General features: G+C 36.2%; 6 protein-coding genes, 1 non-coding gene and 1 pseudogene across 8 annotated transcripts; 5 read left to right on the top strand and 3 right to left on the bottom strand.

The window, feature by feature from the left end:
- The first annotated feature begins 2,266 nt into the window (after window positions 1–2,266).
- On the top strand, window positions 2,267–8,875 carry ORP1D (OSBP(oxysterol binding protein)-related protein 1D). Of its 2 annotated transcripts, none has more exons than XM_087127964.1 (8): window positions 2,267–3,154; window positions 3,615–3,971; window positions 4,477–4,564; window positions 4,921–5,390; window positions 6,905–7,060; window positions 7,146–7,454; window positions 7,529–7,873; window positions 8,104–8,242. In XM_087127964.1, the coding sequence occupies exons 1-8, from the start codon at window positions 2,627–2,629 to the stop codon at window positions 8,152–8,154; spliced, it is 2,304 nt and encodes a 767-aa protein (XP_086984090.1). In that variant the 5' UTR covers window positions 2,267–2,626; the 3' UTR covers window positions 8,155–8,242. The 2 variants fall into 2 exon arrangements, with proteins under 2 accessions (XP_086984090.1, XP_023539640.2); XM_023683872.2 differs by having other exon boundaries at window positions 2,271–3,154; window positions 8,187–8,875.
- A 6,936-nt stretch (window positions 8,876–15,811) lies between these two features.
- Window positions 15,812–19,306, top strand: LOC111791714 (protein terminal ear1). Its single transcript, XM_023673187.2, has 5 exons — window positions 15,812–16,882; window positions 17,199–17,919; window positions 18,056–18,175; window positions 18,251–18,392; window positions 18,477–19,306. The coding sequence occupies exons 1-5, from the start codon at window positions 16,147–16,149 to the stop codon at window positions 18,852–18,854; spliced, it is 2,097 nt and encodes a 698-aa protein (XP_023528955.2). The 5' UTR covers window positions 15,812–16,146; the 3' UTR covers window positions 18,855–19,306.
- Window positions 19,307–23,736: 4,430 nt separating this feature from the next.
- LOC111789147 (protein JINGUBANG) lies at window positions 23,737–25,127 on the top strand. The gene has a single exon (XM_023669809.2). It carries the CDS (start codon window positions 23,811–23,813, stop codon window positions 25,101–25,103), a length of 1,293 nt encoding a protein of 430 aa, XP_023525577.1. The 5' UTR covers window positions 23,737–23,810; the 3' UTR covers window positions 25,104–25,127.
- Window positions 25,128–29,706: 4,579 nt separating this feature from the next.
- Window positions 29,707–32,822, bottom strand: LOC111778811 (glycosyl hydrolase 5 family protein). Its single transcript, XM_023658790.2, has 3 exons — window positions 32,156–32,822; window positions 31,832–32,079; window positions 29,707–30,879 (listed from the first exon to the last, which is right to left on the bottom strand). The coding sequence occupies exons 1-3, from the start codon at window positions 32,540–32,542 to the stop codon at window positions 29,856–29,858; spliced, it is 1,659 nt and encodes a 552-aa protein (XP_023514558.1). The 5' UTR covers window positions 32,543–32,822; the 3' UTR covers window positions 29,707–29,855.
- On the top strand, window positions 29,751–29,822 carry TRNAT-UGU (transfer RNA threonine (anticodon UGU)). Its single transcript has one exon. It is a non-coding gene; the product is annotated as a tRNA-Thr (tRNA).
- A 1,282-nt stretch (window positions 32,823–34,104) lies between the features above and the next one.
- Window positions 34,105–43,494, top strand: GLE1 (nucleoporin GLE1-like protein). The gene is made up of 15 exons (XM_023688840.2): window positions 34,105–34,503; window positions 34,776–34,934; window positions 35,029–35,184; window positions 35,478–35,598; window positions 36,059–36,207; window positions 36,514–36,685; window positions 37,453–37,672; window positions 37,908–38,017; window positions 38,366–38,436; window positions 39,130–39,211; window positions 39,832–39,906; window positions 41,721–41,804; window positions 42,503–42,637; window positions 42,809–42,931; window positions 43,011–43,494. Coding segments are annotated over exons 1-15 (1,935 nt in total). The 5' UTR covers window positions 34,105–34,501; the 3' UTR covers window positions 43,287–43,494.
- A 5,145-nt stretch (window positions 43,495–48,639) lies between these two features.
- Window positions 48,640–49,880, bottom strand: LOC111791816 (cytochrome P450 71B37 pseudogene; annotated as a pseudogene).
- A 6,311-nt stretch (window positions 49,881–56,191) lies between these two features.
- LOC111778003 (cytochrome P450 71B34-like) lies at window positions 56,192–58,159 on the bottom strand. Its single transcript, XM_023657645.2, has 2 exons — window positions 57,173–58,159; window positions 56,192–56,875 (listed from the first exon to the last, which is right to left on the bottom strand). The coding sequence occupies exons 1-2, from the start codon at window positions 58,100–58,102 to the stop codon at window positions 56,258–56,260; spliced, it is 1,548 nt and encodes a 515-aa protein (XP_023513413.2). The 5' UTR covers window positions 58,103–58,159; the 3' UTR covers window positions 56,192–56,257.
- Between the last annotated feature and the right edge of the window lie 2,789 nt (window positions 58,160–60,948).

The raw sequence follows: 60,948 nt of genomic DNA, 5'->3' as shown, positions 1-60,948 counted from the left end.
ATCAATGTATGCTGAAGCCTCTAATCGTTTAAGAGAAATATTTTGGAAAACGTGAGCGAAAAATACATCACGATACATGGATCATGTTGTTGGGAACCGAGATCACAATGAGATGCAACGTGATTGGATCACACACAATCGAACATGCATACACGAACCACGTGTGTGGGCGAACAAGCTTGGATTTTGCACGAGCTGTGTTCGATTGACGAAGGCAAACCTTTTCGACAGTCCAACTAAGCCACAAAATCGGACGAAAAATGTGAATGAGACTTGAATTTCTCCTTAAGTTTGTCACGAGCATGTCAAGATCACGACTTTGCATAATTGAAGATGTACAACCGTAACAGTTGGTAAAGAGCAATCTTATAACGAGTGATATCCGAACAAACATATGAACAAAAACAAATAATGTTAAAATAATCGGGGCCACATTTAAATTATATATCTCGACAATCAGCATAACAACAATTTAAAAAAAAAAAAAAGATTTAGTTTAGTTTTCAAAATAAAGTAAGTTACAAAACAAATAAAGCAATATTCATAATTAAAAATATTCTATATTTATACAAGAAAGTTTTAATAATTATTTAATGTTGGACCTTGATTTTAACTAATACAAGTATTACTATATTAAATTTTCCGAAAAAGGGTACCATATTTTCACTATATTTTTATTTTATTTTATTTTAATAATTATTATTTTCAGAGAACAAAATAACTATTATTCTCTGAAAAAGTAAATTATAAAGTAAAAGCGACTTACAAAAACAAGTGTTCAATTTTTTTTAGAAAAAAATTATTTAAAAATAAAAAAATAGTTTCAACAGAGGCCGCTAAATTACCATTTCACCCTTCTGACATTGCCTGGGAATCAAACGTTGCTATCATAAATCAACTGAATAAAGGAAGCACCGATCCTTCGCTTGGGCACGGAAATTCTTATGCAACACAAGAGGAAAATAATATATTCTATATATTTTACTTAAAAAAGAAAAAAAATAAATAAATACAAAACTCTTTTTTATTGAAAAAAAAAAAAAAAAAAAAAACTAATTGATTATCTTTGCCATATCATTTATTATTATATTATCCATATGGCCACGCAAATAATAAATTAAATTGTATTATATCCACGAATTATTTTTAAATTTTTATTATTATTTTTAAATGGTTTTTAAAAAAATTTAACTCGAACCCTTATAGTTTAGAGTAGATAATCGGGTTGTTCGAGTCATTTGATCATACGAGCACCTCTAACTCTCTTACCTAAAATGTTAGATATTCGAAATTTTTTACCTTAAGAATAAAGTATAAAATTTAAATTATTTTTGCAATAAAATCGAAAATAATTACCCTTTTTTATTTAATTAATTAGACAATACCTTAGGCTGATAGTGTCCAATCAAATATTTCCAGGGTCATTAGTTATGTTTTAAAAAAATAATAATTACTTAATTTTATTTTAAATGCCTTTAAATTTTTAACTCTAGACCTTGAATATTAATGACACATTAAAATATATTTTAAAGAAAGTTAGGTGAACTAGCGTTTATGGTCCAAAGATCATTATAAGTTCATTGTGTTTTGTTTAATTGCGTAGAGTTAGATATTAATCTGAGTAAAACAAGAATGTTTTATCTACTTAATAGTGCTTGTATCAACATTGACTCTTTAACTCATAAAATTTATACTCTAATTCAACATTCTGAAGCCGTGTATATCGGGTTGAGTTGAAATGAAATTTTTTTTAGACTGACTCTTTCTTTTTTAGGTTGAGTTGTTGTAGAGTTTTATTTTTTAATTTATTTTTAAAAAAATTGACTTATCTACCATACAAATTATATTAATAACTAAAATATCACAAAATTCAAATATCAAACATTCACGGATCACAAGATACACTTACATATTTTTAATTTTTTTAAAAAACAGGTTAGAGACAGATTTGAGGAGCCTCTGACCAACTTAACAGAATTTATTAGTTTTCAGGAATTTTAACATAATCCAAACTGATCAACTTTTATAGTTTGGGTCGTATAATCTAAGTCGTTTTAATTATAAGGTCATATGAACTCTCTTATTTTGCACGCTAGTAGCGCTCAACTAGAAAAATATGAAAAAAAAAAAAAAAAAAAAATTGATGGTGGTAAATCTTTCTTGGTTGTATGTTGGCTCCACCTGGGCGGCGGGGGGTGGTTTAGGGAAGGGGAAGAGAGGCTGTAATCCATAGGATTCCAATGAGCGGTGGAGCCCAAGAAGGCAAGGCATGAGTTACAAAGCCAAGTAGAGTGTGTTACTGCCCACTCTCTCTCTCTCTCGCCTTGCCTTTTGGTTTGAAGACCCACCTCTCCCTCTTCCTCTGCCTCTCCCTCTTCCCTCCATTACTGCTTCTTGACGAGATCTCTACTTCTCCTCTACTCCAATCCACTCGTCTTTTTCTGTATGTCATTTCTGAATCCTCTCGCTTTCCCACGCCCTTCATCCTTCCATCGCCTCCCACATTCATTTCTCCTCTCTCTGGGATCGCCCCCGGATTGTTTCTTTCTTTTCTTTGCTTTTATGTCTTCCTGATCCATGTCCTGTGTTGGGTTTTCTCTACTTTCTCGGTTGGTGTTGCCTTGAGATGAATCCTCTCTGCTGCATTGCTCCGGTTTCTATTGATCGGGACCGGGCTAATCCGGTTGTTGCCAAATCCCCCACTCACTGTCACTTAGGGCTTGATGCTCCTATTAAGACTTTGAGCTATGGCTCTAAACCCACCTTTTCCGCTCAGGTTTCGTCGGTTGGGACTGAATCTGATAAGCTTTCTGTCTCTGTTAACCATGAAGGGGAAGACTCGGTTACTGAAGCTCGGGATTCTAAGGGACTTGCTGCCAATGGTGGGGTTAGTGGCACCGTTGCTGGGATTCTGTTCAAGTGGGTGAACTATGGGAGAGGTTGGAGGTCGAGGTGGTTCGTGCTGGAAGATGGGGTGCTTTCATACTATAAGATTCACGGTCCCGATAAGATTCTGATGAGCCCTGCTAGAGAGAAGGATGTTAGGGTGATCGGAGAGGATTCTTTGAGGTATATGAGGAAGGCTAATTGGGGAACCACTCGGCTCGGATTGTTGAAGAAGCAATGCAAGCCTTTTGGGGAGGTTCATTTGAAGGTGGGTTCTGTTTCGTTTTGAAAATTTTAATTCACTGTGTGCTTGTATCTTGTATGTAGGAATGGAATTGGATCGTTTTTAGTCTTTTTCTTCGTGGTTCTTTTGATTGATTGGATACCCATGAGGCTTATTTTTCGCACTACTTTGAAAACGTGTCTGGAAATTTCCCCTCTTGTTCATAAAGGAAAATTTAAAGCTGTACCCAGATTTCATTTATCCTCGAGGAACATGAGAAAATGAACTCTTACAGTACTTTGTGACTTTACTTGCCTTCCCGTTTGGGAAATTTTTAATTGCCATATTGTTTCTCCCCTCGAGGGCTAATCGTTTTATTTTGATCCAGTGTTCATCTGGGAAGAAACATTGAGTTTCCTGTATGAACTCTGTCTTTTGTTCATTATTTTTCTACTCATCAACTTCCTTTTGCGATTTGCTACACAAAACATATCCTATTTTGCAGGTTTCTTCAGTTCGTGCTAGTAAATCAGATGATAAAAGGCTTTCCATCTTCACTGGAACAAAAACTCTTCACTTGAGATGCATAACGAAAGAAAACAGAGCTGCGTGGATTGATGCTTTGTTATCTGCCAAAGATCTTTTCCCCAGAGTCTTATGCAGCAATGATTTTCTTCCATCCCAGGAGGTCGTTGTTTCGACAGAGAAGCTTCGTTCACGACTATCACAAGAAGGGATTGATGAGACAGTCATCAATGACTGCGAATCAATTATGCTCTCTGAACTCTCTGAGATGCAAAATCAGTTGAAAGCTCTCCAATATAAGCATGTTTCTCTCTTAGATACATTAAGGCGATTAGAGGTATTTCCTCCAACCAGATTCATCTATTAATCTGTTACTTGCTACATTGCATTGGCATCGGAGAAGAACAATCCAATATTTTGGTTAAGGTTGATATTGTGCTGTTAAAACCTATTTATGTTCTAACTAGTTATGTGGTGGTAATGTTAAACTAGGGTCAACTGGTCAAGAGCCTGTTATTTATTTTAGTGTACTTGCAACTAAAAGAAACAAGTACTTTTCTTTGTCGATGCCTACTTACATGGAGTAAAGATTACTACTGGAATGTAACCAAGCTGGTGATAACCTCTCAGAATTTCTATACTCAATAAGCCCATGAAAATGTATTCGATACTCGCTGGTTTGCATCATTCATTCTCCAAAATTTGTTGCATCTACTTATTCATTTCCACTCAAGCACATGCCCATTTTATTCCCCTGTCACAGTTTTGGAAGAAAGTCTAGCAATTCGACTTTGAAAACTTCGCTTATTTCAGAAAAATAATGTGTTAAACTTGTTTTACAGACAGAGAAAATAGAACTGGAAACTACTGTCGTGGATGAAACAAAGGAACGGGAGTCTTGCTGTGGACAAGGGAACAGACGATTCAGTGGTTAGTTACTCTGTACTGTATCTTTTCCGCTAATATTCCTAAAAGCAACACAAGTACATTCTTAAACCATGAAGTATAAATATGGTTAAGTGCAAATATTCAAAGTGCTTTTTTTTTTTTTAAATGGAAATGAGCCAAAGAACATGGATGCTGAGTTGGTAATTATAATATTTTCTTACTGCAGCCAGAAGAGCAATTGAAATTGCTTGATTTTGTTCTTCATGTTCTCCAAATCTCTCCTTTAAATGTGTTATATGCGATGAGTTTTCTAATGAAGAATTACATTTTAGGTTCAAAGTTTTGCAAATAGCCTTTCTCTTGTCTGATATGTTGCCAATTTTCCTCCCTTGTTTCAGATTTCTATTCTGTTTTGTCGGAGGGAAGCGGATCCGATTTTGATGGAGAAAATGAAAGTCAAGATGGAGGTGATGTTGAAACAGATGAAGATGACGGGATGTATTTTGATACCAATGATTTTTTGTCTGCAGAAGCTTTGAGAAGTGCTTCCTATCGCAGTAGAGAATCCTCAGGAATTGCTTGTGCATATGATAGTGGTTCTTACTTCCCTGATCATCTGTGTGAAGCCGAAAATCAGATAAGGATGGTGAAATATCCATATGTCAAAAGAAGAGACAACCTTCCAGATCCGAAGGAGAAAGAGAAGCCTGTAGGCTTATGGTCAATTATCAAAGATAATATTGGGAAGGACTTATCTGGAGTATGTCTACCTGTTTACTTTAATGAGCCACTGTCTTCGTTGCAGAAGTGTTTTGAGGATCTGGAATATTCTTACTTGGTCGATCAAGCGTTCGAATGGGGCAAGCAGGTCAGTCACTCATTATTCTTCAATTTCCTGGAGAGCAGTTTTATAGTGCAATTGTTATTAGTTACAGCAGATTTCTTTCTTTTTTTTTTTTCTTTTTTTTGCATGTCAACGGTATATTTGTTTGTTTACTTGCTTTGTATTGTTGAATGTATGGTAGGAAAAAGATGAACCTTAATGAGGAGTGAGATGCATGATTTAAAATTTGAATTTCAGTAAGAAGAATGTTAAATAAGGGCAATATCAGCTCCTTTGTGATCTCATTTGGCTAGAAGGACCAAACTTCCTCTTGTCATGTTTTACTTCTCTTGAGAGAAAGGTAACTGTTTCTATATAAAAGAACATTGGAGAAGGAGAGATGATAAAGAGGATAAGGTCTAAAGCAAGAGGAAAAAAGAAGGCAAGCAGGTAAAAAAGGAAAGAGAGACCGAGGTTGGAAAATGTAGGAAGACCGAAACGAGAGAGACAAAGCAAGAGTAACAAAGAACAAGAGAGACAAGAAAGAATGAGGTACTGTAACAGCCCAAGTCCACCGCTAGCAGATATTGTCTTCTTTGGGCTTCTCCTTTCGGGGTTTCCCTCAAGGTTTTTAAGACGCGTCCACTAGGGAGAGGTTTTCCCATCCTTATAAGGAATGTTTCGTTCTCCTCTCCGACCAATGCGGGATCTTACAGGTACAGATTGCAAGAAATAGAAAGTGAGACTTATAGCGAGATGGATGTGGGTGGAGAGCGGGAGGAATGTAAAGCTGGAGATAGCAACTTAGTTAGCTGAAAGCACAAGAATTGAGGAAGAGAGACTAAAAAAGATGGGTCTTGCGCAGGTGAAACCTCTTGGGAGAACGTAAAACTTTGTCTTCTATTTGGTGTTCTCTTTATGATCAATTTATAGCTACTCATCTTTTCTTGTTTTTTCTACTAATTGAACTTTTTCCTTGGCTTTTCGAAAGGCTTCAATTCTCCTTTGTATATTCATTGGAATAATGAGATAAGGTTTGTTATTGAAAAGAAAAAATTGCTTAAAGCGAGAAAATGTTGGACTCTAACAATGGAAGTTCAATTAATCTTATACTTTCTGGAGAATTATGATAAACTGAAATGGCGTCAAAATTTTGATTTCTACAACCATAATGTGAATGTGTATTAATCATGCAACCTTTGTGATGGTGTTCTTCGTTGCTGACTTGGTTTATAGTGTGTTTGACCTACAATTCTTTAATATGTATGTTAAGAGGGATAATAAGGAATAGTTGGAGTGCAGATGTTTGTTAGTAGAGAGAGAATACGCCTTTTTTAAGTAAGGTGAGATGAGAAGGGAAATGTTAATGCTCTTTTGGAAAAAAGTTGGCCCTCTTCAAGTGGTTAACAAGTTTGGTAAGGAGCAGAGCTCTATCCAGGGATGTTCCACACGTCCTGTACTCATCTTATAGGTCTATATTGAAAATCCAATACCTATCATAGCGTTGAACTGAACATCTTCATCTTAAATTAATCAGTATTATGATTCATATTGTGCAGGGGAATGATTTGATGAGAATTCTAAAGATTGCTTCTTTTGCCGTTTCTGGCTATGCTTCAACAGAAGGTAGACAATGTAAACCATTTAACCCTCTACTTGGAGAAACCTACGAAGCTGACTATCCGGACAAAGGACTTCGTTTTTTCTCGGAAAAAGTAAGGATTCTCTTGCATACCTGAAAAAATAAGTGCTGTGATGCAGGATAATGACATTGTCTAACCATCACAACCTTGCCCTCAGGTAAGTCACCATCCAATGGTCGTTGCTTGCCATTGTGAGGGAAAAGGCTGGAAATTTTGGGCAGACTCCAATCTCAAGGGTAAGTTTTGGGGGAGATCCATTCAGCTTGATCCCGTGGGCGTCCTTACTTTACAGTTTGAGGATGGGGAGACGTTCCAGTGGAGCAAGGTCACTACTTCGATTTACAATATCATTCTAGGAAAAATTTACTGCGATCACTATGGCACCATGCGTATCAAAGGCAGTGGCAAGTACTCCTGCAAGCTCAAGTTCAAGGAACAATCTATCATAGATCGGAACCCACATCAGGTAGGTTTTGTGGTAATAATACCATCTGTTTATCATAACTTCTTTTCATTCAAGAGCTTCTATTCATTCCTCAGGTCCATGGATTTGTGCAAGACAATAGAACAGGAGAGAAGGTAGCACTGTTGGTGGGAAAATGGGATGAAGCAATGTACTACGTGTTGGGAGACCCAACCACTAAGCCCAAGGGATATGACCCGATGACAGAAGCCGTGTTGCTGTGGGAAAGAAACAGATCTATGCCTAAAACAAGATATAATCTCTCTCCCTTTGCAATATCCTTGAATGAACTCACACCAGGGTTGATGGATATACTGCCTCCAACTGACTCAAGGCTTAGGCCAGATCAAAGACATCTGGAAAATGGAGAATACGAGTTGGCAAATGCAGAGAAGTTAAGACTTGAACAGTTGCAGAGACAGGTACCTAATCCATACTAACCAATCATTTTAGAGTTTTGATTCAGACACTGATTCATACCGATTCAAGTTACCAGTTTTTGCTACCCCTTCATTCATATAACGTCTGTTTGGAATAACTTGCTCTTTCTTGAATGTTATTGAACCAAACATCCTGTGAGAGAGATGCATTGCATCTAATCAATTCATAGCCTGAAAAGTTAGGAAACTCATTTAGTTTGATCATGTTCTAGGAGGTTCCTACATTACATGGCATCTTGTTTAGAAGGTTTAGCATATGGTAGCAAGAAAGTTATGTTTGATGAATGCGATGCAGGCTCGGAAGTTGCAGGAGAGAGGATGGCAACCGAGATGGTTTGAGAAGGATGAAGATGGTTGCTACCGTTATTTGGGTGGTTATTGGGAAGCCAGAGAGAAAAGGGTTTGGGAAGGAATTGGTGATATATTTGGGCAACCCAGTGATCCAGTTCCTCCATGTTCAGGAGAAGAGTAAACCAAAGACTTGCTCTTGCTCCATTCTGCATTGTTTCCCATGCTCTCTCCTCCAAATGGGAATTTTTGCTATAGGTAATTATCATTATCATTATCATTATTAGCTCTTCCTCTCAAATTGTTGGTAGCATTGGCATGCTGTAGTAGTAGTAGTAGTAGTAACAGAGAGAGAGGTGCATGAAACATTCAATATGCTGTAGTTTGGTGCTCTGGGCAAAAGAAACTCAGAATCCAGTGGCCCTTCTTCTTCTTCTTCTTCTGGGCTTGCAAATATTTGCTCATTCTTCCATTTACACAAACCACCTTGAGTTGGCAGTTTAGATAGGCATGATTGCTTCTTCTTGTAACCCCACTACGACATGTCGTTTGGTGTGTCTGTCTTCTGTCCCACGCTAAATATATATATTTTTTATTTTAGAAAAAGGAATATTTTGTCTTGTATGTCAAACTTGAAGTGTATCACATGCTTCTAACACTTTACTAATGTTGTATATGATTTTCAATGTTGATTTCTGAGCATTTTTTTATTTATTTTTAATTTATAGAATCTTTTGAATGTTAATGAATCTGGCAAAATAATTTAGTAAAGATTTTGTTTTTATGTTTATTTATTTATTTATTTTGTTAATGGTGAGAATTAAAGTGTTTTTAAGACATGTTTTCCAGTAGTTTTGAAATGATTAATACTACATTTGTTAGGTAATAATACGTTTTTAATTATTCTATTTTATACTTTATAATGTGATTTTCATATCGTCATAATTAGTTTTAGATTATTAAAAAAAAAATTATGAGTGATTTGATCTAACTCTAATCAATTTGGATCTTACAATCTACTGCTTTGAGACCAAGCATCCTCGTGACACGCTGTCTTGTGTATGGTTTTGATACCATTTGTAATGGTCCCAATCCACTCCCGTGGGAGACAACACACACTGTCTGATTCTGATACTATTTATAATTATCTTAATCTACTCTCTTGGTGGCCGTCCTCGTTAGCACACTTTCATCTCCTATCTGGTGTCTAGTTCTGATATCATTTGTAATGACTCAAGTTCATCGTTAGTAGATGTTGTCCTGTCCAGATTGATTTTTCAATAATAAGAATGGAAACCCTTTTATACATAGGCATTGCTATGTTTGAAGTAGAGATTAAAATAAATAAAAGATGAAAAACAAAAAATAATATTTAATTTAATTTAATTTTTTTTTTTTTCGTTTTAAGTTTTATGATTATCCATTTGCACATCAGAAATTCGAAGAAAAATGCTGATGGCGGGAACGCATGGGGCAAGCCAAACCCAAAATGGCGAGGCCCCCTCCGTTTGCACCTTCACGAACTTCTTTTTCCGGTCACCGAGGACGGTGCTTCAGTGCTACGAAACTTCGTCTATTTCACTGTAAAACGGCTGCTGCAGCAAGTGGAAACGAATTTTCATTCCGCAGGTTCACTTTCTACTTCATTCAATTTCCAAGCATTTCCATAATCGTAGATTGAGATTCGGGATTCATGATCATATTCACTACAATTGTGAGTTCAGAAAAGCTTACAACTAATGGTGATCTTACACGTCTTTCTCTTCGGCTAAACTAATTTTGTTGTTCCTCAATTTAATTCGTTTCAACTCATGGCAGAGTACGACTCTCTTTTGCATTTTCAATTGTTTGGAGTGCAAATAGTGATGGATTATTGTAAACGTTTGATTTCTGAGTTCAGTAAGCATTTTGGCGCTCCTGTTGACCTAGGCAAGAATGAAGTAAATTGGGGGTGGGGAATTGTAAATTGGTAGAACACTTCCGTCCAAGAAAGCGAGTAGTTCATTTTAATCTTCACATCTTATACAGTAAATAATTTCTTCAGACTTGCATTTATTGGTTGTGTACTACTCTATCTGCCATCTGGACTTGATTCATAAAAGGCGTCGATGAGTAAATAGACCTGCAAAAGCTAGGGTTGAATAGTATTCTTTTTCATGCTAAAACTTTAGGTTTCTGTTTGAATATATATAATAGTAATTGAATTAGGCCTAGTCTTTGTTACATTCTCGCTCCAATCTTGTAGATTTGGGTATGTGGTGGACGGGGAAGTGGAGACGTGCTGAAAAATTGCTCAGAAAACCGGTATTCTTTGTTCATCCTGTTCACACTCTACCTGCTTGGGAAGTGGCTAATGCAGACCTGCTGGTGGGATTGCTTCATACCGGTGCTACGTTTGGACTGGCTCAAAGGTATAAATCTTACTTTAATCACTGAAAAGTGTGTCCCTAAATAGTAGACAATCCAATTGAAAATGGAATTTAAGATTTATTGAAAATTACATCGACTAAAAAGAATTGGAATCAAAAGTATAGAGATTAAAATTATATTTTAAAACATTTAAATCTTTGTTGTTTTGAAGTTACCCTTTACTTTCCTACCTTTTCCTACCTTTTAAATGTTAAATAGAGTAGATGAGTTCATGTTTGATGAGTTAGTTGACATTTAGAGACCGAACTTAGCTGAACAGACCGAACTTAGCTGAACAAAGATTGTTTACCTTTTAGATGTTAAATAGAGTAGATGAAAAGTATGTTAAATAGAGTAGATGAAAAGTTTAGATGGGTTCATGCTTGATGAGTTAGTTGACATTTAGAGTCGGAACTTAGTTGAACAAAATATTGTTTGAGCTTTCTTAAAAGGCCTTCTACCAATAGAGATGTATTCGTTACTTGTAAACTCATGATATCTTCTAAATATCTTCTAAATTAACCAACATGAAACTCACTCCCAACAATTTTCAACCAGTAAAACACATATTTATTGTTTTGGGTTGTTTTTTTGTGTTTTTTTTTTTTTTTTGTTTGTTGATGGGGGAGGGCCAGGGGGAGGGATGGGGGTGAAAGAATGGAGTGTGTGGTAGCAGTTTGTGTCTTGAAAATTCTGATCAATGTAGAGATGTGGTTGTGAGTAAACACAAAACAAAAGTGCCTCGTCCTAGACTTACAAGTCATTAATATGTGTTGATAGTAGGAGGAGCAGTAGTAGTAGTAGTAGGGTTGTGTAGTGGAAATAGTTTGAGCAGTGGTGGTGGTGGTGGTGAGTAGTATTGTTGTGGTTGAAAGTTGAAGGGCTTAGTACTACAACACAGTAACCTTCATAGGATTGGTGGGAAAGGAAGGAAGCAGAGGCAGAGAAAGTTAACACAAACAGGACATCCCTTTCACTTACTTTTTGCAACCCAAGAAAACAAAAGGATTGGAGTTTGGACTTTGGACACACAGAACAGAAAGCGAGTGGATGAGATGGTGGCCCATGAATCATGTGGCGCTATTGGGGAACACAACCTAGTTCTTAGCTACTACACATCAAACCATTTTAATACCTATCCATTTCTCTTGTCTTTTGAATCTCCTCTCCTCTCCTCATTATGCCAACCAACCACTCTTCACAAAACTATCCCTCAAAACACAAAAATATCAATTACAATTACCATCTTAAATATCATGAATTAATCTTCCCCCTTCCCATGGTTGAATTTAAATATGTATATGTAGTGTATTATTTTATTAGGTTAAATTAATAAAAATATCTCTAAACTGTACGAAGGTTACATAGGCCTTCGGAAAGGCTCTATATTGTACTTTGTTTGGGGGGAGGGTTGCTGAGGATTGTCAAGCGCTCCATAGGCTTCAGAAGAGGCTCTATAGTGTACTCTGTTCGAGGGAAGGATTGTTGGGAGACGTCCCATGTTAGCTAATTTAGAAAATGATCATGAGTTTATAGGTAAGAAATACTATTTCCATTGGCGTGACGTGAGACCTTTTAGGAAATCCCAAAACAAAGCCATGAGAACTTATGCTCAAAGTGGATAATATCATACCATGATAAAGAGTCGCTGTTTCTAACATGAACTTTGGACTTTGTCCTAAAAATACTCTTAAATTTATTTTTTTTAAACAATACTCGTAGTTTTGGATGAGTTTTTTTCTTTTTTTTTTTTTTTCTTTTTTTTTTTTTTTTTTTTTTACTTTGTAAAAAGTTTAAAAATACTCTTATTATTAATATGAGTTTCAAAAATATCTATAAATTTTTAAAAATATAATTAATACCTTTTAACTTTTATATAAAAGTTTTAAAAATTCTTTATTGTCAATATATGAACTAGAACTAAAACTGTCGGTCTATATTTAGGATTTAGGGTATGATGATAAAAATATTTTAAACTTTTTTCTAAAAGTTTAAGGATATTAATGCTACTGGTATTATTTATTTATTTATTTATTTACTTTCTAAAAAGATTTAAGAATATTTTTGAAGTTTTAAAAAAAATTTAAAGATATTAATGAATTTTTTTTTAAAGTTAAAAGTGTATTTTTTAATACTTTTCAAAGTTTAGGGTACTCTTTAAAAAATTCAAAAAACAAAATATTAAGATCTTCATAAAAAATTAACGTTAAGAGTAATTTTTTAAAAAAATTTAAAATTGTTATTAAAATTTTTGGAGGTTGAAAGGTACAAATTTAAATAATTTTTTTATTAATTTAGCCCATTTGTTCCCTTGTTGTCGCCTTGTCTTTGTTTACATTTCTTTTCCGGTTAGAAATATATATGTTTATTATTTTTCTTTTCTCACTTCAGGAAACATTTTTATAATCGTGTGCAAATTTTTAGGAAGAAAATAATTTAATATTTCTTCTTTCCAGTTTTGAAAAGCATAAATAAAAGTATTATTAGTTTATGTAAATAATATATAATAAACATAAAATTAAGAAATACAACATACTAATTTTTTTAATATTTATTGTCTTCGAAGCTTTATATAGCATAAGAAATACATTTCAATTGAAAAAAAAAATCATAAAATTAAAATATAAACATAATAATAGTGGTAATTTCCAACTATAAATATTTAGTTGAATCTCAACTATTAATAATTAATATACAAAACAGGTTACATAACTAGCATTTTACAACATTAAGTAGTGATTAATACAATATTATGTTATGAATAATTTTCTGAAATATTATATTTATTTTTTTAATTTTGAAATAGTTATTTTAAATAAATATATTGAATAGATATTCTACACGACTCTCCACAATGGTATGATATTACTCTCCATAATAGTATGATATTGTCCACTTTGAATATAAGTTTTCATGACTCTGCTCTGAGCTTCCTAAAAAGGTCTCATACCAATAGGGAGAGTATTCCTTGATTATAAATTCATGATCATTTCCTAAATTAGTCGATGTGAGATTTTCATCCAACAAAGTAAACGCTAAAAATGAAAGATGAGTTTGAAATTTTAGGGTTTATTAGATACCATAATAATCTTCCACTGTTTAATAAAATAAAAAATATATATATTAATTTTCTATTTGAGTTGGTTAAATTTCCTGTTGGACAAGGTAACATCCTTTTTCACCGTACGGTAAAATTCATATAGTGAAGGAGTAAAAATTCATAGCCATATAATACAAATTCATTCCCAAATATAGTCCCTTTCCTTGAAATTTCCCTCAGTTTTCTTTAAATAATCAATTTTTTATATATAAAAGAACAACTATTAAATTGGGAAACTGAGGGGTAGAGAATCTGTGTTAAAGAGAACGAAGAGAGAAAATTATAATAAACTTTATTTATTTTGACAATAATTACATAAAAATATAGATAATATAATAAAAATGATTGAAAGAAACACGTGGAAAATAGTAAGCCTAGAAAAAAAAATGTTAAATTCGTAGAAAATAAAAAGAAAAACACGTGGAAAATAGTAAGCCTAGAAAAGTAGAGAGAGAAAGAGAAGAGGTTTTCCAGTTTTAAGGAGAGTACAATCTGGGGAGTGGGTTGCGAGGTTCTCTTTATTTTGTATATTAATACCATATTTTGTGGATAATAGAGCCCCATTTACACTAAGCTTTTATTTATTTATTCATTTATTTTTATATTAACACCTTTATTAAATTACTAATTTATGCCCCCATTTTTTTTTATTTTAATTTTATGTTTATTCCACTTCTAAATTTTTTAAAGTATTAAATAATATTTCTTTTATTTATTTTACGTCTATTTCATTCCAAATTTAAAAGAAATATTTGAAAATATTTATCAAATTACAAAAACAAAAACAAATTTTTAAAAATTATATTTATTTATAATTATTATCATTTAAGTTGGATGATAAAGTGAAAGAGCTTTGAATTGGGGAGGCCTATCTGCAGGGTTTACTTACTCTCTAGACCTTCTTCGCTTGGCTATTGTCTTTCTCAAACTCACTTCAATTGGATGAACGCTTCTATCTTTTTCGAATATTTCATATTGAGTTTTATGAGATTTTTGTTATTAATTTAATATATATTGAAATAAGTAGGATTTGTTTAAATAATTAAAAAAAAGAACACACAATCAAACCCGATAACCCAACTTGAAAATTGAGGGTTGTGATTAATAATTTATTTATGTGATAGATTATGGTACTATTGAGGAATATGGAACCCAATACATCAGAAGTGGACTCAGAGAGTGAGGAGCAGAGATGGATCCAAAGTCTATTGTATTGGCATCATCTAGAGATCAGCCAATCACTATATTACCTTTAAGGAGTGCAGTAATTGATCCACAACCAAGTTAGTCAAACAATGCAAACGACTCTTGCTAGTTGAAGGAGTTAGACAACTCCACCTGCACCCATACCTTCAATGGTTAATCAAGCAAGTCCATTTGTTTAAGTACCTAGAACACCTAAGGACACCAGGTACAATAGCCTTAATAGTTTTATGACTAAGGAGAGTGAGTACTTGCATAATATTACGAGACTCAAACCACTTACTTTTGACGGTAGATTATGAGACAATTGAATGGTGGCTAGAACTAGTCTAACCAATCTAAAATTTTGAATTAGCCCAAAATATTTTATCAATTCCAACCCAATCCAACTCGGGTTGAGCCGGAAGAAAATTGGTGCATAATTGGTGCATGGGTGTGTATTTGTATTTGCATGGGACCTATAGTAATTTGAGAAGCATGCAAATATATAAATATAAATATAAATATAAATATATATATATATATATATTAAAAAGAAAAATACAAAGGAAGGGGGTAAAAGAAAATCTCAATAATTGAACCAAATAAGAAAATTTTAGATTGGGACAAGAAATAGATAAATAAAATTTGAAAAAAGAAAAAAAAAAAAAAAAAGAAAAAGAAAAAAGAAAATAAAAAGAAGGAAAGGGGTCAAGAAGTAGGAGTAGTCAAAAACAACAACCTGAAAAAGGCACTATTGGGCACCCGACGCAATTTTAATTATTATTTGTCCTCGTGTGCAAGACTTCCCCCTTTATCCTTCATCGGCTCCACGTGTAGGGCTGTGGCTTAATGAGGAAGCATCTCGAGGGGCATTCCCGTCTTTTCGTCTTCGTCTTTCCAGAGAGCAAAGGACATTTTCATGGACCTTGGCCCCAAAAGGTGGATTATACAGAGAAAGTAAACAACCAAAACCCTTCCGCTCTCTCTCTGCTCTGCTTTTTTCCACTCAACTTTTTCACACTCAGATACCGTCGTAGCCTTCGGACACAAATCCAACACCGTTTTTCTACCATTATTTTCAAACCCCAAACCCCAGAGAATCGGAAACAGAGACGCCGACGACGACACCGACGCCGACGCCGACGCCGACATACTCGCTAGTCCTATTCCGCCATGTCGTTAACTTGAGTAACAACTAACCACACACACACAGACAACAGCCATTTTCTCCGTTTCCGTCCGACCCACTTTCTTGTTTTTCTTCCCACGGCCCATGGCGGAGACCGGCGTCTACGGCCGTTTTCCAGGGAGTTTGGACCCGACAGCCCAAGAGTTTCGGCCGAGATATTCGACTACTGTGTTTATGCCGCAACCCCACCAGGTTTTCTTTCCGTACTCCTCGCCATATCCACCAATCGGTGATGTCCCTCTTCTGCCGTTCTGCGAGGGTGATGTAGGTTACGCGCCGTTTCCAACTCCGGCGCCGGCGTATATACCAGTGCGGTCGTTAGGACAGGCGGTGTCGTCGGTTGCGACTCGGTCGTTGGTGGTGAGTTTAGTTCCTTGCGATGTAAGCGAGACGATGGTGAGAAGAGAATTGGAGGTGTTTGGGGAGGTTCGAGGAGTGCAAATGGAAAGGGTTAAGGAAGGGATTGTTATCGTCCATTTCTATGACATTCGGCACGCCGAGAGGGCCTTGCGTGAGATTCGGGATCAGCACATGCACCATCAGTGTCGCCTTCGTAACTATTTTAACAACAGCAGCAACAACAACAACAACAACAATAACCGTTTCTTCTTTTCAAATTCCGCTCCTCAATTCCCTGATTTCCCTCTCCCTCGTCCTTCTCCAGCGCCTGGCCTCATCGCCGGCCATGCTGTTTGGGCCCAGTTCGTCGTTCCGGCCAGTAATGCTGTTCCGGCTGGGAAGAATCAAGGCACTATCGTCGTCTTCAATTTGGACTCCACTGTTTCCACTTCCTGTCTCAGAGAAATCTTCGAGGCTTTTGGTATTCTATTAAACTTCTCCTTTCTGGGTTTGTTCTTTGATTTTTGTTTGTTCGTAAGGGATCTGAATACGACGTGTTTTTGGGGTTTGTTTTGCTTGTGGGTGGGTTAGATTTGTGGGGACTGGAATGTGGGGTTTATTCATTTATATTTATATTTATATTTATCTTAATCTTTGATGGGTCTCTTTTGCTTACTTTCTGTCTATTCTCTTTGTCTGACTACAACAAAATCTTTATAAACATGAAATGAACTCTTCTTACTTTTCTTATTTGAAATCTCTTCTGTTCATCGCTGGTTTTTGTGTTTAATTTGAAGGTCCTGTTAAGGAGTTAAGAGAGACGCCATTGAAGATGCAGCAAAGGTTCGTTGAGTTTTTCGACATTAGGGATGCTGGGAAGGCTCTAAAGGAGATGAACGGAAAGGAAATCAATGGGAAATCAGTAGTGATTGAGTTCAGTCGGCCGGGCGGCCATGGCAACAAGTTTTTCAATGCTAACTTGACCGCTCCGGCCATCTGCGGCTCGAATAATATATACTCTAGAAGTCTGAAGTGCCCACCCTCTCAGCCTCCGCCGCCACCGCCTCCTCCCACGCCGCCGAGGAATTTCTCAGGTGGGGCAGCTTCAAATGTTCCACCGCGCTGGTATTACTCAAAACCCCATAGTTTCTCCAGGAAACTGAATCCGCGGAAGGGGAGTCGAAGCCCGAGAAACCCCAGGAAGAGCTTGGAGTCCGTCGATGTGAATGGAAAAATGGCGTCTCTCGATTTGGAAGGCGGCGGTGCGTGCAATAAAATCGATGAGAGAGAATCGTGTGAGACATTGAGAAAGAATTCAAAGATCAGCCACAGTAGTCCCGCTGTTGCTGCCGACCAACCGCCACAGCAGCTGCAGCCCAGTAGGAATAAGCTAAGGAAATGTAGACAATCCAGGAAGTTCGACTCTCGATTCCTTATAAACGACAACAACATGGTGGAATCCGATTGCAGAGATTCAAGAACCACTGTGATGATCAAGAACATCCCCAACAAATACAGGTTCGAGAAGAAAACAACCAATTTCGCTTCAAATTTCAACTGCTACGTTTTCAAAAATTTATGGGTTGTTTTTAATTTCTGTAATTAGACATGGGTATCTTTTTTTTATTGGTATAGTTGTCTGACTTGGGTGCAGTCAGAAGTTGTTGTTGAACATGTTGGACAACCACTGCATTCACTGCAACGAGCAGATGGGCGACGGGCATAGCCAGCCACTTTCCTCCTACGATTTTGTATATCTACCCATTGATTTCAAGTGAGTAATTGTGTGTATCTATTTCAAGAACTACTTCAAAATGATGCATATGAGAGCGGTGATTGTGATTTGCAGCAACAAGTGCAACGTTGGATATGGGTTTGTAAACATGACCTCGCCGGAGGCCACATGGAGGCTGTACAAGGCGTTTCATCTTCAACCTTGGGAGGTTTTCAATTCCAGGAAAATCTGTGAAGTCACCTATGCTAGAGTTCAGGTGCCTGATGATCATGGATTCTTGTTTTGTTTTGTTTTGTTTTGTTTTATGGGGTTTTTTTAATATTTAAGACAAAAACTGAAGGGACTGGAAGCACTAAAGGAGCACTTTAAGAATTCAAAGTTTCCATGCGAGATGGACCACTACCTGCCAGTGGTGTTTTCACCGCCTCGGGACGGGAGGGAACTGACGGAGCCACTGCCCATTGGCGGCCAGAAGCAGCAGCCTATCACCATTGGTCTCTCGACTACTCCATCTTCTGGCAATGATGAGATGGACGGCGAAGATGATGGGGCTGCTGCAACTGCGACAACAGTGGTTGACCAACAGGAGGAAGCCGTGAATGGAAGCAGCAGCAGCAGCGGCAGCAGCAGTGGCAGCAGCATTGGGTGCAGTAGTAGTAGCCAAAGGTGCGGTGGCGTTGATGAAGAATACGACGGTGATCAGTATGAAGTATCCTAAAAATGGGTGCAAAATGTGGGATAAAAAGAAAGAAAGAAAGAAAGAAAGAAGGAAATGTTAGTGTGAGTGGTGGTGGTGCAGCAGCAAGCACAGCTACCACTTGGGTTGGGTGACTTGCCTGGTTGGCGCCAATGGGTTCTTCCACATAGCAGCAGCAGGCAGCAGATGCAGCAGCAGCAGCAGCAGCAGCAGCAGCAGCCAGGTTGGTGGAAGGAAGGTGAAGGCTTTAATTTGGGTCTTTTCCTTGTATTAATTTCCTCCTCCATGCCTTACACACACTATTTGTGGCAAAAGTCCGTCCCCAAAAGAGGCATCATCATCGCATCCCTCTTTGTTTCTTTGCTGTTTATGTCTTATGTTGTTTATGTCTCATGTTTATGTTCATTTTGATCAACATAATAGGATTATGTTTCATTCTGAGAAATCAATGTTGTCCCCTAATATTTTACTCCCACACCAACCAACATTTTACTCCCACACCAACCAACGGATAGAGTTGTCTGAAATGGTGATATGAGTAACCTAAATAGGTTATAAACTTCAATTTTAAACATTCACTAGTCACAATGCATTACTAATATCGATTATAAACGGTGGTGGTGGCATGTCAGTGAATGGTGTGGGGTTATGACACGTAGACCAGGTGATACAGGCCACGTCATGGGTAATGGATATGGATGTGGGAGTGAGTTTCAATGTAATTTGAAATTGCTGACACAGAAGAAGAACCCCCTTTATTCATATTAAGGTTTATTTATTTTTTATTTTCTATTTTTGATTCTTTTGGGTTTTTGGGGTTCCTCATAATTGACAAAACAAACGCTGTAATTAATGCCACCAACTATTCTTTTTTTTATTTAAATAATAAATAAATAATAATAATAATAATAATAATAATATGGTAAATTAAAGATTTGATGAAACTAGGAACTCTAACCTAACCATGTGGGGTTATGTGTGTGTGTGTGTGCGCGCCTATTTTCAAAGTGTTTTGTGTGTGTGTTTTTTTTATACACCCAACACCGCACGCTCGCCCACTCTCTTTCTTTAATCCCTCATGTCACTCAAATTTCATCTCTCGGTCTGCATTCAACCAGACAACATGGACCAATCTAACCCGAATTATAAGGGTTGGTTGAATTGGATTAACATTTTGAATGGGTTGGGTTCATTTTTTTTTAACTTGAATGGAATCGATTAGATTTCAAGTTTGTGGTAAACCTTAAAAGAGTCTTTTCTATGTTTTATTTTTTTTAATATTATTTTTTAGATTAGAGCTTTAAATTCTCATATTTGAAGATATGTGTTAAAGGTTAGTACTATGACTGGATTTTTGAAGTTTCGAAATAACATAATAAAAATACAAGACGAAACTCACGCGCACAACTACACATACTTACCGACGACGCACTTAGAGGGAGGAGTACATGTGCTCCCTGTTTAACACGTGATGCAATTCTTTTGGCGAGGGTACGAATCGGGTTAGGTCGGTTGGAGTGGGTTGTGCCTTAGTATCAGGTTGGGCGAGTAGGTCGGATCTCCCGATGGTTTTGGTGGCGATGTGTGGCCTCTTTTGCACTCAAGGCGCATCTATGTTGTTTTGCGACATGTCTCTATTGTTGTCTATCATGTTCGTTAGCGCCTTAACTGACGCGTGTCACCTGCGCAATCGTGATCATCGTAAATTTCTAGATTTATTTTATGATTCCAATTCTTTTCCTTTAGTTCATCCTTGATTGGAAAGCATTTTTGAATGTAATCGAAGTAAAGAGAAAATAAGAAAACCCTTGTTTCTATGCTTGTTACACCAAATCAAATCTCATTTTGCATACGTTTTTTATAATAGCTCTTTTTTAAAAAGGATGCTTAGAGTATTTAATGTTGTGCGCCAAAATGCTACAAAGCTCTGATATCACTTGTTGTAACGAAAGCGGAATAAATGTACTCACAACACTAATAAACGAAATTACACAAAGAGACACCAAAATATTTACGTGGTTCGGAAAGAAGAAGTTCCCCTATATCCACGTGTAGCAACTAATCACTAATAATTAAAGTGTTACGAGTGAATATGTCACTGTCACACTACAAAGACTCTCACCAAAATGTCACTTAGGAATACAATGTGACACACAAGACTCAATCAAACTTTGATATCAAATTCCGATGTCAGCAGCAACCTCGTAGACAAGCCCATTGCCTAGTCCACTCACCTCCATACCCATCGCCCACTCACCTCCGCCAGCCCATTCTGTTCCAAAAAATGGGCTTGCAACTAGTGCTTTGGATAGCCTAGTCCAACAACATGCCTTGGAATAGATGATGGTTGGTGAACCATTTCTCGTTACTTTTTAAGCACTTAGAAGGTCGTTTCAAACATGAGGATTGTCTTTGTACACTACCCGTTGGTGTATTTGTCGATCTAAGTCGTTGATAGTAAATGCAAGAAGATAAGTCTGCCTTTTAAGTTGTAAACCAACCCTATGATATTGATAACATGTGATGGATGTATAGGCACCAAGTCCTGCTGCATTATTTGGTCATCTTCCTCATCACTTCTCAATCACGTTTTGTGTTCTAAAAGTCACACCTTTTTTGATCCTTTGGCTAACACCCGACACTGCATGTCTTTGGAGAAAGACAAGACAATGACTTTAAACGACATTAACATGATAGTGTTAAACAATGAAATCATGTTGGATGGTTCATGTTGATCACTAAGCATACATCAAATTTGAGATGATCTAGGTTCATGAACAGTGGCTTATTTAATTCTCTATGATGGGTGTTGGATGATGGAAGTCCCACATCGACTAATTTAGGGAATGATCATGGGTTTATAAGTGAGGAATACTAACTCAATTGGTATGAGGCCTTTTGGGGAAGCCCAAAGCAAAGCCATGAGAGCTTATGCTCAAAGTGGACAATATCATACCATTGTGGAGAGTCGTGTTCGTCTAACATGGTATCAGAGCCATGCCCTAAACTTAGTCGTGCCAATAGATTGATAAATCCTCAAATCCTCAAATATCGAACAAAGAACTCCTAAAGAAAAGGAGCCAAGCCCCTCCTCGAAGGCAGTCAAAAATGACTAAGACTCCAAAGGAGTCGAGCCTCGATTAAGGGGAGGCGCACTTTGTTCGAGGGGAGGTGTTGGATGATGGAAGTCCCACATCGACTAATTTAGGGAATGATCATGGGTTTATAAGTGAGGAATACTAACTCCATTGGTATGAGGCCTTTTGGGGAAGCCCAAAGCAAAGCCATTAGGACAATATCATACCATTGTGGAGAGTCGTGTTCGTCTAACAATGGGATCCTTATTTAGAAGTAAAAAACAAAAGGGATAATGTTGAAACTTCTTGTTCTTCTTTCATGGAGTTGAATTTTCAGAGGAATCTTCATATTTTTTGAGCTCAAAACAAAACAGAACACACCCATAAAACATTGTTCCCCATTGTCTATCTTCTCAATGCAACAATGTTTGCCAAACTTGTGAACACAAACGTTCTCTCCTCTCCTGTTCGCTTTTTGGCATCCAGAGATGTTCACGAGAAAGAGATGAGGAAGCCTTTTTCATTCCTATCTTCGTAAAATTCTCTATTTATTTTTGTGGGAATCAAAGACAAGGATTTTCTACAAAGAATTTATGGAAATCTAGCTCCTTGCGAAATTCTTCTTTCATTTTTTGCATATATATTTTTTAAATATTAATTTCAAATAATTTTTAACCAATAATTTTCATTTTCTAATGTAATTTCAAATACTAATACACAAATGTTTATATCTACCAGAGAAGTATACACACATTTATAAAAAAATGTTTTGTTCCTCTCTCCAACCGATGTGACTTCGGTGTCTGTCCTCTTCTATTGAGAGTTTATTATCTCAACAAATATCTGTATGACTGTTCATTAATAGAAGGTGGGAAATTTTGGTTCAATTTGGTACAATAATTAATGTAAAAATATAATTGAGAAAATGGTCCCCATGCAATAAATAATCACATCCTCCAACTACATATTCATAGAAATAATAAACCCACATTAATTATCATAAATTTGAAACAGATTATAACATAAATTAATCTAATTATCCTATAAAATCCAAATAATGATTATAATCTCTAGGGAGGAAATTCCAAAACCCTATATCTAATATTAGATTATTAAACGTTGGTCGTATAAAAAAGTATTTACTTTATGAAATGATGAGTGGTCTCATTTATGTTATGTCCTTGCATCATGTTCGTCTCTGTTTATTGAGCTATCTTCACTTTAATGTCATGTACTTTGCTTTCTCGAGACTGGAAATCAAGTTCGAGCGCTTGTAACGTCATTTTCTCATTAAGTGCTATTAATTTCATGTGAAAACGTAGCTTGAAATTTTCTATTTAGCTTGAATTTTTAAAAAGTAAGAAGTTAATTAATTTTATAGATAATTTTTTTATTAAGTTAAACTTTTAAAAAATTTAAACTCTAAATAGATCAATAATCTATTAAATATAATATTAAAAAAAAAAATCATTTTGGGGGTCCCACTTGTTGTAAGAAAATGGGCCTGATCCTGGGCCCAGAATGAGAGGGGTATTTAAGGAAACTTGAAACAAAAGAAAAATCGACTCTCAACGTCCACTTGCCTCACCTTGACTGTCACCTTCCTCTCTGTCTTCCGTTACTTTTTAAGCTAAACAAATTACCATTTTCTTTTATTTTTAATTATTAATTACCCTCTTTTTCTTATTCCAAAATTGACCCTACGCTGCCTTCATTCTTTCTTACATCGGACGCGCCGTATCGTGAGGACAATCCCTTATCTCCACGTGCCACTCTCTCATTGGACCTCTGCTACACTCTTTTTTCTTCCTCTATTTATACCTTTCCCCAACTCGGAGTCATCACCATTTCTTCATCTCCTCCCTTTTCCTCTCTTCCACTCTTTCTCGCCGTCGCCGGCATGAAGCTCCGATCATGGCTACTCCCCTGCTCCACCGCCGCCAAACCCAGTTGTAATAAACCGCCTGAACCCTCCTACTTAAGTTCCGACGGAAGTAGTCTTTCAGAAATGTCGGCCAATTGTTCGTCGTCGTTGACGTCGACGCCTAGTTCCGACACTAGCTATTCCAGTCTCCAAACGAATCTCTCCCTTCAATCTCTACCGTCCATTCCATCTCTTCAAAAACTCCCCACCATCACCGATGCTTTAAACGTCTCTGTTTCTCAACACCACCTCGCCTCTTTCAAGCTCCCAATCTCCCATCTCGCCGTCCATGGCGCCTATCTCTACGTCGCCACCGCTCATGAAATCAACGTCTACGATCGAATTACTTTCTCTCACATCACCGCATTCAACGCTCGAGATTCATCCTCTGGTTCTGTAAAGGGAATATCCTTTCTCCGCCGCGAAATCCTCACTTCTCACCAAGACGGCAAAATCCGCGTCTGGAATTTAAGTGAGAAGACCAAACAATTCAAATTGGTCAACACTCTCCCTACAGTCAACGACCGTCTTCGCCGATTTATACTCCCGAGTAATTACGTCAACGTCCGTCGTCATAAAAAGGTTCTCTGGATTCAACACGCTGACGCCGTTACTGGACTCGCCGTCAACGGCGACTCTGTTTACTCTGTTTCTTGGGATCGGAGTTTGAAAATCTGGCAAGGCTCTAACCACCGCTGTGTCGAGTCAGTAAAAGCAGCGCACGAAGACGCCATCAACGCGGTGGCCGTTTCCGCCGGAGGGACTGTGTACACCGGTTCAGCCGATAGAAAAATCCGAGTATGGACGAAACCGGAGACGGAGAAACGTCATGTACTGGTGGCGACATTAGAGAAGCACAAATCGGCAGTGAATGCATTGGCGCTAAACGACGACGGTTCATTGCTTTTCTCGGGGGCTTGTGATCGGTCCGTTCTGGTTTGGGAAAGAGAAGACAGTGCGAACCACATGGCGGTGATCGGCGCATTAAGAGGTCACAGAAACGCGATTCTGTGTTTGATGTACGTGTCGGATTTGTTGTTGAGTGGGTCCGCAGATCGGACGGTGAGGGTGTGGCAACGTGGACCAGATGGTAGTTTTAACTGCTTGTCAGTACTGGAAGGTCACAAAAAACCGGTGAAATCGCTGGTGGTGGTATCGGAAGGGGAGTCGGACGGCGTCGTATCAGTGTGCAGCGGAAGTCTTGACGGAGAGCTGAAATCCTGGAAACTCTCATTTTCCCCCAATTCTAATATTATGAATTGCAGATAAATGGATTATGAACAATTTTTTTCTTTTTATTATTTTATTGTTTCAAAAATTTTCCAATTTTTGCATGTTTATATTATCATGGGTGGCCTATGTAATGTAATTAATAAGGATTTGTTTCTTAATGTAATTTTGGCCCATCATTGAGAGGAATAATCCCATGTTCATTAATTAAAAGGAAGATCATAAATTTATAAGTAAAAAACATGATCTCCGTAATTCTGGTAATGAGGTGAATTGTTAATACTCACTCGTTAAATTATTGACATGTATATATATTATATTGTATAAGCAAGTTGGTATATATATATATATATAAAAAGAAAGGTGTAGAAGCAAAGATAATATCCATATGAGTTGGATGGAAAAAAGACAAAAAAAAAAAAAAAAATTCCAATTGCCTTCTAGCTGGCCTGCCGCTTCATAAATAGTAATTTTTAATTTTTTAAATATTTTTTTTGGTTTATTCATTTATTTGATTATATATATATATATATTACAATTATTTATAAGAGATAAATTATATGTTTTTAAATTTATAATCTATGTAATGGAAATTTATTTTTAACTTAATTTTTAAATTCAACTAGTTTATTTGATATAATATTAAAAAGTTAAAGATGTATTATATATATATATATATATATTTTTTAAAGGGGCTGGTAATTCAATTAATTAGTGGCAACTTTGGTGTTGATTGAGGTTATCTATGACGCAATATCTACCACTCAAAAGTGTGCATAGATATGAAAATATTATTAGTCAACGAAAGAATACAGATTTAAGAATTAGAGAAAGAATTGGGATCGAATGTTTAATCTTCATTGATATTCACAACCTTTAAATAGGATACAAGATACTAAATAATATCTACCAAGAAAATATAAACTAACTAAATCCTGATAATAAAATAAAATATACTACTATTCAAATTCAACTGTCCATAACTAATTCAAACTAAAATAAGTTGCACTGAGAATCTAAGAAGTTAAAAAGGTAATTAAATAATTAAATGATGATTTAATAATGGTAATTAATAACTAATCTCTTCTCGAAGAAAGTGGATTTTGTCGTCTAGCTCTCACCATTTATGTATCCCATGTAGTTAAATATTTTGGTTGGAGTGTGGAGCATCTGGCATTGATTGATGAGCTTAATTAGTTAATTAATTGTTAATTAGTAACGAAAAGTGGCCTTGATTCCTGTTTAATTAACATCACCCAGGAAGCTTAAATGCTATTCTTTTGTTCTTTAATTATCAATCTTCGCCCACATGCTTCCCTGAACTTGCATGCCTCACACACACATATTCATATACATATATATATATATATATATATATATATGTATACATATTCAAATTATCAAATAAAAAATTGTGGGTTCATATTTTCAAATTAATATCAATATAGAACTCATCGTCGAAAATTTAATTAGAGGTGTTCATATGATCCGAGAATTCAACCAACCTGAACTATCTAACTCAAAACAAAATATAAAAGTTAGTTTGAGTTCTAACAAACTCGAAAATAGAGTTACAACCCAACCGCAGTTTTAAAATTATTATAAAAATTAAAAACATTTGATAGTGATGAATTGTGACTTGTGATATTTGAGCGAGATTTTTGTTATTAATCTAATATATATTGTGGATAAGTAGTATTTTTTAAAATAATTAAAAAAAAAAAAAAAAAAAAAAACCTACAACGCAACCAGCCAAGCCATATGGATGCATACTTCAAGGTGGTCTTTTCTTTGTGGATTCTTTGATAAAAGAATAAAACGTGAAACACCCAGTATCCTATCACTAAGGTGACTCTTAACCTAAGGAGGAGGCTACCACAGATCCGTCACAAAGAAAACCACCGTTTAGATTAGATTCAAGTGATACGTGAGTAAGAAGAACCCGAAGTCTAGGTAACTTTGCAGCTCCAGCAATCTAAAAAGCTCACAATCCAATTGGAAGGACAAGATCTCTCTATCGGAATACCTTGTCCCGAATCCAAGCCACCCGATGCGGGTTGTAGGCAACCTTCTGACTCTCCAAGTTCCAATCCACCAGGCGCGTATAAAGAAGAAGAATATTTCTTAATGGATATCCTAGATATCATCAAAATCTCCCAGATTAAAAAGCTTTCTTCATCCATGTTTCACTCTTCAATCAATTGATGTTGCTAGTGAGATCTGAACTCGAATAGTTGTGAGCTAAACTAACTGTACAAAGAGAATCGATGTCTTCTATCTTAAAGTAAGCAAAGGCTAGAAATCAAGCACTTCAGTTTGGGTTGTTTGGATCACTAAATCAATTAACCTAACCCACGTACACTCGTGAATGAACTTCTTAAACATATAAAATGAATAGATTTAAGTGCATATTCAAATATTTATACAATTTTTGGATAACATGTTCATGCATTGTATATGTATGATGAGTTATGAATTATTGGGAGTGAGATAAAATAATAAATAATTAGAAGAAGCAATAGAATTAATTAAATAATTAAGAGCTTAAGAGAGAGTTGACTATATAGAACCAAGTTGGAATAAACAAATGTGGTTGACTAATTAAAGGAGGAAGCGATCCAGTTGGGTCAAACAATTAGTAAGTTAAATATAATTAAATGAAATTATATAAGTTTTAAAAGACATGAAATATTGGTACTAGAAGCTTCCTAATATTATGAAATTAATCAAAAATCTAAACTTGGATCGACCAACACCCACCCATTAAAATAATATGAAAAAAAGAAAAGCCCTTAGTCGTAGCTCCCCCAACTTGCCCACTTGCTCAAACACCTTCAAATTTCTCATCACTTTCTTATTCTATTTTTGTGGATTCTCAAATTTCTTTTATCATGTTCGCTCGAACCCTCGTATAGTCGTTGTGATCAACGGGTTGTCTCGATTGTTGGGTAAGGTAAGAGTTTCAAATTTGATTTTGTTCAGCTAGTGCACTCGATCCACGTAATAATTCAGGTTCAGGATTTAGAACTCAAATCTGGTACCTGATCCAAATTCTGGGTAACAAATGGTATCATAGCAGTACCTCTCTTGTAAGATGTAGTTTAGGGACGAATCTAGTGGGTATGTGACATATGAGTAAAAGAGAGGTAAATGAATAAACTGAGACCACATCTAAAGTAGAATTTTTCTAGGATGCATGTGAATGAAGATAAAACACGCTAAAACAGACTTGTATTAGTTTGTGATAGTATTCATTCTTAAAAACGAGAAATAAGTAATGTGAGGTCATTAGGTGGCGAATCCAGATTTCGAATCCTTATCCAAATGCAAGGCGTAGGGTGTTGCATTCCACACAAGTACCAGTTAATAAAGGGTGGACGAGAAATGTAACGTTTCATAGGATTTGAAATCTAAATCCAACATTTGATGATCCCAACATAACCATAGGACATGACTATGTTATCTACTTGTCTTAAACTGCTTTTAAAAGTGAACATTATTACAAACCAACACGACCGCTTTTAGGATTATTATCACAAGTTTTGTCTTTACTCTAATGCTTCCCAGAAAACACAAGCACACTTTACTTTGAAGTTCTTATAGTTGAACCATAAAAAAAAAAAAAAAAAAAAACGCATCTTGTTCATATAGATATTAACTTTGAATTATTTTAAGCATTTCTTACTTCATATCCTCCTATAATATATATCCACCAACTTTCACCTTAGTTCGTCTCTCAACCACATCTTACCTAAAGAAATTCTAATGTAGTCATATCACAGGAACAAAGTTATACACGAGGGTCCGCCTCCATTGTCGAGAAATTTCAAGCCACATTCTTGGTTATAGAGAATCAAAAAGGATCCGACGACCTCGATTTGTGATTGAATTGTGTAGTTTAGAAGCTTAGAGCCTCATGTTCATCCCACTTGATACGAAGAAATGGATATTTTGGAGTGATATCTACCATGCACTATTCACACCCACTAGCACTAGTAGAAAAGGTAAGATTATGGACCACGAACCATAATGGTATAAGGTATGGAACTCAATAATTATCCATGCTTAGTGGCGCCAAACTTCATGAAAGCACAAAGGATAAAGATAGAAGGATAAAAAGCAGCTGTCTTGGCTGTGTTCCAAATGCCCTCTACAAAAACCAGCCTGTGTTCTTCATATCCTGTGGAAATTTGGTAGTTTTTCTTCTTATTTGCCGGAAAGGAACTCAAGTTGGCTGTGAATGGAATATATATATATATATATATATATATGCCAAAGTGGTGGGGCTTCCAATGTACCCTATTCTTGACTTCATCATTCATTTGTCTCTTTTTCTTTGGATTCATATACCCACGCTCGTTCGGTGGTTGCTTTCGTTGAATTGTCGTGTCGTTCTAAATTTAGAAATTTAGCCTTATTAAACAAATCCGTATACTTCGGTCGTACCCTTTAGTTTTCTTTTTCCAAATTGAATTTTCTTCGTTATTCTCTATGACTTTGAATGTTGTAAGATAAATCGTTCGTTGATTTCACCCATTAGAATTTTGCTTTTTAATATAGACGGTATCAGCCAATGTGAGTATAACTCAATAATAATTGACACGTATTCTTCTTCTTCTTGACATGAAATTGCATGTAATGATTTATATAATAATTAAACATTTTAAATCTTGATTAACATCAACAGCCCCTATAGCTCAGTGGTAGAGCGTCAGTCTTGTAAACTGAAGGTCTGTAGTTCGATCCTGCATGGGGGCATTTTTTTTTTCTTCTTTAATTTAGCCTTAACAATTACTGCACAAACAACTTAGGCACAAGATTGGACGACAAAGAAGAACCCACCATACTAATCATCGACCTTGTCGCGCCCAAGCTTCTAGTACTATTAACGAGCTTGAACCATTGGCTACTCGGGTCACACGACGAGTCCCGACTCAAGCATTTACAAGCATTGGTGACAATTTCATTAGTACTTGGGTCAACGTCCAAGCAAACCACGGAGCCATCGTCGAGTTTCGAAGAAAGATGCATCTTTGAATCAGAAACCATATCCCATTGAGCATTTGAGACAGTACATATTATCCCCAATCTCGGCTGCTTCCCCATGTCCTGCGCTTGTATGCAAAAGTACGTGCCTTTGAGAGTTAAAAACTTCTGCGGCGTGTAGTACCAAGGATCAGAATCAGCGCATGGGCCTAATCTTAATGGGTCCAATAGCGACTTCCTCCCCACGCATAGCCCTGTTGATGGGTGGAACATTACACTGTAAGGCCTCCTTTCGGCTAGCCCTGGGCCTTGGAAGGGTGTCTGCAGGGCGGAGATCCTTTGGAGGAAGCTAGAATTTCTAGGATTACACCAATTCCAATCAAGCAACCCGTAGAACTCGTTCAACCCAACAACCCCTTCTCTCAAATAGTAGCTTCCAACGAGCGTCCACACCGCCCAATCGAGGTCGTACTCGGCTGCCACGCTCAGGAAGCAGCTTAGATACCTGTTGTCGTTGACGTTGGTGCCTCTTTGGTCGACTCCGAATTCGGTCAGAAACAGAGGCATTCCCTGTTCTAAGAGAAATCCGGACATTTTCATTAAGTTGTTTACTACTCTTCCGCAGACTTGATTTGGGTTGCCTGATTGCCATGAAGAGCCGTCGGAAAATGCATACCAATGAACCTCGTACACTAATTTGGATGTGAATGTGAGGTTTATGGGTTGGGTTTTGAGAAAAGATAAGTCCTTGTCGAAGCTTAGTCCTGAGAGAATTACAAGAACGTCTGGGTTTGCTGCGTGAACTGCTTCGGCTCCTCTTTGCATGTACCTTCCAACAACATTGGTTCATCACATTCATATGAAATTATGATCAAATCTTGTGTTCATATGATTTCATTTCTAAAGTTTATCTAAATTTTGAAATTGGTTCTTAATAGATCTCTAAACTAGATAAATTCAAGATTTTTAATTGATGTATTAGATATAAAAAGAATTTTCTATCTATTAGAATCCTAAAATTTCAATTATGTCGAGTACACTCCTGAATTGAATTTTTTTAAAAAAATTAAAAAAAAATCAAGGATTAAATTGTAATTTTGAAAGTTTAGAGACCAAATAACACGTGAAGATAACGACTAAACTTCTAATTTAAATATAAGCAATGTCTAATAAACAAGTACATAAATGGTTGAGTTGAGAAAATCTTTTAAACCAATCTGAAATTTTAGATTAGTCGAGAAATTGGTGATTCAGTAATCCGAATAGAGTTCACAACTCAATTCAAGTTGGGTTGGGTTGGATTGAGTAGTCAGTTTTTCTTTTTAATTATTTAAAAAACTCTATTTATCTACTATGCATATTATATTAATAACTAAAATCTCATATATTTCAAATATCAAATATTCACAAGTCATAATTCATCACTAAAATCGATTACCGACGTTAAATATTCTTCATCTTCATAACAATCTTAAAATTAGAGTTGAGTTGGGTTAGATTGTACCCTTACTTTCAGGTTGGTTTGGTCAAAGTGACCAAAAAATATATCGACCCATCAAGCAAAAGAACCTGAATTTTTTCAGTTTTCAAAAGATTCAACCTAACCTAAAAAAAATCTAACCCAACCCAACCCGTAAATTGGATGAGCCAAATTCTCAAATGACATGAATACCCTTACTAATAAACATATTTTTTTATCTAATTTCGACCCTAAAAATCAAATTTAGATAATTGATATTATAACCTATATATTTAAAAATCAAATTTGAAGTGTATTGTACCTGTACCAATCGTTGACATTCTGCTTTGGGCCACGGAGCTCATTCCTAAGGCTCATACCAACAACATGGGCCACGCCGTTAAACATGGTAGCCATTCTAGTGAGCCCCTCGATCCATTTCTCCGGGTTGAAGTACTGATCCCCGAAGAACCCATTTCCGTCGAAGTTGCTGCAGCACCACCCTGGCTTGCTGATGTGATTGTCCAATACCACCATCAACTCCGCCTCCCCCAACCTCCCCACCACCGCCTGCAATCCAATTTCAAAATCAAACCCATAATTCACCAAATCCAAACATTTACAGAGCACCCCATTTACGATTTACCTCAAAAGCCTTTATGAGCGGAAGATCGATGATGAAGGGGTTATTGGCTTGGACTCCAGCGATGGCTTCCCTCAGACCCAGCCGCTGGAATGACTGCCGGACGGTGAGGGAACTCAAAGACTCGTTTGTGGCTAAAAACAGTGGCCAAGTGAGCCTCACGCAGTTGAATCCTAATGACCCAATACGGTTTGTAATCTCGTCGATGGGCTGCTTCGAAAGCCCCTCCGCTACCACCGCTTCCAAATGCGACACCCAATTTACGCATCTTAGTTTCACTCTCTGCCCTTGTTCGTCCACGATCCACCGTGAATCGGTGTGCAACGGCAGCCCCACTGCCGCCTGAAGCCACAGGGCGGCGACAGAGCACAACAAGACCAGCCCCTTCATCGTCGATCTTGATCCTATCCAGTTTCTTCCCCCATCTTGAATTCAACTACTGTGTGATTATTTTATAATTGGAGAAGTCTTGTAAGCCCCTTTTTGTTGTTTTTTCTAAAGCTTTGATGACGAGGCGTCTGAAAGGTACAGGCCTATTGAGCATTTGGTGGACTTCCAAGGCAATGCAATAAATTACAGGACTCTTTCAAGCCACTCTTTGTTTCCCTCTCATAGTTGCTTGGCTTGTCTGGCTGGGAAGCAACGTGAAGCTTGAAAGGCAGAGGAACTGTTAGTTGAGTGTCTCAGTCAAAAATGATTAAGACTCCAAAGGAGTCGAGCCTCGAGGGGAAGCGCACTTTGTTCGAGGGGAGGTGTTGGATGATGGAAGTCCCACATCCCCTAATTTAGGGAATGATCATGAGTTTATAAGCGAGGAATACTAACTCTATTGGCATGAGGCCTCTTGGGAAGCCAAAAGCAAAACCATGAGCGCTTATACTCAAAGTGGACAATATCATACCATTGTGGAGAGTCGTGTTCGTCTAACCGAGTGTATACAAGAAATTGGCTACAAATTTGGGTTTTATGGGACTAAGTTAAATCTTAATGAAATGATTTTTTTTATCCACTTAGATGTAAAATCAATTAGGAATTAGGAATAAGTTGAGTTAGAAATTTATTATAATTCACTCATCTATAATCTGAATTAAAAATCTTTTCTTTATCCTATGTTTTGAGAGATGGTAATAGGCTACTATCATCTGTCACGGTTGTACATTTTCAATTATGCAGTGTCGTTAACATGCTCACGATTAATCTTGAGGAAAACTCAAGCCCCATATGTATTTTTCGCCTAACTTTGTGGCATTGTCGAACTTTGTGGCATTGTCGAACCTTAAGTGAGATTTGTCTTTAGCAACCAAATATCACTTGTGCGAAATCCAAACTTATTTGGCCACACACATCGTCTCCATGTGCATGTTCAATCATATGCGACACAACCGATTTGCTTCTACATTAGGCCAAGTCATTCGGCCCAACCATGTCTCGACTCAGTGATGAGGTCTCTCGATGTAATGTCGCATTCCGACTTCATCTTAGTTTCCAATTAACACTGTGCATATGTCTTGATGTCATTCTAAGTCATGGGGTGTGGTAGGCCATCACAACTTACTTGATCATGCCATTGAGAACGACTCCATGTGTCGTTCATAATATCAGGACATCCTGAACATTTATCCATTTGGATTCTATTGAGGCATTAAGCCCTCTTATGTCCATGCTATATCATTTCATTTACAGATCATGTACTGGATAACAAGTGTTCGATTCAACCTCTAACATATGGGCTTGGGTGCAATATCGACAGTACTGTCTTTGAAAAATCAATTTCAAAAGAAGTTGTTTGAGACACTCGTTACGCAATGCTCACTCTCAACATGACACACATATATGCTTCAAGATAGCTCGCTTAGGAACGGGTTACCCAATGATAAAGATAAGGAACAACATAAATCAAAATGCTTTCTTTTAAAAAGAACAGGCCGTCGCATTTCACTTTGCCTTAAAACTTTAGGTCACCCTTTCGAAAATCACTTGGAACAACTCAAGTAATTTAGGAAATGGAAGTGTGAAGTCTTTAGTCGCGAGGGTTCTCTTCTGCACTTTTCTGAATCTTCTTCTTCGGCAGCTCTTCTCGCCGGACGGTGAGCCACGGTGCTGTTCCGTCGAATGTGCAAGAGGAAGACACAGCTGCTCTTTGTCTCGCGATCCGATGAATTGCTGATTTCAACTATGTTTTAAAAAAAAATGCTCGAATCGATATCTCTCTCTGAAGTTTCAGACTAGTTGTTTCTCCTCCGGTTCCGATTGTCCTGGGACTGATTCTTTTTCTCTTCTGCACAGCCCCGGATCCGCCAGGGGCGTCCTTTTGGTCATTGAAGCGTTCGAAGTTTGCTTATTGAAGCCATGTAAGTTCTACATTCTTTCACATTCAATTTTTGATATGGTAATTGTACGTTTTCAAGTTGATTCTATGGTTAGGGCAAAAACTGGAAGCTATTATTTGGGCATTTGGTTGCATTGTAGACGTAGTATCTTTGTGTACATGCCTGTTATAGATGATTTCAAACTAGCATATGTTTGGCAAACATAGTTTAACTTAGCTAGTTTGTCATGTTGAACGACATCCAGGACCCTCATTATCACTTGTGTTATTCTTTTGTTTGTGTTTCGTTTTCAGGAGTCCGGTGAAGTTGACCCTTCGCTGCCCTTCTAGGGTAGGACAAGTTACAGCTGATCCACAGCCTGATTTTAGCTTTGATGATTTGCGAGTGGAACTTTATTCTTTGGAGGAGAAGCTAAAGACGTCCACAACTCCTTTCACAAAAACATGTTCACGGTATCATAGTTTTTTATATTTGGAAAAGAACGAATGAATTTGTGCATGCTTCTAGTTTTCTTTGTTGAGGAATTTGTGGTTTATATGTCAATAGAGACTTTCCACTCATAAAAACTACGAAGAGAAGCTCCAAGCCTTTTGTAATGGGTGTGTATGAGGATGAGCTACAGAACATATTTAACGATGGTGAAGTAGTTTGTGACCAAGGTTCAAATGCTAAGCGCTTTAATTGTGATGGATGTTTTCTCAGGTATTTTATTCTGTTGCCGCTTCCAACTTTATTTATTTTTTCTTTTAAAGTTTAAGTTGCTTTTATTTAATGAATATTTATGCGTAATCTTCCCCGCATATGTTTTTCTATGAGAAATTAAAAGTGGAAATATGCTTTGCCTGGTTTTATTTAACTTTTGAGGGCCTGTTCATGTTTTTAGACTTTTTTTTGTCATGTGATGTGATTATTATTATAAGCTACTGAATTTCGATCTGAACTATTACATATCTGGCTTTGTGCCATGAAGTTTTAATATTTTTCTTTCCTTTTAGCGATAGCGAAGATTCTGACAATGAATCAACTCTTGAAACACGAGCCCATCTGATGGAGGACGTGGATTTAGTGGAAAGTTCTTTATCTCAGCTAACAGATGATCATCTGCTTAACACGAAGGTATTTAGGGGAGTATATAATTTATATTTCTCTCTTTTATTGACGTCTACACATTGTTTAGCATGTAAATATGAATGCATCATACATTTCATTTCTTCATGACATTTTGTGTCCATCTCTCATGTCCTTTACCTACCCTTTTTAAAGTTAGTTTGTTATCTCTAGTTGTTTCTTGGAGTTTTAGACACTGTATTGCATCGTCTAAGATATTGTGAAGACATGTATGTGAAATTAGTTAAACTGGCATTTTTTTAGGTAAAAAAAACTCATTAATTAGATTATTTCTATCTGGATGTTGTCATAGCTGTATTCTCATTTAGTCTGACGTCTCTGACTTAAAACTTATAAGACACTAGAAATTATGAAGAATTTTTAATTTCAACCATCGAGAGACAAAGTGGATGGATATCTAGCTAATCTTCCCTTCTGCTAATGCTCTTCTAAATTAGTTTATAAACAGGAGGAAATCAGGAACCAACTTGGAAGGTTGGAGACCAACCTCACTACTTTAAATGAAAAGTCCAGTGCTGCAGCCTCTCAAATTGAGAAATACTATGAGGCAAGACGAGAAGCTGACCGGAGACTTGATACTCAATATCAACGCGAGATGTATGCTTTTCTATTAGTTTTGTTGATCATCTTTCTTAAGTCAAGTTTAGTAAATCTTTTTCACAAACTTCTAATGATAATAAAAAATTCGTATGAACCATGCCAACCTTGAATTTTCAATTTTTGCTTCTTCATGTTTGAACCTAACCAACTAGATTTTTTAAAATCATTTTTTACAATATATATTTAGTTTTAGAAAGTTGTAATTAGTTCTATGTGCTTCTTTTCTCTGCCTAGCCACTTATGAATGACTGTGTGCTAATATTGTAATCTTACTTGGTGTTTATCCTTTTCCTCTACTTCTAGTGCTGAAGGCCTTGATAAGTACTTGACTACTGTTCAGCGTCACCATGAACAAATATCACAAAGAGAAGAAAGAAAAATAAGAAGTGATGCGGCTTTTGAGGAAGCCAAAAGAAAGGAGAAGGCCATGCTAGAAGAAAAAAAACGTCTAGAAAAGGCTAAAGCAGAAGCTGAGGTTTGTGGTCAGCTATTTGGAAATGATTATTTTTTGTTGTTTGTTTGTTTGTTTGTTCTTCTTTTTGTCTTTTTATTTTTTATTTTTTATTTTTATTGTGTTGTTCACTTTACCGGTACGTATGGCTTTCATAGAAAATTTAAACAACTGTTTCATGGGCTGCTAGCTTGTAATCAATTCTATTGTCGTTCTATCTCCATCAACTTTCCTTTGATTCAATATGAGGATTATTGATCAATAATCCATCCTGTTTTTAGATTAGATAATCTTTTCTGGGAGTTAGTTCCACCTTCAATGGTTTAGGTTTGGTGGACATTATGTGTCCTTCATCATTTACTTTTTGAGTCATCTGGTAGGAAACAAAATAGTTACAGGACCTAACTGCGTAGGTGTTTCGAATAGCGCAGCAAGATGCGCTCTTTGGAAAAGCCCACCTTTGAAGGGTGCAAAAGTCCACTTATTTATTTATTATTTATTATTTATTAATTTTATCTTAAGGAAGAAACTAAAAATTTCTTAAATAATGTTCATTTTCTTCACAATCTCTAATCAACGATCTGACTTCTTAAAATTTTGATTCTCATTATTCATAATATTATTTTTATTCATATACAAAAATGTAGTTTCGTTTTTCTTGGTACTTGACAAAAAAAAAAAAAAAAAAAAAAAAAAAAAAAAGTATTTGATGTTTTTCTTCACCTCGCACTTTAGCCCCAAAGGAGTGTTGCACTTTACTGCATCTCACACAACTAAAAACACTGGTGTAGGCAAAAGCTAAAGCTGAGGAGGCAATGAAAGCTGCTATAGAAGCTGAGAGTAGGGCAATGAAAGAAGTAGCTGAAAGGGAAGCCGCTGAAAACTTAAAAAAGGTTGATGCTGTACAAGCGCAAGAAACTATTGTTGGGGCACCAACCACCAAACCAGTAAACTCAGTCGGACAACCTAAAGGAACTGCTCTGGATGGAACAAATGTGTCAAGATCACCAGGTGATTTTCAGTATGAATGTGATAATGGGTTTTCTGTTTTTGTTAAAAAATTATATACTTGAAAATTCCTAACTCTTTATATTTCTTTTTTCATTCTATCCTGAACCTATCTTTGTTCAGTTCTCTTTATTCAGAAGATAGAGATGTTCATGTGACTTTTTGTGTTTGGTCTACTAAGTTACTTGATTTCAGGATTTCATCTAATATGGAACTTTTTGGGCCAATCTCATGGTAGGTACCATGGTTAGAGCCTCAAGAAATGCTTTGACTTTAGAGCAGGAGAGACTACAAAAACTTAAGGAGGTAGAGGAGGGAAACCAAGCATTGAGATTGAGTTCAAATAAGGTTCGGCAATTACAAATAGTTTGAATGCTTATTATTTTGTCGGTTCTACATGTAACAGATATTAGTAGGCATGGATAATTCATTTTAATGTGGAATGCAACTTACTGCTTAGATTAGCATAGGATAGCAAACATTGTTTATCATTGATTGAATGTATCTCTCGGCCTTTCTTTTTTTAAGCCCCATCTTAGAATGATGTCACTTCTATTCATCAAGTGGGAAAAAGTTTCATTCTAGGACTTAAATTTCTTACTATTGACTATCTTCTCTCTAACACTTGTGACCTGATAGAGTATTTGAATATTGATCTCATTGTAATTCTAAATACCCATCTCTTCCTCTCATCAGGATTTTAGCACCCATGAAAGACATATTGCTAGACTAATTAGACAAATAGTGGGGACAAAAGAGAATGTCAGGTATGTGATTTCTTAGATGTTCTTTGGTTTTTGTATGGCTATTTTGCAATTGAAGCTGTTTTAATAGAGACTTCTGTTTTTCATGTGCATTTCTTCTTTTTGCTCCTGACAAACTCCTTTGTTAGTATTTATTTAGTTACAAATATGTGGTTTCTGTCACCTCTAGATTAAGTTGGTTACAAGTTTAGGATGCTGAATTTAGATTCCCACCTCTTTCTCTAGGGTTACATGATGCTATTAATATTATTATTATTTTTTAATAAAATAGGCTACATTGATGCTATTACTAGCTACAATGTTTAGCTGCCCTTCACTATTTTTATGCAGGATTTTCTGTCTATGCTAGTATTTTGACAAAAGTTATTTCTAAAGTTCAAAGTGGAAGTTATTAGATTACAGGTTATTTGTACAATTCTCTTAATTCTTTTACACTAAACTTCTCTTATGGGTCTGGACGCTGTACTGTACATTGATCCCGTAGCCACAAATCATAGAATATTAGATGGGGCTTTAGTTTCTCGAAGTGGAACAAATTAGTAGCATTAAGCAATATATTTGTAATAGATTTAAGGTTACGTTTCTTTGTTACTCGTGTTTTTATTTTAGTTTTATAAAATAGACAACATTTTTGTATCTGTATTCTCAGTATTTAGGAAAACATATTGACTATTTGTTTTGTACTATCTGATTCAGTACAAAAACCAGTCAACTTCTCAAGATTTTCATGGATCCTCTTTGTCCACAAACTATTAGCATTGCAGCATTTGCGAAGAAGGTAATACTATCTCATTAACTAGTTGATCATTCTTCTTGCTTGGATGTTACTCATTATGGTAGTAAAGTAGTTGATTAAATGTACAATAAGTGCCATGCCCAGATGTAGTGGTTTCTTGCTTTCATTTCTAAGTAATAATATGTTGTGAGTTCGTGAAGTACAAATTCTTATTTGTTAAAAAAAAGGTTCTTGAAGTACATATGTTGTTGGTCCAGCTGCAAGCTCCTGTATTTACATAAGGATTTGTAGAAACCTACGCAGATTTGTTTGTATGTATCATATTTATGTAGGTTATACCACTTTTGGCAGGATTTTGTGTTTGACATTTGTATATTAGGGTTAATTTTAATGAGTGAAAACAAGTGGTTTCTTTAGTTGTGTTTTAATTTAATGTGGTTACATATGTTGAATTCAATACTCAAATAGGTATATTGCTATGTGTGGTAACTAACTAGACCACTGTTGCTTCGCTTCCATTCTCAATAGCTAACTTTATTTTCAGGTATCTGTATTTGTATTACTTCAGCTATCATGCGATTAGATCTTGTTCTTGAAACTTTTCTTCATATAGTTGGACCAGTGCATCGAAGCTTCTAACTTTCTTAGCTTTTGAATTTCAGGTCGTTTCTCAATGTGAAAGTTCAGAAAATGCAGTTTTTGCATGCAGTCATGTCATTGTTCTCGTTACCTCACAGGTTCTGCACTGGTCATGTTATTGTTCTTGTGCATATTGTTTTGACACTAAATGATGACCTCAAACCTAACATAAGTGGCGTAGGCAACCTTGGTAAGAACACCTCCTGAACACACACGATACCCCTTAGTACACACACAAGAAACCACTCAAAGGAGAAGAAAAAAGATCTAATATTGTGATGGAAGCCCTTGGATAGGAAAACTTGTGCTCAATCCAAAGTCGAAATGTCAAAACTCATCACAAGTATGTAACCAATCAAACTTGAAATGTTTCTAAGGAATATGCAACCTAAGCTAGGATGCAACACGCTTTCCTTTTAGAACAAAGATAGGAACTCTCCACATTTTGAGGTCATCAAAATGTCTATTTTCTTCAAATTTACAATTAAAGGATTTACATAGTTTCTCGTTGTTGATAACCTAAAGGAGTGAAAAATCATTTAACTATACCCTAAAACTAACCTAACTTGAATAGTGTTTAGTTTCAAGATATTTGGGGATTTCTAGAATGGGCCAACTAAACCCAATTGGTTCCACTTTTGTGCCTATTAGCTTAGCATCCTAATACAAATCAAGTTCATTTATAATTGAAGGGATGTTTTACAGGGCAAACACCACCCTTAAATTGAAGCATTTGGGTTTGGTGCTTCATGTTGCCTAGAAATTTTATGTCTACTTTTTCTCCTCCCTTGCGAAGCAAGATACTCCAAGTGTTCAATTGGAGATCTCTTTCTTATGTGGTTGGCTCTAGTGGCTTGATCCTAAACCATATTAGAATGCATTTCAAAACTATTTCTTACTGGAAAATGTAATCAAAATGTCAAATGAGTACGATCCCAAACCATATTAGATAACTATCATAAACCATATCAGACAATTCTCTTTTAATCTTATGCTAGAATTGGATCATCATATTTAAGTTTCATTCTTGATTAAAAAATGTTATTTTTTCTTTGGAGATCAAATGGCGAGGACATATGTGAGTTGATGCTGCACAAACATTTAGATGGATAGATATTGTAGTATAACTTAAAATACTATTGTATTAATTGGAGAATAGTCCTGTATAGTTATGCTTACACGGACACACACATGATGACACACTAATTTCTAAAAGAGTAGGACACATACACGTTGAGGATACCAATTTTTAACTAAAGTTAATTTATATATAAAGTTATATTGATATATCAATACTTCTCGATAGATAAAACATGTAAATTTAACGTATAAACAAAGTATACTTTCACTTAAAACCTACAAAGTCATGTAAATTTAACGTATAAACAAATTATACTTCGCTTAAAACCTACAAAGTTAAGTCAATTAACGATATAGAAAGATTACTGTTTGACCATAAGAAAGTGACATCCTAATACTTTAGATCAATTATAGAGTCTATGAGAAAATCTCTATTCCCCCTCCCCAATTTTTAGGTTCAAACATTTTTTAGATCCATGTCCAAGCTGTGGCCAGTATATATATATATATATATATATAGTTCAACCATTTTATTTAGCATGTCGGACATGTGTCTGGACATATCCGTGTCTGACATATGTTCGATACAGACACTGTACCTAAAACATATTATCTGTGCTTCCTAGTTTATGCTTATCTCAAAAGGTTTTTTTTTTTTTTTTTTTTTTTTTTTTTTTTTTTTTTTTTTTTTCCTCTCTGTTGGACCTCAAAATTACTAATAAAATAAGTGTATGGGTGTAATAAGGTAGCGTTTTCCTTAGCTTTTTATTTTCTAATGCTTTTTGAATACAATGACTATTGTACGCTAATGTTAGCAAATTGTTTTAATCAGGTCCCAAGTGCTATGGTTCTTCTTCTAGCAGAGTTCCATAGAGCTTGCATCTACACAGTTCCGAAGCACGTAGGATACTCAGAGGTGAGTTCTTTCTAACAACTTGGATCGTCTTTATCATGAATCATTCTTGATATGGTAATACCCGGCAGGTTTACTTGTTCTGTCTTCTCCTCTTTGATGGTAGTTTGCTTCATTCTTAATGAAATACAGTTTTAATTGACTATGATATTTGCTCTTGCCAAATATTTTGGGATTTGCGTGATTGCATCCTAAGCTGTTAACTACTGAAAATTTTGAGAGAAGAATCAACTTCTGGCTTGTGAATGCGTTTCTTATAATTTAATCTAGACAAATGTCTTTTTATCGAACTTTCATGCTTTACTAGTTTCCAGGCTTTACAGTCATCTTCTGGCAGCATGAAGAGTATTAGAATGTGCTACTGTCTAACACATGTAAAATTAAGTTTGGAACAATTTTTGTTCTTCATATGTCTAAAACATGCTAAGAAGAAAAACAATTAATGTTATTGCAAATTAATGAGGAAAATTTTGTTTCTTTTAAGCTTATTCCAGTGTCCAAGTAGATTAAATCCTCCATAACTTGTTCAGGTTTCAAGACTGATAAATTCCACCTATTCATTGAAACTTGGTCATTTCAAAATTTAAACCGCATTTGAATCAATACAAATGGTCTAGTGCGCTTATGCTGTCTATTTATTTATTTTTATTTATGAGATTCCTCACTTGCATGTTGAATAATTTTTACACATTTTTCCATAGGCCGCATTTGAATCCAAAGAGTCATATTACAAAACTCTTGGATTCCGAGAGGATGTAGATGGAAAAATGGAGAGTGTTAAGGATTATTTGAAGCGGCTAGAAGCATACATGAAACTGTATGGGGCATTGGTTCAGGTTTGTCTCTTCTAATAGTTCGGGAAGTACTTCGAAATATTTTATCTTGCCACATTATTTTAGAGCTTTCTATAATTGAGCTACTTTCATTATCTATAGTTATACCATTCTCGACTATGACATTAGGAATCTTTCCATAAAAGTAACTTATAAAAATGGATCATTTGGCAGACTGAAGTTCCTGGTGCCCGTAACATACATGGTCTTGAGGAAGGTTGGGCATGGCTCGCAAGATTTCTAAATGCAGTTCCCCCCAATATATACACTGCAACCGCGCTCTATGCATTCTTACAAGTAAGTTGAATAGAATTTTAATCACTGAGAAGTAAGCTGAAAAAACCATGGTTTGACGACCCCATTTTGTATAATATAGGTAGCAGGCTTTGCACTGTTCAGAAAATATAAATCTCAGTTCAGGAAGCTTCTGAACATCATCTCCGACAACTTCTTGAGTGCACTAAGAGGAAAGGAGAACCCAGGGTTGAAACAGATAATCGTGCAGATTGAATCCTATTTGGAAGACAGGAAATTCCTTCAAGAACCAGAAGGAAGGACCTTGCGGGGTTCCTTGTTGTCCAGTGGTATGGTGCCGGAGTCAGAGTACACACAAGATTCATACAGCCGTTCAGGTAATTCATATTTCTACTGATACCAGCCAGTCTCCTGGACAATTTTGTTATAAGTTTAGCTGAGGGAATGTAACCCATTTATAACCTAGGCATTCTTCTCAGTACAAAAGAAAAATTCAGCATTGTTGAAGAAGTGTACGCTAGAATATGGTGTTTGAACTTGTAACTCTGTTTAATGACAATGAGGAATTTTATAGAAGGAAAAAAGTTTGCTCAGTTGATAAACAAGTTGAAAGATTTATGCAACAGCCTGAAAACCAATATGTACACGGATGTACACAAACAACTCCCTGTAGAACAAACAAGATAAAGACTTTAAAGTCATTTTTTGGATGTTAAATCGTTTCTTGAACTTTCTTGATTACAAAACACAAAAAGTGCTAGCAAATGTACTTTTGAGCTACTAGCATGTGAAACTGTCAAGACATCACTTCCTTCTGGACTAGATTTAGGGGTCTTCATCACTTCCTTCTGTAGTCCATCATCCTTTGTGGATCCTTTCGTGCTTCTACCCACCTGGAGAACGAGTTAGTTTTTCAATGTCACCGGTGATGACATGTTTGAACTTGTTGGTTTCGGTATCATTGCACTTTTCAGGTTTTCAGGTTTGTTGGGTCTAGGGGTGTACATGGTCCGGGTTGGGTTGGGTTAAGGGATTTTTTTTGACCCAACCCAAAAGTTCGGGTTGGTTGGATTGGTAACCCAACCCAACCCGAAACTTTTCACAATTCGACCCAACCCAACCCTCTATTTTCGGGTTGGGTTAGTTAATTTTTTTTTTAAAATTTTATTTATCTACAATTTATAATATTCGGATACAATCTTATATAAAATATATTAAAAATTTACAAACTCAAATCAATACATAATTATTAAAAAAAAATGAAAATTGTGACATATTAAGAATATATTATAATAAAAATGATTAGTTTAAAGATATTGTATATCATAAAAAAAAACATATAAAAATATTTTAGTTGAAATATGTTTGATTTGATAAAAGATAGACTCTTAAACTATTAGAAAAATAATATATATACCACAAATAGAAAATAAATACAGAATTTAGAATTGCTAGTTTATCTTTAAATATATTTAAACTATAATTTAGAAATATAATAACCTTGCAACAAATAGAAAATAAAAATTAGAAATATAATAACCTTGCAACAAATAGAAAATAAAAAATAAATGTATAAGAATTTAGAATTACTGGTTTATCTTTAAATAACAAATAAAAAATAAAAAATAAATACATCAAAATTTAGAAGTACTCGTTTATTTTTAAATATATTTAAACTAGAATTTAAAAATATAATAACCTTACAACAAATCGAAAATAAAAAATAAATAAGAATTTAGAATTACTAGGTTATCTTTAAATATATTTAAACTAGAATTTAGAAATATAATAACTTTACAACAAATAGAAAATAAAAAATAAATACATAAGAATTTAAGATTACTGATTTATCTTTAAATATATTTAAACTAAAATTTAGAAATATAATAACCTTGCAACAAATAGAAAATAAATATATTAGAACATAATTTGTGAAGATGTCTGACAAACCTATTATAAATAATATTTTTTAATATATTTTATATATTTGAATTTGTCTCAGGTCAATCCGAGGGTTTTACCCACGAACTCGAAACCGAACCAATTCAGTTCGGGTTCAGAAAAATGAACCCAACCCTACCCGAAATGCTAATCTAACTCAACCCAACCCTTGTAGTTTGGGTTGGGTTGGTCCGGGTTGTCGGGTTGAATGTACACCCCTAGTTGGGTCTCTTAGTTATGGAGTTTGCTACTTATTTATAGCTTAGTCAACGCTTATACATAATAAAGCTATATATGGTAAATGACATATAAATTAATATGGTAAATGACATAGTAAATTATAAAGTAAATTGTCATAAATATGTATAGTAAAAAACTATATCTATATATGGTAGATAGTTATATATAGTAATAGTTATATTTGGTAAAATTATATATAGTAAACCGAACTGCATGTATATATATTCCCTTAGGCAGAGCTTTTAAGATAACTTTTTGTATTCTTTGTATTCTCTCTTACGGTACATATATGAAGTCATCAATACAAATCATTTAGCCAGAGTTCTCTTTGCATTTTCTCTCCTACTCTTTGTGTTCATCTAGATCGAGTGTGTGTTGTTGTGCGATCCTAATAACTGGTATTAGAGCTAGGCGAAATTCACCACGATCTGTGAAGATGGAAAGTTCAAAGATTGCAATTGAGAAGTTCAATGGATCCGATTTTGGTTTCTAGAAGATGCCTATTAAAGATTATCCATACCAGAAAGATCTTCACGAACGGGGTGAAGCCGGATACCATGACCATGGAGCAGTAGAAGCTCAAGGATCGGCAGGCCTTAGGGCTGATTTGATTGACGCTATCCAGAAATGTGGCGTTGAACATCATCAAGGAGAACGTCATATCTGTTGAAGGCGTTGTCGAATATATATACGAAAAACTGTCAACTATAAACAAGGTGTATTTGATGCGGAGATTGTTTAGTCTACAAATGTTCGAAGGTGGATTGTTGTTGATCATATAAATGAATTTAATATAATTGTAAGTCAACTAAGTTCGGTGGAAATTAATTTTGAGGATGAAATTAAAACATTGATTTTGATGTCGTCTTTATCCGAGTTATGGGATACTGTTGTTGCCGCAATCAGCAGTTCTCGAGGATCTGATACACTGAAGTTTGATGAAATTCGAGGTGTAGTTCTCAACGAAAGTATTCGCAAACGAGAAATTGGGAATTCATTTGGTAATGCTCTCAGTGTTGACAATCGAAAAAGAAGTAAATCGAAGGGCCCAACCAAATGGTGATCAAAATCAAAGAATCGAGAAAAATCGCCAAATAGACCAACGTGTTGGAGTTGTGGAGAAAAGGTCACTTTCGGATAGACTGTACAAAACCAAAGAGGAAGCAGAATCACAGATATGGAGATGATGATTTTATAAATTCAGCAAAAGATATTGAAGATGCTCTAATCCTCAGCGTGGACAGTCCGATTGAATCCTAGATTTTGGACTCAGGTGTATCTTTTCATTCGTTTCCAAATAAAGAGTTGTTTCGGAATTTCAAGTTTGGAAATTTCGAGGTGTATCTTGCCGACAACAAAGATTTGGAGATTAAAAGAAAAAGGGATGTCTGCATAAAAACTCCGGCAGGAAATCAGTGGACATTAAAGGATGCCAAATATATTCTTGGTCTCAAGAAGAATCTGATCTCTATTAGTCAGTTGGACAACACAGTTATGCAACAGAGTTAGAGAAGAGTTCGTGGAAGATCATGATCCTTGTGAGAACTGTGTTATGAACAAACATAAACGAGTTAGCTTCACAAAGACTGCAAGAGAATTGAAGAAAGTGAAGTTGGAAATGGTACACAGACGTTTGGGGACCATCTCTAGTTCCATCACTTGGCGGATCAAAGTTCTACGTTCATCGATGATTTCAATAGAAAGGTTTTGATTTATTTCCTGAAATACAAGTCAGATGTGATCAAAGTTTTACGTCACCTTCATCGATGATTTCAGCAGGAAAGTGCTGATTTATTTCTTGAAACACAAGTCAAATGTGTTTGCCACCTTCAAGAAGTGGAAAGTTGAAGTTGAAAATCAGACCGGCTTGAAGATCAAATGTCTGGGGTCTAACAATGGTGGGGAGTATGACATGTCAGAATTCAAAGCATTTTGTGCAGGTGACGGAATTAGATTAATGAGGACAGTTCCCAGTAAAGCAAGACAAAATGGTGTTGCTGAAAGGATGAACAGAACATGAATGAGCGGGCAAAGAGTATGAGATTCATTATGAATTGCCAAAGACATTCTGAGTCAATGCTATAAATACAACAATTTACTTGATCAACAAATGGCCGTCAATGCCCTTGGAGTTCAAGTTTCTAGAAGAGGTATGGACAAGAAAAGAACTCAAGTACTCTTAGTTGAGAACTTTTGGCTCCATTGCGTCGGTTCGTGTTGATCCAGAGAAGAATGACAAGCTTGATGTTGAGCCTGTGAAGTGCTACCTCATAGGCTTCTAACATGTTTGAATACAAGTTTTGGGATGTGAAGAACAAGAGAATCTTGAGACATTGTGACGTGACTTTTGATGAAAATGTCCTATACAAGAACAAAGAGAAGAAAAATTTGAAGACAACGAAACAAGTGGGAGTTGAGGATGAGTTGAAAGAGCAACGCATTTTTATTTATTTATTTATTTTTATCTTAACTACTTGTCTGAGAGTGAAATAATGATAACAAAGGGAGAGAAAGAAATCTATAGGGAGGAGTACTTATCTCAGATCGTTAGAGAAGCCTATTTAATTTGGAAGAAAGAGTCTCGAAAAGTTATATATAAAACTCTAGCAGTACAAATTGCTTTCTTGCAGCACCTGTGTTTAGAAAGCTACAAGAACTTGTGTCACGACCCGATTTTCGAAGCTTCGAAAATTCGGACCGTGATTAAAAAGACGAAAGCAAAAACCATTAAAAAGAAATTAAGAGAGAGGTAAATAAAAGATAAAAGTCCAATAAAATTAAAACAAAAGAAAAAGAAATTTTGTTTCAAATATTACAAGAGGGGATACAAACATAAAAGGGAATACAAAAGACTCCAAAACAACCGAAAACAGACTGACGCTTTGGAACGACCCCCTTTGTGACTACACAGCTCTCGAACGCTCCTCCACCTCGACCGGCAGCCTGCAAACACTTACAAAAGATAGGAAAACAAGGACGAGTATAAAATTTACTTAGTAAGCCACCTACTTGTTGGCTCTCATCACAGTTGAGGCTTAATAGATTCCCACGGCTTCTCATTAGCTCTAGGACGTTTGGTTTTGGTTTTATCTCCTTGGGGCTATTTTAGTTCTCTGTCCTTTTATTTAAACCCTAAGAGTTCTTTAGGCCAAGTTGTGAATGATTGGTGTCTCTCTACGAGGCGCTACCTCATGCATGGTTATTTGAGACTCTATAATATCTTACTTAGGGGTGTGCTGAGTACCTCTTAGGTCCATGATAGTCTCCCTCATTGGGGGCGCGACCCCTCCCTTATCCCATGCAACTAATGGGCTGTATGACGTGGGTCTCACATTTTTCATGCGAAACGGCTAGAAGAAGTAGGTACTGATCAGGAACTCCTGGTCTCCCACGAAGCTAAGACATCGTTCACCCAACTAGTAGCTTAAGAATACTCCTTTTATCCATGGTACTTGCAAACATAAATTTACCCACGAAGCTAAGACATCGTTCACCCAACTGATTGAGTGTTGAATCTATGTTCACCGAAGAATAACTCCATGGTACTTGCAAACATAAATGTACCAAGAACTGAGCTACACTCTTAAGTGGCGAATTGGAATAAGTTTGAGAGGTGATCTTTTGGTGACGGTTAGACCAGCATCCTCTTCCATCTCCAAATCTTCTTCCCTCATTCCATCTGGTAATTTCCAATCGAAACAAAGCAACAGATTAGCTAGCGTGAGCTCCATTGCAAGGATCCCCATATTCATCCCTGGACATCCTCTCCGACCAGCTCCAAATGGTAATAACCCAAAATGTTGTACTATGTAATTGATATCACTTCCTATGAATCTCTCTCGCAAGAATTCTTCTACCATTGTAAGTGCCTTGATGCAATCTCTACTGAGTTGCAATCCATCCTTTTCTGATTTCAACAGAACATCGATAATATTGTCTTCTTTCTGAGAAGTTGCCTGGAAGTTGATGCGGTCATCAATTACATGTTGGAAAAAGGCATCCAACTCAAAAAAGCTCTTTTCCAACCTTCCATGAACGCCAGTAAGCCAATCAACAATCCAACCCACTCTGGGAAAGTAGTCAGTCGCGGAGAACTATCCGAGTGATACTATGGCTCTTCGAACAACATGGTGAAAATTGTGATTATCTAGCACACCCCCTCTGAAGTTCTTCCCAAAAGCCATCCGGGTTATTATGTTTGCTGTGAGAGAATAAGATTTCTCACAGAGATCAGCAAGATTTGAATGTTGAGAGATTGAGTTCAATAACAGACCCACCTCTTCTTCTCTAATATGCTGAAACGACTGAACCCTCGAAGCATTGAAGAGCTCAAACATACAAATCCTTCGAACGTTCCTCCAGTGTTCACCGTATGGAGCGAAACTCATGTCAACATAGTTGTACGAAAGTCTTCCACTACCTGTTGAGCAAGGACGGCTGCAAGAAGCAAGGTCGTGAAATTTGAACAACTCTTTTGCAGCAGCGGCAGAGGAGACCACGACGGTTGGGACAGAGCCGAGTTGGAGGAGCATGACGGGGCCATATTTTTTCGAAAGCTCAGTAAACGAGCGATGGGGGAGAGAGCCAAGGAGGTGCAAATGACCCAACAAAGGAAGCTTTGGAGGGGTTGGAGGAAGAAGCTTGTTGTTGGGGTTTGCCTGTTTTCTTATGGTTTTAAGAAGCAACAGAGAAGAACAGAGGAAAAGCAGAGGAAGCCAGATGAAGAGATTATTAGGCATCATTCTATCAACGCTAAGCATTTCCCAGCTCTACTTTGAATCATAGAGAGCGAGGGAGGGCAGAATGTGGAATGAAACATAAGTGAATAGATACGTGCTTATAGGCATTTCCAATCATTTTGGCCTGCGGTCATACAGTTGCGTTCAACGTCCATCAAGTATTCGATTGACATCAAATTTGGTGAGCTTTCATCTTTCATATAGGTGAACTTATATGTCCATGATCTTTCCGTTAATTAACCGAGGTGAGATTCCAATAATCCTCAACAGTCCTCTCCTCGAACAAAATATATCATAGAACCTTTTTGCAGGATTCAATCCCTCAAACAAAGTACACCTACACCATAGAGCCTTCTCGAAGGATCCTTCTCTTAAACCCTCGAACAAAGTATACCGATTGTTTGACACCTAAGTTTATGACTAACTTCCACATAAATGCATTATGTATTTAAGTAATGGGTTGCATTCTTTGGATTAAATAAAAATATCTAAAGTGTATCTGGATCTTATGTAATTGCAATGGAAATGATGATTAATTTAGTTTATTTTAGATGACTCAAGTTAATCATGTTAAATATTTTAGATTTTGAGGACAGACATGTGAAGCCCATCTATCCACGTGACCAACTTTTTTGGTACCAAGGGTCAAAGAAGGCTCAGCCACCTGATTTGGTGCACCTTAGTTAGAACCCGAATTTTCCTCTTTAATTTATCTAAAAGTATTCTATCAACTTAATTGATTTAGACATATACCTTAGATCCAACAAAATTGGGCTCAACAGGTATATAAGGGAGGTTATCTCCATTGGTATGATAATTTTTGGAGAAACAAAAAATAAAGTAACGAGAGCTTATGCTCAAAGTGGACAATTATCATTTTATTGTGGAAGTTGAGTGTTCTATCTCTACCATGAAAGTCATACTCTAATCTTAACTGAACCATGTCAATAGAATTTTCAGACATTGAATAAAGAAGTTGTGAGTGTTGAAAGTGTAGTCATATTGAATTTCAACAGTAGAGATCTATTGGACTAACAACGTGCTCGAGAGAAAACCGTGTCCAAATTCTTTCTACCATCCACCCTATCTTGGAGTTTGGTACTCATCCCAAAAGTTTTATATTTTCATTGTCATTCATTAGATTCAATATTGTTGACAAAAAGTTATCAACATTATCAATACAAAACTCATGTTATAATCTGGTACGAATGCATTATTTAGGTAGGTAATGGGTTGCATCACATGATGGTGTATTGTTTTTCCATTGGTTATTCTTCTATCGGTTAAGAAAAAGACAACTTCTATGCTAATTTTATAGTTCGACCTTATTTAAGATAAAAGGTTTGAATCTTTTAATCTCTATAATATTTTTTTTAATGAGTTTTAAATTCAGAAGTTAGTTGAAAAGGGAAAGACCACGAGTCTTGGAGATGAAAGGCAAGAGTCTTAAAGATGAAAGGTTAAGAGTCTTGAAGATGAAAAGTCAAGAGTTGTCATATGAAATAGTGGCGTTTTTATGGCCACTATTTCTATTGGAATAAGTAAGGAATACATTTCTATTGGAATGTTGGAATGTGGTTTTATGAGAAGACCAAAAGCAAAATCATGGGACCTTATGCTCAAATTAGACAATATCATACATTGGGGAGGTTCATGATTCCTAACATGGTATCAGCTATGTCAATAGAATCTCCAAGTGTCGAACAAAGAAGTTGTGAGCCTCAAAAGTATAGTCAAAAGTGACTCAAGTGTCGAACAAAGAATGTACTTTATTTTAAGGCTCCAAAGAAAGGAGTCGAGCCTCGATTAAGGGGAGGATGTTCGAGGGCTCCGTAGGTCTTGGAGGAGGCTTTATGGTGTATTTTGTTTGAGGAGAGGATTGTTGAGAATTATTGGGAGAGAGTCCTTGGCTAATTAGGGGGATGATCATGAGTTTATAAGTAAAAAATAAATCTCCATTGGAATGAGGTCTTTTAAGAAAACCAAAAGTAAAGTCACGAGAGCTTATGCTCAAAGTGGACAATATCATACTATTGTGGAGGTTCATGATGCTTAACGGACACCACTTTTAAAGAAGCAACAGCGTCAAGTACATTATGGAGAGTAGGGCAAAAATCACCAATTCAAAGTGTGCATCAATCACGTCTTAGGGTGCAAATTCAAGAACCGTTTGATTGGACAGAGTCCCATTTTAAGACATGAGTGTGCAACCTCAAAACCTCTTCTACAACCAGTTTTGGATATTCAAGCTTTTCTAGTTGACTCTCCTTCCCTTCATCTTCTTTTATGCAGTTTCTAACAATACTCCAAATGTCACAACTACAATACTCAAATACTAATTATTGTAGAGGAAGCGCACCCAAGATCGGTCGTGCTCACACCTACAAAAATAAATTCAACCAAAGTGTATCTCTCACACTCTCACACTACAAAGTTTCTCAACAAAATTCTTCTCCATTGCCTCTAAACAAATACAAAATGGCAATGACTCTACATCTAACCCAAATGCAACTCAAAAATACAAAATGACAATAATTTCACGCCTCAAAACAATGCTAGACAAACTTTTATATAGGCATAGCAATAATAATTCTCATACATGTACATCAACAGAATAAATGGGAATATGAAACAATGGTTATGAACTAAATGAGAGTTAATAACCAAAATAAATGAAAATATGAAACAAAAGGGAGGATGAGAATATGAACCATTAATGAACTAAATGAGAGTTATAGCCATACATTTTCATGACAATTTACAACAAAAATGACTGAACCTGCGAAGCGTTAAAGAGATCAAACATGCAAATCTTCGAAGGTTCCTCAACTGATCAACGTATGGAGCGAAACACATGTCAAGATTGTCGTACGAAAGTCTTCCATTGGCAAATGAGAGAGGCCGACTGCTTCTAAAGGTCAAATTTAAGAAGTTTATTAGATACATCTTGGAGTTAAATTAATTTGATAGATACATGTATTAGATTATTTATGTATCACCGTAATGATACCACGTGTTGTTGAGAATCTCATGAAAATTTGGTTCAAGAATACTTGGATTCATGAATACTTTTGGTAAATTCCACACTTCGATTCATGAATCAAAGTATTCATGAACTATATCTTCATGAAAATTCTCCACAATCTCCACCTTATCAAAAGATCCCAAAACACATAACCAGTTCGGCTACCACCAAGTCAACAGGCTACTTCTTCCGTCCGATCAAATCAATGCAATGCCATAACTTTTTACGAGTAATCACCTTTGTCAACATATCTGTAGTATTATCACCAATTCAATTTTTCAATAAACGATGTCCCCTTCATTGATAATTTCTCGAACAAAATGAAATCGAACATCAATATGCTTGGTACGAGCATGATGGACTTGGTTTTGTCACGACCCAATATTTTACTACAAGTTGTGACTCAAAACGACAATGATATGTAGTGTGTATGCAAGAAAACTCAAAAGAAAACATCATTAAAAAATTATTTATTTCATAAGAAGAAAATTTTGATACAAAGAATCCATTCATAAATAGTTTGACAATGAAAATATGAAAGATAGTGTGTATAAAAGAAAAACTGGACTGATGCCCAAGACATGCTTTCCTCTATGACAATCCACATCTCTCAACACACCCTCTTTTGACCTGCCTTACGCACCTGAAAAATGAAGATATAGCAAGGATGAGTATAAAAATTATACTCAGTAAGCCATCTACTTGTAGGATTTCATCGTATACTAGGCTTAACAGATTTTCACGGACTTCTCATTGACTCTAGGACATCTAGTTATAGTTTTAACCCCTTGGGGTTATTCTGGTTCTTTGTCCTTTCATTTAAACCCTAAAAGTTCCCTTATGCCGAGCTATGAATGACTGGTGACTTACGAGGAGCTACCTCAAGCATGACTTGTGAGACTAATTGGTATCTTACCTAGGAAGTGAGCTACAATTCCCTAAGTCCATAATAGTCCCCTTATCGGGAAGGGGCTACCTTTCCCTTATCCCATCCAGCTAAATAGTCTGTACGACTTAGGCTCACGTTTCCAATACGAAACAGCTAGGAGAAGTGGATTCTGATTAGGAACCTCTGGTCCCCCACGAAGCTATGACACCGTTCACATCACCTACAACCTAAGGGTACCTCTTAAAGTGATTCGTATGCCATGGTGGTCTGTTAGGCTTCTAAGGAAAAGGTTAGGTCTAAATGTAGTGACTTGTCACTCTAACCACCAAAACCCTAGTCTTATCATAATAATGAATCATAAACATTAACTTGGTGTGCATAGATCAAGCATCTAGATTATGATATACAGTTCGTGCAAAATAGGCAAACATGTTCAACGGGGCGATAACATCCATCAACACCCGAAGCGTAGAGTTCACAATTTTCTCATCCTCTTTCCGGCATAAATCAAGCACATACATACTAAGTGGAAGCCTAAAACATGATTGACTTCTCAGAATACTTAACCTTATTACCTAAGCTCATTTCATGGAAATTCTAATGATCTAGGTAAGTCACCACACAGAACTTTAGATGAAATACTTGTAGGAATCGCTATGCATGCATGCTAGTTTAATCCATTAAACTAGCATGCATGCATATCCAAGCGATCCCTACAAGTATTTCATCTAAAGTTCTGTGTGGTGACTTACTTGGTTGACACGTGCCCTTTTTGCTTAGTGATTATGTGCAAGTAGGTATCCAAAAATATTGATTTTCCTCCAGTTGGTCCTATTCACATAAAAACATGGTTAGAATTGGGATTAGGATGAAAATTGGGCAACTAGTAGTCGAACGGAGCAAAATGGGCCTTACACGCTCCCCCACGCACAGAGGAAGGTCCTAGCTGCAGGCGACACACGCGAGTTGATTTTGTGCAGTCGCGGGTCGCGGTCCGATTTAGGTAGGCGATTCGGTTCTCTCGGTTGGACCATGTGTTGGTTTGGGATGACGATTTGCAGGTCGATTCGTGGTTCTTAGTCGGTTAGGGTTTACAGGCGACACGTGTCACCGTTTCGCTGGAGTGGCATTACTCCACTCGACAGTCGATGCGTAGCTCTAGTCGACATCTGACGCGTGTCCTCCCCTGATGGCACGTGATCTTCCACTCGCCAGTCGACACGTAGCTGCCGGAAAGTCTTTCTCTCTCGTCCTGAGACGAAGAAATTGACTCTAGTTTTTTGTGTTTCCCTATTTTTATATCTTTAAATCTAGAATCCGTTTCCATATGGCTCCTTCAACAAAACTCTAGATCGAAACTCACTCTACGTTCTGGTAATTTTTTCTTAAGTTTTACTTTAACACAGAGCGAGATATGATCGTCGAAAGGAGGTTCATTTATTTCTTACCGTTCTTGGATGACTTCTCGGGGTTCTAATATCGATCACGTTATTTGGCTAAGTTTTTCACATGTCTTGAAGAGCAACCATACTAATTGAACATACTCTAAGATTAAATCTAGAACCGTTAAGGAGGATCTTAGATTTGAAGAAGGTTGATAAAGAACCTACCTCGTAGACTCTCGAATCTTGACAGAAATTGAGTGTCGGCCTTTCCGAGCAAGGAGTTTTGTGTTTAGGCCTCGACTGAAGGTGGATTCCGACTGTGGTCCTACGAGATTCCACGATGACTCTTTCTTTCTCCTCTCAACTTTTCTCTCTCACTATTCTCTTCTTTTGAATATATTCAGATTTGGCATGCCTAGCCCCTGTAATGGCTGGAGGGGTAAAATCACCTTCTCTTCAATAGCTCACTTTCAAACGGTAAGAACTATTCTAGCATTACAATAGAATTGCAGTGGCCTGTTTATCAACCTGACTTCAAGTTAGAATTTTTTAATGGAGATTTACAAGAAGAGGTATATGTAGCACAACCAGAGAACTTTGTAAGAAAGAGCAAAGAAACGAAGATATACAAGCTGAGAAAGCCATGGTACGGAATAAAGCAAGTCCCTTGAGTTTGATATAGAAGATTGATGAGTATTTTCAAGAAAAAAATACATGAGAATTCAGAATGAGACTAAAGAAGGAAGATATAAGTGCTATTAACTCTATTATGGATAAACTTACGTGTTAAATGATAGTGAATTTGAGATCTCATATATATATATATATATAGATAGAGGTCTTTCATGTATATGGAGTTGAAAAATGGAGAGAGAAAGCTCTTGAGTTTGATGCTCTAAAAGTCACTTGATTTCCAAAATTTTTGGATTTTAGTTATAATGTAATGTGACATTGTAACTTGGTTGAGTAAAATAGTAACAAAGCTGCAGTTTTGATCTGATCTTGTATTAAGTTATCTCTTCTGAATATTCTTTTTCTAACGTTTTTGGCGCTTTATATATCTTAATTTATTGATAAGAAATATGAATAAAAATCGACTAATTAACTATTTTTTATTTGATTAGCTTAATTCTATTGGATAACCATAAATTAAAAATTAAAATTAGTCCAAAGGACTGGAATAAGTTTAAGGAGTGATTTCTTGGTAACCGTAAGACCACCATCCTCTTCCATATCTACATCTTCTTCCTTCATTCCATTCGGGAGTTTCCAATCAAAGCAAAACAACAAGTTAGCCAGTGCCAACTCCATCATAAGGGTACCCATGTTCATCCCAGGACATATTCTTCGGCCGCCTCCGAAAGGTAAGAACTCAAAGTGCTGTCCTTTGTAATCGATATTGCTTCCTATAAACCTCTCAGGAAAGAACTCTTCTGGGTCAGTCCAAGATTGTGGGTCTCGTCCAATGGCCCACATATTAATGTGAAGATGAGTCTTGGGGTCAATATCGTAACCGTTGAGCTTAAACGGGGAAATGGTTTCTCTTGGAAGTAGAAGAGGGGCTGGTGGATGCAACCTCAGAACCTCTTTCACTACCATTTTTAGATACTCAAGCTTTTCCAGATCCATCTCTTTCACTGAATCTTTTTTTATGCAACTTCTGATCTCATCTTGGAGCTTCTTCATCACCCTTGGGTTCCTAATTAGCTCTGACATGGCCCAAACAATAGTGCCTGCTCCAGATTCTACTCCGGCTAGAAAAATATCCTAGAAACCCATACATCCAAAGAAAAAGAAAATAAAACATAACGATAAAGAAATAACTAGAGGGTTATATCATTATTCATTTATGGGTCAACTATCTTCGAAAGAAGTTTAGGTAGAGAGATGTCTATAGGTACGACCCTTCCCATTTATTTTGGTTGAGATCCAATTTTTCAAAATTCTTTTTACATATATAAAATATATTTTAAAAATAGATAGTTTCTACTTTTGAATATAAAATAACTTTAATAAATCCAATAATATATAAAGTGGGCAATAATGAAGACCGTAATGTTTTACCATGATGAGTGCTTTAACGCAATCTTTGGTGACTTTTAATGCATCAGATTCAGAGCTTTCCCTTTCCATTCTCAGCAAAACATCAACAATGTTTTCTTCCTTCTTAGAACTCTTCTTGAAGTTGATACGATCCTCGACTACATGTTCAAAAAAGGCATCCATTTCACCAAAGCTCTTCTCCAGCCTCCCATGAACACCATTCAACCGATCAATAATCCAACCCAAAGTAGGAATGAAATCGGTCATCGAGAAGCTTCCAATTGCTGCTAATGCACTATGCATAACATGTTGAAAGTGTTCATCATCTAATTTTCCTCCGCTGAAGATGCTTCCGAAAGCAACTCTTGTTATTATATTTGCAGTGAGAGAATAGGATTTCTCACTCAGATCAATTGGAGCTGAAGAAGAAGCGGATTGAGTGATGGAGTTTAGAAGGCGCCCCACTTCCTCTTCTCTAATTTCCTGAAAAGATTGAACCCGCCGAGCACTAAAGAGCTCAAGCATACAAATCTTTCGGACGTTCCTCCAGTGTTCACCGTATGGAGCGAGACTCATGTCAAGATAGTTGTACGAAAGTCGTCCGTTGGCGTGTAAGGGAGGTCGGCTGCAAGAAGCAAGATCATGGAACTTAAACAACTCTCTTGCAGCGGCGGCAGAGGAGATCACGATGGTTGGGACAGAGCCCAATTGGAGGAGCATGACGGGGCCATATTTTTTTGAAAGCTGAGAGAGAGAGCGATAGGGGAGGGAGCCAATGAGGTGCAGATGGCCCAACAAAGGAAGCTTTGGAGGGCCTGGAGGAAGAAGCTTGTTGTTGGGGTTTGCCTGTTTTCTTATGGTTTTAAGAAGCAATAGAGAAGAACAGAGGAAAAGCAGAGGAACCCATATGATAAGATCATTAGTAGGCATAATTCTATCAACGCTAAGCATTTCCAAGCTCTACTCAGAGAGATAAAGATAGAGAAAGGGCTGAATGTGGAAGAACACCAAGAGGGTAAGGTTTATAAAGAGTTCAATTGCGAGATCTACAAATTTTCAAAAAAAAAAAAGTTCAAATTTTGTGTATTTACAAAAGTGTTCATCGACGTTCATATATTTTTGACATATCCTTTCGTATTATTGATGTGAGAATCTTCCCAGTGACAAGACGAACGGCCAAAAATGGCCTTTTCAAATGAGTTATAAGTTTTTAATTGCTGTCCATCTTTAAAAGAATGCTTTGGATATTTTGGGATGTTTCACCTAATTTCTGTTATGAACAATTGAGATTTATAGATTTTAGAATAACGTTAAATTATATGTTCAGTCATGATTTGATTTATCCAACTTCCCAATTAGATACCTTTTTCATTCCATCTTGTATGTAATAAATCTTTGAATTTTGTATACGAGATTATTTACTCGAACACAAAATTTAAAGTTTAATGTTAGAGGTATAATTCAAATTTATATTTAATGGAACAAATAATTTTTAAAAATTTTAAATAAGCTAGTGAATTCAAAACTGAAAAAAATTAAAAACCTATATAACATAAAATAAACAAACTTCGACCTTTTATATATAAAGTAGCCCCTTTGTGGTTATATGGGACTTTCTAGAGATCAAGTGGTAAGGTCATGATCCACATCGAAAGAGTGGGATAAGATAAGGTTGGTTCGGTTTGCTTCGACTCATTAAGCACATAAATATACTAGAAGGTCATGATCCACAACAATATGCTTCCCAAATAGTCTTTAAAAACGCGATTCATTAAGCACATAAATATACTAGAAGCATTAATTAACCCAAAAGACATAACAAGTCATTCATATAATCCAAACTTCGTTTTGAAAGCTGTTTTCCATTCATTTCCTACATGCATTCTAATTTGAAGATATTCAGATTTCAAATCAATCTTTGTAAATAGACATGAACCATGTCATCAAGCATATCGTCTAACCTATGAATAGAATGTTGATACTTTACCGTAATTTTGTTGATGGCTCTACAATCCACGTACATAAGCCACGTTCCATCTTTCTTTGGCACCAATAAAACTGATACATAACATGGACTCAAACTTTCTTGTATATAACTCTTCTCCATGAGCTCCTCTACTTGCCTCTGAATTTCTTTCGTCTCAGTTTGGTTGACTCTATAAGCTGGCTTATTAGGAATGACTGCCCTCGGAATGAAGTTTATTTTATGTTCAATACCTCTAATGGGAAGCAGTCCTTTCGGTACTTCATCTTGGAACACGTCCTCAAATTCCTATCAAAGAGATGGAAACATACTAGGCAAAGACAAGTTGTTATCATCAGAGACCAAACATCTTTCTTTGTACATAAGACAAGTTTTTATTTTTTATTTTTTATTTTTTTTTAAATTTCATTCTTATTTTCACTATTTTTTCCTCTCAATTCTTCTTCCATCAACTTTTTTTTTTTTTTTTTCTTTTTTCCTCCAACTTTAATTGATCAGCAAATACATCTATAGAACTAGGTACAAGAGTGATTTTTCTACATCTTTTATAGAATAATACCTAATGAAATAACCGTCCTACATGACCTTGGGTCTAATGCCTATTTATAGTAAAGATCTGGTAGAGATATATATGGTAGATATTTCGTAAAGATATGGTAGATATTTCATAAAGATATGGTAGAGATATATATATATATGGTAAATCGACTGTGTGCATTCGTAAAGATTTAGTAAACCAATATTTAATAAACGGAAACCATATATATATACCCCATTAGGTAGTGCTCTCAAATGTACTTTCTTCATTCTCTGTATTCTCTGTTGTTGTGCATACCTGAAGTCATCAGTAAAACCTTTAGCGAATATTACTCCTTGCATTTTCCCTCTCCTATTCCTTTGTGTTCATCTAGATCGAGTGTGTGCGTTGTTGTGCGATTCTAACAATTGGTATCAGAGTTAGGTGAAATTCACCACGATCTGTGAAGATGGAAAGTTCAAAGATTGCAATTGAGAAGTTCAATGGATCCGATTTCGAATTTTGGAAGATGTAGATTGAAGACTAGACCAGAAAGATCTTCACAAACCCTTGTTGGGGGTGAAGTCGGATACCATGGATACGGAGCAGTGGAAGCTCAAGGATCGTTAGGTCTTAGGGTTGATATGATTAATGATGTTCAGAAACGTGGCATTCAACATCATCAAGGAGAAGACAACGCCAGATCTATTGAAGGCGTTGTCGAATATGTATGAGGAACCGTCAGCTATGAACAAGGTGTATTTGATACAGAGGCTATTCAATCTACAAATGTTTGAAGGTGGATCTGTTGTTGATCATATAAACAAATTCAATATGATTGTAAGTCAACTGAGTTTGGTGGAAATTAATTTCGAAGATGAAATTAAGGCACTGATTTTGATGTCATTTTTACCCGAGTCGTGGGATATTGTTGTTGCCGCGATCAGTAGTTTCCGAGGATCTGAGAAGCTGAAGTTCGATGAAATCTTAGTGTAGTTCTCAGCGAAAGTATTCGCAAACGAGAAATTGGGGATTCATCTGGTGGTGCTCTCAGTATTGACCAAAGGGGATGAAGTAAATCAAAGGGCCCAAACAAAGGCCGATCAAAATCAAAGAACCGTAAAAATTTTCTAAATAGACCAAACATAACATGTTGGAGTTGTGGAGAAAAATGTCACTTTCGGATAAATAGTACAAGACCAAAGAGGAAGCAAATCACAAATTAGTGGATGACGATGATTCTATATATTCAGCATAAGACATTGGAGATGCTCTAATCCTCACGTGGACTGTCTG

This window comes from Cucurbita pepo, chromosome 1, assembly GCF_057944985.1.
Source record: "Cucurbita pepo subsp. pepo isolate OVF chromosome 1, ASM5794498v1, whole genome shotgun sequence".
Taxonomy (NCBI): Eukaryota; Viridiplantae; Streptophyta; class Magnoliopsida; order Cucurbitales; family Cucurbitaceae; genus Cucurbita; species Cucurbita pepo.
This window is presented reverse-complemented; position numbering and strand designations above follow the sequence as displayed.

Excerpts from the sequence above, each read along its gene's own strand:
- LOC111791714 (XM_023673187.2), top strand. The coding sequence starts at position 16,147 with ATGGCGGAGACCGGCGTCTACGGCCGTTTTCCAGGGAGTTTGGACCCG. Across the intron at positions 16,883-17,198 it reads AGAAATCTTCGAGGCTTTTG|GTCCTGTTAAGGAGTTAAGA; the intron begins GTATTCTATTAA and ends TTTAATTTGAAG. Across the intron at positions 18,393-18,476 it reads TCACCTATGCTAGAGTTCAG|GGACTGGAAGCACTAAAGGA; the intron begins GTGCCTGATGAT and ends CAAAAACTGAAG.
- LOC111778811 (XM_023658790.2), bottom strand. The coding sequence starts at position 32,542 with ATGAAGGGGCTGGTCTTGTTGTGCTCTGTCGCCGCCCTGTGGCTTCAG. Across the intron at positions 32,080-32,155 it reads CGCTCATAAAGGCTTTTGAG|GCGGTGGTGGGGAGGTTGGG; the intron begins GTAAATCGTAAA and ends ATTGGATTGCAG. Across the intron at positions 30,880-31,831 it reads AATGTCAACGATTGGTACAG|GTACATGCAAAGAGGAGCCG; the intron begins GTACAATACACT and ends TGTTGTTGGAAG.
- ORP1D (XM_023683872.2), top strand. The coding sequence starts at position 2,627 with ATGAATCCTCTCTGCTGCATTGCTCCGGTTTCTATTGATCGGGACCGG. Across the intron at positions 4,565-4,920 it reads AGGGAACAGACGATTCAGTG|ATTTCTATTCTGTTTTGTCG; the intron begins GTTAGTTACTCT and ends CCCTTGTTTCAG. Across the intron at positions 7,874-8,186 it reads TTGAACAGTTGCAGAGACAG|GCTCGGAAGTTGCAGGAGAG; the intron begins GTACCTAATCCA and ends AATGCGATGCAG.
- GLE1 (XM_023688840.2), top strand. Across the intron at positions 34,935-35,028 it reads TTCACAAAAACATGTTCACG|AGACTTTCCACTCATAAAAA; the intron begins GTATCATAGTTT and ends ATATGTCAATAG. Across the intron at positions 37,673-37,907 it reads AAATGTGTCAAGATCACCAG|GTACCATGGTTAGAGCCTCA; the intron begins GTGATTTTCAGT and ends ATCTCATGGTAG.
- LOC111789147 (XM_023669809.2), top strand. The coding sequence starts at position 23,811 with ATGAAGCTCCGATCATGGCTACTCCCCTGCTCCACCGCCGCCAAACCC.
- LOC111778003 (XM_023657645.2), bottom strand. The coding sequence starts at position 58,102 with ATGCTTAGCGTTGATAGAATTATGCCTACTAATGATCTTATCATATGG. Across the intron at positions 56,876-57,172 it reads GCGTTAAAGCACTCATCATG|GATATTTTTCTAGCCGGAGT; the intron begins GTAAAACATTAC and ends ATGGGTTTCTAG.